Source organism: Hemicordylus capensis, chromosome 12 (assembly GCF_027244095.1).
Source record: "Hemicordylus capensis ecotype Gifberg chromosome 12, rHemCap1.1.pri, whole genome shotgun sequence".
NCBI classification, from domain to species: domain Eukaryota; kingdom Metazoa; phylum Chordata; class Lepidosauria; order Squamata; family Cordylidae; genus Hemicordylus; species Hemicordylus capensis.
In genome coordinates, this window is record NC_069668.1 from 10,927,613 (window position 1) to 10,991,957 (window position 64,345).

The 64,345-nt window shown below is 50.8% G+C and overlaps 2 protein-coding genes across 3 annotated transcripts; one reads left to right on the plus strand and one right to left on the minus strand.

Annotated features, from left to right (window-relative positions):
* Nucleotides 1-257: 257 nt before the first annotated feature.
* On the plus strand, nt 258-14,842 carry UNC119 (unc-119 lipid binding chaperone). Of its 2 annotated transcripts, none has more exons than XM_053275585.1 (5): nt 258-650; nt 8,999-9,112; nt 9,732-9,834; nt 10,653-10,783; nt 11,400-14,842. In XM_053275585.1, exons 1-5 carry the CDS (start codon nt 365-367, stop codon nt 11,510-11,512), a joined length of 747 nt encoding a protein of 248 aa, XP_053131560.1. In that variant the 5' UTR covers nt 258-364; the 3' UTR covers nt 11,513-14,842. The 2 variants fall into 2 exon arrangements, with proteins under 2 accessions (XP_053131560.1, XP_053131559.1); XM_053275584.1 differs by having other exon boundaries at nt 274-650; nt 10,653-10,825.
* A 4,340-nt stretch (nt 14,843-19,182) lies between these two features.
* Nucleotides 19,183-50,368, minus strand: FOXN1 (forkhead box N1). The gene is made up of 11 exons (XM_053275321.1): nt 50,310-50,368; nt 50,104-50,191; nt 32,882-32,941; nt 31,096-31,599; nt 29,756-29,860; nt 26,804-26,931; nt 25,222-25,318; nt 21,291-21,498; nt 20,087-20,215; nt 19,745-19,918; nt 19,183-19,454 (listed from the first exon to the last, which is right to left on the minus strand). The coding sequence occupies exons 1-11, from the start codon at nt 50,366-50,368 to the stop codon at nt 19,183-19,185; spliced, it is 1,824 nt and encodes a 607-aa protein (XP_053131296.1).
* Nucleotides 50,369-64,345: the final 13,977 nt, after the last annotated feature.

Consider the following 64,345-nt stretch of genomic DNA (forward strand, 5'->3'; position numbering starts at 1 on the left):
AGAGATCCCAGCTTCAGTCCCTGGCAAGGGAAGACCCCTGCCTGAAACTTTGCAGGGTGGGCGGGCTGCCACTGCCGCCGCCAGTCCGTGCTGGCAATCTTGGGCTAGGTTCTTCAAAGGCCGGCTCGGCAGACGGCAGCGCCCCATGTCCCTCTGAGGCAGCCTGAGCTGGAAAGGAGCGACCTCTCCCTCCCACCCGCCTGGCGCAGCTGTCGCACTCTGCACATGCTCCGGGGCGCCATTCCTCCTGCTCCTCTGTCACCTCTTTCCCCAGCCACCGCCCCTTGGGCGGAACCGGGCCAGCTCGGGGGATTTGCGGCTGCAAAGGCGCTTAGGGCGCGCGGCCGGGCCTGGCCAGGCGGGGATGAGCGAGGCCGCCGCCGCTGCCGGTGTGCGCGCCGCAGACACTCGCTCCCCCGGCGGCGGCGGGCGGCGGCGGAGCAGCAGCAGCAGCACCAGCAGCAGCAGCAAGAGCAGCGGCGGCGGCGGCATGAAGGTGAAGAAGGGCAGCGGCGGCGGCGGCGGCGGCGGCGCGACCCCCGCCGGGGCTGGAGCGGCCGGGGCGGGAGCCGCCTGCACCGAGGAGGAGCTTTTGCGCAAAGCGCTGATCAGCCCGGAGGACGTGCTGGGGCTGCAGAAGATCACCGCCGGTGAGCCAGCCCGGGCAGGCGGCAGGCCAGGCGGCCGGGCGCGTAGGGGCGAGGGAGAGGCGCCCGCCCGGGGAGGGGCAGCGCCGGCGGCCGGAGGGAGCCGACCCGCGCCGCCGAGGGCCGCCTGCCCACCGCCCGGGCGCATTGCCCAACCTCTCCATGGCGCTTCCGAAGGGTCGGGCTGGAGGCGGCGGCGGCTAGTGGCGGCTCCCCGGTAGGCGCGTGGTGGTGGAGCGGGTTGGCCCCCAGACAAGGCTGCTCTGTACCGAGTCAAACGGTCTGTGGCCCAGCTCGCTGAAGATTGTCTGCTCTGACTGGCAGCGGCTCTCCTGGCTTTCAGGCAGGGTTTCCCCCCCAACTAGACAAGCTGCTTTATGCTGGGTCAGGATAGTCTACCCTGACTGGCAGCAGAGTCAGGGTTTCAGGCCGGCTTGGAGATGTGGTCGAGGATTGAACCAGGGCCTCCTACATGCAAAGCAGGTGCTATCCCACCTTGGAGCAATGACTGCATCCCCTAAGGGACATTTTATATCACTTCCAAAACGTCTAGGAACATAGGAAGCTGCTGCCTATTGAGTCAGAGCCTTGGTCCACCTAGCTCAGGGTTAGTCAGCCCAGACTGGCAGCGGCTTCTCCAAGGTGGCAGGCAGGGATTTCTCGCTCTCTGCCCTCTCTTGGAGATGCTGCCAGGGAGGGAACTTGGAACCTTCTGCAATTCCCAGAGTGGCAGCTCCATTATCCCCTGAGGGGAATCTCTTCCAGGGCTCACACATCTAGTCTCTCATTCAAATGCAACCAGGGTGGACCCTGCTTAGCCAAGGGGACAAGTCATGCTTGGGACCACAAGACCAGCTCTCCTCTCCCACAAGACCAGCTCTCCTCTCACAGGAACTTCCTTCCTGATCCTAGTGACTCCCCTATTATGCAAGTTCATTCAGGCCTGAGGATCAAAGCAGTGGAGTCCATGAGGGATCAATACTGAGAAGCTGGCCATGTGTGGAAAGCGGGAAGTGGGTTGGATGAATGCTGCCTGCTTGTGAATGCTTTAGGAGAGCGTTCCAGGCAACGCTCCTGTGCTCTGGACCCTTCCCGTGTGATCTGAGCACCCGTCTCATAGGGAGGAGAGCTGGTCTGGCGGTAGCCAGCAAGAATGGTCCCCTTTGCTAAGCAGGGTCTGCCTTGGTTTGCATTTGGGTGGGAGGCTCCCTGTGAGAGACGCCCCTTAGGGGACGGGGCCGCTCTGGGGAGAGCACCTGCCTGCTTGCATGCCGAAGGTCCCAGATTCCCTGGCATCTCCAGATAGGGCTGGGAGAGACTCCTGCCTGCAGCCTTGGAGAGCTGCTGCCAGTCTGGGTTGACAATCCTGAGCTTGACGGACCAAGGGTCAGACTCAGTATATGGCAGCTCCCTGTCTGTGTTCCTACATTGAGCATGGGCGTCAGCGTGTCCTTGTTCTTTCCCCTCCCACCAGTTGGCTTGGTTTTTGTGCCCTCCAGAGGGATTAAGAGGGAGGTGAAGGCTTTCCCAGTCCCTAGATGTTTCCCTTGATCTTCCAGCCATACACAAGAGGCCATCCTCAGCACCTGATTAGGCAGGATTAGTGCCAGTGGGGGTGGGGCGCCTTCTGGTTATCTTGCTAGTTAAGCTATGCACGGTATGCATGATGAGGCTCTGTAGAGTAACCTTCCCCAGTCTCAAATGTTGGGCATCCACCACCATGGCGGACTTGACAAATCCCAGGTGCCAGGGAGCCACGTTGCCAAGAAATTTCGAGGGGTGGACTAGGACAGATGCCCAGGATGGAAGCTGCCATCTACTGAGTCTGACCTTTGGCCCTTCTAGCTCAGTACTGTCAACACCGACTGGCAGAGGCTCTCCCAGCCCTACCTGGAGATGCTGCTGAGAATCCAACCTGGGAGCTTCTGCTCTTCCACCGAGCAGCGCCCCCATCCCCTCAGGGGAATACCTCACAGCGCTCACATGTTGTCGCCCATCCAAATGCAAGCCAAGGCAGACCCTGCTTAGCAAAGGGGACCATTCATGCTTGCTCCTGCACAGGACCATCTCTTCACCCCACTGAAAATGTGCCGCTGGGCCCAGTATACAGAGGTCAATGCCTCTGTATATTCTGAAAGCGTGATACACAAATAATATATCCATTTCATTAATATAATATTATATAGTATAGTATAGTATAGAGTATATAATATAATGTTATTTATTTATCATATGTTTATACTGCCTGATATGTACATCTCTAGGCAGTGTACAAAATATAGGATGTAATCTATAATATAATATAGTATCTCTGTGAAATTGAATGTCTGTTTGTCTGTCTGTTCTCTAAACATTCCCACACCCTTTGAGCTATTGGCCCCAAACAAAGTGACTTCCTAGGACCCTACAAGTAACAGGGGGTACCTGGGAACCACAATAACCTCTTCGCATAGACAGACAGATGGATATACAACGGATATATCCACAAAATGGATATGGATGCAATGACAAAGAGAAAATCGCACCATAAGTCTGAGCAACTCCAGGTACTCAAGTATAGTATAGTATAGTTAATATATAAAAGCGCATTTGCAGAACTGGTCCTGGAAACAGATTCTGGAGATTCTCTCAGGACAGCATAGCCATATTCCTGGTATGTTTACACAGGGAAAAGAAGCAGCTTCAATTTGGACCACGGGTGGAGCTGGGGTTAGATTCCTGGCTTTTGGGAGGTGTTGAATGGGCCTCTCCCCCCACCCCGCCCTGGTCCTATGTAGAACAGCTCCCTATTTATAGCCCCCCCTGTCCCTGTCCTATCTGAGCTGCAGCTAATGCTAATGAACTTATCTTAGCCAAATCCCTCCAGGGTAGGGAATTATCTCCTGCGTATGCAGAGGGGATTCACCAGGCACCCCTGCGTCATTCAGGTGGAACTCTTGGGGGCTTGCTGATTATGAAACTGGCTGTGCCAGGCACAGAGGGGTTATGGCTCAACATAGGGACATAGGCAGCTGCCATATACTGAGTCAGACCATTGGTCTGTCTAGCTCAGTATTGTCTTCACAGACTGGCAGCCGCTTTTCCGAGGTTGCAGGCAGGAGTCTCTCTCTCAGCCCTATTTTGGAGATGCTGCCAGGGAGGGAAACCAGGAACCTAGATGCTCTTCCCAGAGCGGCCCCATTATCCCCTAAGAGGAATATCTTACGGCGCTCACACTTCTAGTCTCCCTTTCATATGCAACCAGGATGGACCCTGCTTAGCTAAGGGGACAAGCCATGCTGGCTCCCACAAGACCAGCTCTCCTCTCTGTTTTCTCGATTGCATTGTGATCCACAATGCAACCCCCCCCCCGGCCCCACCCCTCCCCGGCCATGCGATTTCACCATATCTGGTTTCGCCCCACCTGTAACCCTATCCAGACATCAAGCCCGAAGTTCTCAAACTTCTAGATGGTTTGGGACTTCCCAGCCACAATGGGAGTTGAAGTCCAACATCTGGGGGACCTGGTTAGAGAACCCCTGTGGTCCGTTGTCCGAGGGTACAGATCTCTAGACACCTTTCGTACAGGCTTGTGTGTGAATGACTGTCCCTCCGTCCATTTGAAAGGTGGAAGCTGGGTACAGACCCCTCAAAAGACTAATGGGTGAATAACTCTGCCTGTGTGCACTGTATGCATTTTATGTGAGTGCTGAACAGAACGTGTGCATAGGGTTTGTGCGTCAATATCGCTCCCATATTTAGAGACAAGGGAACTGAGGTTTAGAGGGAATGAGCTTCACAAGTCCAACATGCTTAGAACAGAAATAGGGCTGGGATGATGAAGATTTCGTTACATAGGAAGCTGCCATGTACCGAGTCTGACCATTGGTCCATCTGGCTCAGTGTTGTCTACACAGACCGGCGGCAGCTTCTCCAGTAATATTCGGGGAGGTCATTCCTGCCAGTTTTCATTTCCATCCCACTGTTGACATTTTATAGTCATTGTGTGTGTGTGTTTACAACGTTCCCAGGCTTGTAAAACTCCACCCCAAATGTGACCTCGGCAGGCCTAATGGTCAGGACGAGAAAAGCACGAGAACACCCTGAAATCTGCCATGCTGTCGCCTCTTTCACATCTCTAGGGGTGTTGTGTTTACGTCTGATCTATGATTGTAATAGGTAAAGTGTGCAGGTCGAGTCGGTGCCGACTCCTGGTGGCCGCCGAGCCCTGTGGTTGTCTTGGGTAGAATACAGGAGGGGTTGACCATTGCCTCCTCCCGCACAGGATGAGACGATGCCTTTCAGTCTCTTCCTAGATCGCTGCTGCCTGATAGAGGGGGTTCCTGTAGTCTGGGGAGCATATCAGTGGGGATTCGAACCAGCAGCCTCTGGCTTGCTAATCAAGTTGGCATCTGGCTGCTCAGAGCCGCGAGCGAGGCCTCCTTCAGACGGAGGGCAGGCCGAAGGGTGGCTTGCCAGTGCCCTCGTTTTCCTCAGGTTGCCTCCCAAGTCTGGTAATCCCCTAATTGTCGTCATCGTGCGCCCTCTCATCTTCTACCTGGCTCACCTCGTCGAGGCCGCAGGTTTAAAATTAGCCCCTGACCTTATTGGTTACCCAATCAAAGCTTGTTAGGAAACCGAGTTGCGTGACTGGCGGGTGGGACAGGTGTCCTGACCCGACACTCCAATGCTGCAGGCTCGCTTGTGCTCTATTTTCCTCCCAGGTTTACCACCTTCAGTGGCGCAGCGGGGAAATGCTTGACTAACAAGCAGAAGGTCGCGGGTTCGAATCCCCGATGGCACTATATCGGGCAGCAGCGATATCGGAAGATGCTGAAAGGCATCATCTCATACTGCGTGGGAGGAGGCAATGGTCAACCCCTCCTGGATTCTGCCAAAGAAAACCACAGGGGCTGCCTGGAGTCGAAATTGACTTAATGGCACACTTTCGCTTACTTTTCCAGGTTTGCCTAACTGTGGTTGGCTGGTGCATCTGAATTAGGCCACCTATGCTTTGCTCTAACCAGGAATTGCCCCTGGGGCAATTCCACGGGTAACGGAATCAGGCATGCTACCACTTCTTCCGACACTTGTAGCCATAAGCAGATTTTAAAGTGGGTATTCTATATTCCCACTGGCAAGAGGACATCTAGGAACACAAGAAGCTGCCTTCTACTGAGTCAGACCCTTGGTCCATCTAGCTCAGTATTGTCTACACAGACTGGCAGCAGCATTATAATATGACCTTATACTCAGAGATGTAACACTTTGGCATGCAGAAGGTCCCAGGTTCAATCCCCGGCAGCATCTCCAGGTAGGGCTGGGAGAGACTCCTGCCTGGAACCTTAGAATTGCCGCTGCCAGTCTATAGTGAACAGGGTGCTTTCCAGATTACCTGCTACAACCGTGGTAAATGCTTCGGCTTGGCAGAATCGAATTGGAAACGCTCCCCAGAATCGACAAAGGGAAAATACAGCTACTTTTTTGGCAACTGACATACGACGTTATAGCACGAAATAAAATAAAATCCGAAACAGGGCATCCGAAACGTGAACGGCACCCTTCTGTCCACGTCGGGACTGCGGTGTCACAACACAGGAAGTCTGGAAGCACAGTTTGCAGAGACGTCGTGACACTGTTGTAGGGGTTGATCTGGAAAGCGCCCTGGATGGACGAAAGGTCTGGCTCGGTCGAAGGCCCCTTCCCGTGTAACCACCTAAGGGTGTATTTGGGATGGGGCTAAGAGCAGTGGTCCCTCTAATTTTTTCCCCCCATCTCTGTGCGGAAAGAGTTTTGTTCTGGGCGGCAGTCTCAAGGCAGGGTGCGCACACCTGCACTCAGAGTGGGGCCTTCCTGATGCAACCTGAGCAGGGTCTAAAATGAACTGAGTGGACATCCAGAAACTTGTGAGCACGCATGCTTGCACATGCGCACGCCTTAGAGGGAACAGTGGCTCCAAGGACCTTTGCATGCAAAAGGTCCAGGTTCAGCCCCTGGCAGCATCTCCAGGTAAGGCTGGGAAAGGCTCCTGCCTGGAACCTCGGAGAGCCACTGCCTAGTACTGAGCGAGATGGGACAAGGGTCTGACTCAGCCGAAAGCAGCTTCCTAAGGGATGGGGCCACAGCTGAGTGGTGCACACAGAAAGATGGAGATGCTCCCTGGCAGCATCTCCAGGTAGGATTGGGGAAGAGCCCTGCCTTGGAAAAGCTGCTGCCCGCCCGGGCAGGCAATCCCGAGCGAGATGCACCAATGGTCTGACGTGGTGGAAAGCAGCTTCCTGTGACCACAGCCTTGGTCGGAAGCCTCACAATTCCCACTGGACGCGAGCCGTCCTTTCTGCAGCACGTACTTCTGCGTGGAGTAGAAGCAGGCGGCCGTTTTGGCAGATGGAGTGACCTTGAGTTTAAGAGGCGGGTCAGCAAGGCCCTGCTCTGCCAGTCGAGGTTCTGTGGCAGAGAAAGTGGGTCTACTCTAAACGGTGGAGAGAGAGAGAGAGGCCCCGGCCTTTCGGATGAGTTGCTGACACCGTTGCCACAGCAACCCTGGCTGCCAAGGAAGAGGAGAAGACGGTTGCCATGGCACCAGATGGGAAGGAACTGAGCGGACCCAGAACAGCAGTCTGCAAACGACTAGTGGGCAAAGATGGCTGACCAAGAAAGGCAATCCCACGGGCTCCCTCCTGAATGAGCGAGCCTCTGCTGCAGGACAAAATGGCGCTGGGAAGGCCTGGGGACGGTGGTGGGCTTTGCAGGAGCAGCCGCTTGTTGCTGCTATAGGGACACAAGGAACTGCTGCCGACTGAGTCAGGCCCATGCTCTGTCTAGCTCAGTATTGTCAACACTGACCGGCAGCGGCTGTCCTGAGGTTTCAGACAGGAGGTGCTTGTGGGGATTGAACCCTGGGAGGAGAGGAGAGCTGAGCTGGTCTTGTGGGAGCAAGCATGACTTGTCCCCTTGGCTAAGCAGGGTCTGCTCTGGTTGCATTTGAATGGGAGACTTGATGTGTGAGCACTGGAAGAGAGTCCCCTCAGGGGATAATGGGGCTCCAAGTTCCCTCCCTCCCTGGCAGCATCTCCAAGATAGGGCTGAGAGAGACTCCTGCCTGCAACATTGGAGAAGCCGCTGCCAGTCTGTGTAGACAGTACTGAGCGAGATGGACCTATAGTCTGACTCAGTAGATGGCTGGGGCTGATTAGTGACCACTTCAGAGCAAACACCCTGGGGAATCAGCCTCGGGTCCACGGAGGGGGCGTGGATTCTTCCGCCCCACTTAGGTGTAGTCCGCTTAGGTGCTGCAAAGCCTCTTAGTCTTCTCTTCTGTCTGAGGACAAAGCCTCTTAGAGCCCCGGAGGCAGGTGGGAGAGAGCTGGACCCAGTGGCCCTCCAAAGCCATGCTTGGAGAAGCAGAGAGGTGGCCACCCAGCTCTCCAGTACATGGAAATAGGTTCGAGGCGGGGCGGCGTGTGTCTGAAAGGGGGAAAGTAACACTCACCTGTACTTGCATAGGGAGCTGCCGTCTACTGAGTCAGACCACTGGTCCGTCTAGCTCAGGGTTGTCAACACTGACTGGCAGCGGCTCTCCAGGGTTTCAGAGTCAGGGGTCTTTCCCAGCCCTACCTAGAGACTCTGCCAGGGGCTGAACCTGGGTGCAAAATGAGCTATGGCCCCATTGTCAAAATGTTGGTCTGTTCTACATAGGTTATATAGGAAACTGCCTTATATTTGTTGGTTTCTTTCATTTATATACCGCCCATCCCAGAATGGCTCATCGAAAATCCAACCATTTAACATAAAGGGTAAAATAAAAGCAGTTTAAAATATTAACAGCAGACTCATTTTTATATGGAGTCAGGCCCTTGTTTTGTCTAGCTCAGTATTGTCGACTCTGACTGGCAGCAGCTGTTGAAGGAGTTGCGAACAGGAGTTCCTCCCAGCCCCATGTGGAGATGCTGTCAAGGACTGATCCAGTGACCTACTGCATGCCAGCAAATGCTCTACCACTGAGCTACGGCCCATCCCCTTACAGGAAAATCTTGCCACGCTCACATTAGTTGCCTATCCAAATACAAACCAAGGCAAACCCTGCTTAGCTAAGCAAACACCTCATGCCTGCTAGCACAAGACCAGCTCCTCACCCCTAAAAATTGCCTGGTAACTTAGTTGTTGGTAGTATCAATCCAGATTTCTTTCTTGATGTTTGCTTGCATCCCAGTTTTTGATGGTAGTTCCAGTCTGTGGTTCACCTTTGGTCTTTTTTTTTGGAAACTTTCTGCCTTCACTTGTCTGTGGAGCTTCTGGCAGGAGGACACTGAGTAGCATTTGAAACCTCCAGATTCTCTTCCTCCTAACTCTTGAGTACTTGTCTCCTGTAGATTACTTGTGCACCCCGGAGGAGAATGTATTCAAAATAGATTTCACCCGGTTCAAGATCCGAGACATGGAGTCGGGCACTGTGCTCTTCGAAATCACCAAGCCACCCGCTTCAGGTGAGCGTCTACTGCTCCAAATATTTATATACCGCCTTTCAACAAAAGTTCTCAAAGTGATATACATAGAAACATAAACAAACAAGGTGATTCTCTGTCACCAGAGGACTCGCAATCTTAAAAAGACCAGAAGGTAGACCCCAGCTACAGCCGCTGGGGGATGCCATGGGATGGATGGGGCCAGTTGGTCTCCCCCTGCTGAGTAAAGAATCACTACTTGAAGGTGCCTCTTTTGCTCAGTTAGCAGGGTCTGGAGTGGCGATCTTTGCTGTTTTTCGAGCAAAAAGCCCTTAACCTGTGAGCCATTTCCGGATTGGGATTGTTTTAATGAAAGGCGGTATATAAATTTAACAATAATAAATAAGTAAATTTCCCATCATGTTGAGCTCTGTGCCGTGTTACACTTTCCCCCACGCTGGAGGGGAGGGCCCTTTAAGAGACACAGAGCCCTGTCTAGCCCCAGCGTCTCCTTGGACTTTTTCTGTCATGGAAGTCAGGGTTTTATGAGATACCTGCCATGAACAAGCCAGCCCTCTGGGGTGAGAATGGTCGTGGAGAGAAAGTTTTAGGGCCCCAGACAAATGTGTATTCATGGGACACCCACCTCTTCTCGTTCCAGAGCGTGAACACAGTGACAAGAAGGACATCGACCCAAATGCCGGGCGGTTCGTACGCTACCAGTTCACGCCAGCATTCCTCCGGTTGCGTCAGGTTGGAGCCACGTAAGTAACGGGGTCATCTGTCGGACTGCATCCACCCATATGAATTCATTGGGACCCTTTGCTTATTGGCCCAGTATTGACTGAGATTCAGTTGGTTGTGTCTGAAGAGGCAGGGCCTTTTCGGTGGTGGCCCCAAGGCTCTAGAACGCCCTCCCAGAAGAGCTTCGCCATGTTCCCTCCCTTAGGGTCCTTTTAAGAAGGTTCCCTGCCTTAAGATGCTTTTAAGAAGGATCTTAAAACTGACTTGATCTTAATTGGGTGTGTTCTAATGGTTTTTATTCCACATTGTGTTCTATTTGTTTTATTGTGTTAAATTTTATAATGTTTTTACCGCCCTGAGCCACCCCAAGCAGTATTGTACTGATGGGGCAGAGTATAAATATATTTCAAAGAAAGCAACTAAATTTAAAGAATCCAACAAGAATCCAGTTATTTGCTGCGGACGATTGGGCAGTTCAGCTTCTGCATGGACAGCACATCTTTCATACAGTAATCTCAAAAGATGTGACTTTCATTCCACATTTCCCACACCTGGCCAGCAGGTGGCACTGCAGAATAGCACATGGAGGACAGAACCTGTGAGAGCAGCCCATCTACAAAGATTGCTGTGTGCAGTCAGGTTAAATGCAAAAAGGTTAAAAGCAGGTTAAATGCAAAAGGGTTACATTAAACAGAAATGGAATATCCTCTCGTCTGGAAGCGTCCTGTGTGTCTCTCCTGAGAGCAAGCAACAAGGAAGAGAAATAAAGTTGAGCCAGAACGTTGCGAAATTTCCCTTTTTTCATGTCCCTTTTTCATGCTTTCTCTTTCTGCTGCAGGGTAGAGTTCACGGTGGGTGACAAGCCCATCAACAACTTCCGGATGATTGAGAGACACTATTTTAGGGACCAGCTGCTGAAGAGTTTTGATTTTGAGTTTGGGTTCTGCATCCCCAGCAGTAAAAATACATGTGAGCACATCTACGAGTTTCCACAGCTCTCGGAAGACCTCAGTAAGTCCTGGACAGTTGAGAGGGAGGGAGGCGGGCAAGATCCACTGAGCTTGGTTTGCATTTGGATGGGTGACTACATGTGAGCGCTGTATCAGGGGATGGGATTGTAGCTCAGTGGAAAAGCACCTGCTTTGCAAGTGAAAGGCCCCAGGTTCACTCCCAGGGCATTTTTCACACAGCAGGATTTACTGTGAGTTCGAAGTTGCCCCCCCCCCCAAACCCACCGCAAAAATGGATTTTTAAAAAAAACTTTGGATATAAATTGGGCTGCACTGTAACATGCAATGAAAATCCCAAATCGTGTGTGAAGTGCTCCCCAACAACTCACAAGGATTTCAGGGTAAATCAGGCCAATATGTGCACGCACGCATGCATCCCCTCCATTCCGGAGGAGATGTGACCTAAAAGCCCTGTGTGGAAAACGCCCTGTTAGCCTCCCCAGGAAGGGATGAGAGAGACGCCTGTCTGAAACGTTGAAGGGCCACTGCCAGTCAGAGTAGACAGTGCTGAGCTAGACGGACCCTGGGTCTGACTCAGCAGACAGCAGCTTCCTCTGTCCCTATTTCTTTTGCAGTCCAGGAGATGATCCTTCACCCCTATGAGACCCAGTCGGACAGTTTCTACTTCGTAGACAACAAGCTGGTGATGCACAACAAGGCAGACTATTCCTACAGCGGGGGTCCCTGAGCAGAGCTGGCGGGACAGCCTTCTGTTCCCCGTAGAAATGGTCTGGGGCTGGCACCGAGAACCGGGACTCAAGGACTCTGCCGGCACTGGAGCGACCTGCCTGACCTAGCTGAAGCCTCCCCCTGGGCCTTGCCGAGGCAGCCCCCAACCTCCTGGGAAGTCTCTTTCCACTCTCGAGTCACTCATAGGTGTCAGTCACTGGAGGCTCTTCCAGTAGCTCTGTGTAGTCCCTTCGGCGTGCATCTCATACTGGTCACGAAGTCCTCAGATCCGTGATTTTTTATTGCCCAGAACTCTTAGAATATGACGTGGACCGCGGCTGCCGGGGATAGGCAGGAGGCGGTGTGGACCTAGGGACTCTTTATGAGAATTGCATAACTAAGCCACCTCCCGTATCATTTTCTCCTTCAGTCATAGCGGCCGGCTTCCGTTTTGAGCAGCAAAGCACAGGGGAGACGGGGAAACCTTGATTCTGGAGCCCGAGAGACATGGGAAGAGGAGGGGATTGGCATGAGGCAGAATCCCGCCGCCCCCCCCCCCGACCCCGGCAGCACAATACTGGCCTCTGTGCCCCCCACTCCCTGTGTCATGCCTAGGGGTTCCATGAATATTGAGGGGGAGCTTTCCCACGGGGGCCTTGGGATTTTTCTGTGGCCCAGGCCAGGCCAGGGCTGGGTGGCGGCTTGCACTTTTTCTCCGCTTCCATTTGATCTGCTTCCCCCTCTAAGGAGATCTGGAAAACCTGCCTAGTGAGCGGATGCATGCTTCCTATGTGGCACTGACTCTTTAGGTCGCTGTGTATCCCCCCCCACCACCACCACCCCTGGACTTAGTGGGAGGCTCAGAGTGGCGTTTTATTTACGAACGAGATCAGGATCTCCACCGCTCAACCAAGGCGTCGATTTCTTCCTAAGCACCTTGCCTTGGAGCGCAGTCATACAGGGAGGGGATCTGCTTTCAGACCCTGCCACCCCTTGTGGTGGTGGTGGTGGGGGGGGGGGATACTGTGAAGGTCCCAGAGGAGTCTCTGCAGACTTAGCCAGGTCCCAACGCTCCCCCTGGAAAGCCCTCCCCTGCCCTCTGGCGTGGCTTCTTCCTTGGAGAGTTGCTGTTCTACAGCCAGACTTATTACACAACCAGAATCCTGGACTTCCAGCTGAGGCGATCAGAGGTCTGTGTGGCGGGGATTATAGAGAGGCGACCACCCCACCCTGTTTCTTTGTCCCGTGTCTGATCTCGAGACATTCTCTGGCGTGTCTCTCTGTGATTTTTGTCTGTCTGTCTGTTGGGCTTGCTGCCTGTGTATCACTTGGGGAAGTCTGCTTATTCTCCCAGGGACAAACGAATGCAAGAAGATGACTGTCAGGGAGTTGTGTGAATTAAAGCAGCATTGCCCGGGGGGGGTGGGGTGCGTTTGTGTTCACATTTAGGATGTTTCTAAAGCTGTTCTGAGCCACAGTGGGCGTAAGCCATTTACCAGTTACCAGTTGCAGGGGAGTCACAGCAGCAGGAGAGAGGGCATGCCCCTTTCAACTCCTGCCTGTGGGTTCCCTAGAGGCATCTGGTGGGCCACTGTGCGAAACAGGATGCTGGACTGGATGGGCCGCCTTGGGCCTGATCCAGCAGCAGGGCTGTTCTTAAGTTCTTATGTTCTTATGCCATGTGGCTAGCAGGCCCTCCCCCCCGTGGAACAGAGGCAGAGGTTCCCTTAGGTAATTTTGGAGGCTGGACCTTTGGAGCCCCCTCCTGCTGCAAGTTAAACATCCTCCTCCTACACACACACACCCCGTGGCAAACACAATATTTTTAACATGTGGGGTATAAATATATATATATATGCAAATAGGCAGTAGCAGAAACATTTCAACACCCAACTTAACATATCCCCACCCCGCATTTTCCTTTCTCCACTCCACCCCTCTGTCCCTAAAGCTCCCAGCTCAGGTCCTAATCAGACTTGGCCACCTGGCACAGTGCAGGCCAGCAGGGACCATACCACCCGGGACGCTCTAAAGAGGATTTGGGGGGCCCCACGGGGTGTGGAGGCCCTGGATTTTGGCTCCGAAGTCCAGGGGGAAGAGCACCACTGGGGATAGCATTGCTGCACTTAGAGCGTTCTCTGTGCAATCGCCCCTTCCTTATCCCTCGCTCCAAACCTTTCGAGTAAAATAGCATTTTTGCTCAGGGTTAGGGTGACAGTGACCAAGTGGCCGCTCTCCACGGAGTCCTCTCTGGAGGACATGCCTGCTTGTTGTCATTTCCGTTCCTCTGACAACACCAAGGACATTTTATAGTAGGTTTTGTGTTTTTAAAACTTTAGAAGGCTTAACAAAAACCATGGCAAATGTGACCGCTGTAGGCCTGACAGTCAGGCCAAGAAAAGCACAAGGGACACGCTCAAAGCTGGAAGTCCTCTTTTCCATCGCTTGGGGTGCAGGTAAAGGTAAAGTTGTGCCGTCGAGTCGGTGGCGACGACAGAGCCCTGTGGTTGTCTTGGGTAGAATCCAGGAGGGGCTGACCATTGCCATCTCCCTCGCAGGATGAGAGGATGCCTTTCAGCATCTTCCGATATCGCGGCTGCCCCATAGAGGAGTTTCCCACAGTCTGGGAAGAATACCAGCGGGGATTCGAACCCGCAACCTCTTGCTCCTTAGGCAAGTTACTTGCTGGACCCAAGATGGTAGCAACCTAGCGCATGGACTAAAAGAATAGCCGAAATGCACCGAGGAAGCCCGTTTTGAAGTTGTGGTCTGGGAAGCCAAAAGCTTCGGCGTGGGCAAAAGACAAGGGAGAGATTTTGCTCTTTCCTCCCAGGAGCCCTTACTCCAAGGACGCAGGACGCCGGTCTCCAAAGAGCGCAGCTGCTGTTTGTAGATAGCTCTATAAATACTTGATGTCTCCTTCTCCAGTTCTGTGAGTTCAATACAACACTTGTACGTTAGTCTCAGGTCGGTGGAACAGTAGCGAGTTTGTGTACCATTCTCATACCATTTTTAGTTGTGATGGCTAACACTCTCTGGTCACAGCCTCGTTCGAACCCATGTCCCCAATAAAAAACAGTAGAACCTTGCAACGTCTTGTGGCGTGGTGTTCCCTAGGCACAAGAGCTGGCAGTGGCCCTCCTGACGGTGCTTCAGTGACGATACAAGAGCAGTAGATGCATTATATTTTGATATACTATTCCTTATACCTCTGTGCAGAGGCTTTATTTTGTGTATTTATTTTTTGTTTATAGACATTCCTTGAAAAATATATTATCAAAACACATTGGAATAAATGTTTTTTCATCAGCTGTTCTTGTATGGTTGAAGCCCTCTCAGCTGACATTGACTCTGTTTCATTTCTCCTGTGTTCCAAATGTATTAGTTACCATTCTTGCCTAAATAGAAGATGACTCTTTGAGGTGACCCCCTTTAAAAATAGAGGTGAAATGCAGGTTTTACCTGTATTTACTTGAAAGGAACAGGACACTGAATTTTAAGATGACCCTTCCTCACTTTATAACATCAAAGAAATTGAGGGAAACCTAGCCTTGGGTTCGGATAATTACGGTATTCATTTATATACTTCATTTATATCCCATTCTTCTTCCAAGGATCCCAGAGCAGTGTACATGGTTATGCTTACTCTCACAACAACCCTGCAAGGTAGGTTAAGCTAAGGGAGAAGTGACTGACCTGGAGTCACCGAACTCTGGTTTCCACAGTCCTACGCCAGCACTGACTCCAAGTCTTTGACCGCATGGGGTTTCCAGTCTGGAATGAGAAGAGTCCTCCTCCTGAGTGGTTTTCTTTAATTCTACTATCACTACTATGAATATTTACACAAAAGTGTTCAATGCAGTTTACAGAGGAGAAATAAATAAGATGGTCCCCTGTCCCACAGGGCTTCACAATCTAAAGGTTGGCAGAAATTCTGGAGGAAGGAACTATAAGCAGAAATTCATAGGGCTGGTTCTGACTACTGAGAACTGAGCTGACTTGCTGCATATCCAGGATAACCCACTTGACACACTCCCCATTTTCACTCACCTGCGGCTGGAAATGCCAGTTCTCACCTGGAAACTTGTGTGCTGCGGTGGTTGATAGCCCTGGTCTGATCCTAGATCAAGAAGACCAGGAGAGCTGCTCTTGTGGTAGCAAGCATGATTTGTCCTCTTAGCTAAGCAGGGTCTGCCCTGGTTGCATATGAAAGGGAGACTAGAAGTGTGAGCACTGCAAGATCTTCCCCTCCAGATGGAGCTACTCTGGGAAGAGCAGAAGCTTTCAAGTTCCCTCCCTGGCTTCTCCAAGATAGGGCTGAGAGAAAGATTCCTGCCTGCAACCTTGGAAGAAGCCACTGCCAGTCTGGGTAGACAAGACTGAGCTAGATGGAGCAATGGCCTGACTCAGTAGATGGCAGCTTCCTATGTTCCTATCTGTCTCTATGGCTGTGTCTCTGGTCTGGTGGTAGCAAGCATGACTTCTCCCCTGAGCTAAGCAGGGTCTGCCCTGGTTGCATATGAATGGGAGTCTTGATGTGTGAGCACTGGAAGAGATTCCTCTCAGGGGATGGAGCCGCTCTGGGAAGAGCACCAGAAGGTTCCAAGTTCCCTCCCTGGCAGCATCTCCAAGAGAGGGCTGAGAGAGGCTCCTGCCTGCCACCTTGGAGAAGCCGCTGCCAGTCTGTGTAGCCAGCACTGAGCTAGATGGACCAAGGGTCTGACTCAGTATATGGCAGCTTCCTATGTCCTCTAGGGATGTGCCTAACACATTTTAAGAAAAAGGAGAGTAGGTCCCAACCTGCTCTCTGCTGCCCCATTCAGCTTTCTACTAGAGCGGCACGCATCCCAATAACTCCCCCAGCACGCACATGGTTTCCGCGCATGCATAAGCGCCATTTGTGTGCTCAGCATGGTGTTGCTGAGCTCGCAAATGGTGCTCATGGATGCCATATGCATGCTGGTGCCACATGGGGGGGATATATAAGGCCCTGCTCTCTCTTTTTCTTAAAAGTTCCTGGTGTAATGTACCAAAAAGTGCTCAAACCGTGCTTTGAACCGTGGTTCTGGCACATCCCTATTGTTTTCACCAACCAGATCTCTGTTAGTGGAGGCCATGAGCAGGGTTTGAAATCTTGAACAGGCATCACTTACCTATGCTCTGGCAGCAGGTTCATATGGGTGGATACAGTCCGACAGAGACCCCGGCCGGCCCCAAGCCATGTGGGGCTTTAAAGGACAAGACCAGCACCTTGATTCTAGCCCAGAAGCAAACACGAGTATCCTTGCGGCCGCCTTCTAGACCAGCTGAAGCTTCTGACCTGTCTTCAAGGGTAGCCCCGCAGAGAGCGCATTGCAGTAGTCCAACGCGGTTGTGTTCGCAGAGGATAGCTCTGTGATGCACCTTGGTCCAGTTTTGTTCGCACTCCTCCGTTCTCGCGTTGACGGTCTTATTCTGATCTCCAGATGGCGCTGCTCTCCAGGAAAGTGTCTGCTTTTCTGTCACTCCCCACACCTTAAAAGCCTGGACGTTTTTTAAAGGTAAAGTTGTGCGGTCGACTCCTGGTGCCCACCGAGCCCTGTGGTTGTCTTTGGTAGAATACAGGAAGGGTTGACCATTGCCGCCTCCCACGCAGGATGAGATGATGCCTTTCAGCATCTTCCTATATCGCTGCTGCCCGATATAGGTGTCTCCCACAGTCTGGGAAACATACCAGCAGGGATTCAAACCGGCAACCTCTTGCTCCCTATGAAAGTTACTTCCCCTCTGCACCATTAGGTGGCTATGGAAGTTTTTTGCACAGAGCTTTTAAGGCCTTTTCATTCTCATCTCCTCTAGAATGGAGGGGGTGCATTCACATATCGGCCAGATTTACCCAGAAGTCATTGTGAGTTTTCAGGGAGCAGTTCACACACAATTTGGGTTTTTCACTGTGTGTTAGAATGTAGCCTGCTTTATCTCCGGGGTAATAAAAATTCCACTCTTTGCATTAGTTTTTGGGGACAACTTTGAGTTTGCAGTAAAGCCTCCCAGTAAACCTGCTGTGTGTCAAAGTCCCTGGTGGATCATAGCAACAGCCACTGAAGGGATGCTGTGCTGGGGGTGGACAGGGCCAGTTGCTCTCCCCCTGCTAAATGTAAAGAGAACCACCACTTTAAAAAGGCGCCTCTTTGCTCTGCCAGCAGGGGTTAGCCTCAGGCAGAAGGATGTGGGCAAAAATGGTGAAGATGTCTCTAGACCACCTGCTTTTAAAGCCAGGAACAGGCTCCTGGCCTCTTTAGTTGATATAAGAAAACAATGTTAGCATTAACAGCAAGGACAGACAGCTTTATTCAAATGATGGGGTTTACAGTAGGCATTTCTGGCACCCTCGTGGCTCGTATGCAAAAGGAAACCGTGCCAGCTTCCAACCTGGAAAAAGCAAAATTGTTTTTTCTCCTCCTTGGAACAGCATTTGGTTACCCCACTTGAAATGTCCCCCCCCCAATCTATTTGGCGAGTCCGTGGCTATTCGTTGGTTCTCTTCTGAAAAGGAAAGTGTGTGTTTCTTAAATACATGGACAACATAGGAAATATCCACAATTTTGCAGTTATAATATGCTCCCACGTATTCAGCACACTCGGTGGTAAGAGTCTCTCTCAGCCCTACCTGGAGATGCTGCCAGGAATTGAACCTATCCCTAAGCTAAAGTTCTGTCCTCGAAGGAACTTTATGCATCATTTCCTAAGCATCTAGGAAGTTGCTTTCTACTGAGTCAGACCCTTGGGCCTCTCCACATGTTATGTTAGGAACAGAGGGGGCTGCCATATACTGAGTCAGACCCTTGGTCCATCTAGCTCAGTGTTGTCAACACTGACTGGCAGTGGCTTCCCCCAGGTTTCCGGCAGGGGTCTCTCCCAGCCTTACCTGGAGATGCTGCCGGGAAGTGAATCTGGAACCTTCTGCGTGCAAAGCAAATGCTCTTCCACTGAGCATTTCCTTTGCATCCAATGCTCTCTCATCTGTCAAGGGGAATAACTCACAGCGCTCTCGTTTAGTTACCTATCTAAATGCAAACCAGGGTGGGCTCTGCTTAGCACAGAGGATAATTCGTGGCCGCTACCACAGTGTCGTCATTTAGGGCTGATCTGAGCCCACTGATTCAGCAAGGGAGCCATTATGGATTGAGGTCTTCCTTAAAGTGGGGAGCGTATTATAATTGGAAAACTGTGGTTTCTCACTGCCACTTTCTTTTTAGCCACATTTCCTGACCTCTTCATCGATCTGGCCCAGTCCCTTCATGATTCCTGTGTGTTTGTATTCCTGCCCATCTACTTTTGGAAGTGCAGAAACTATGCTTAGGGGCTATTAGGTGATATGCCCACTGGCATTACAGCTTTCCTTGGGTTGCTTTTGGGAGGAGGGTCTTCTGGTTCTCCAGTGAAAGGTGGACTTGGTAATCTGGAACTTGCCTTCTGAGTGCCTACAGCCCTTCAGAGTTTAAAAAACAATAAAACCAAAAGAAAAATGCTTGCAGTGAGATGTAGGAAAGGGGAAAAATTCTGGCCGTCTAGCTCCAGACAATTGGTTTGAAAAGATCAAGCTCTTAATGTTAAAAACTTTGAAACTCAGGCTTCCGTGTAAACTAGGGTAGATTTCTGTGTAAATGAGTGAGGGGCTGAAACGAAAATTGGCACCGAAGTCTCCGTTCAGACCAGAGCTACAGGTTTTGACCCCGAATTGTTCAGGTAGGAAGTTGATCCGGTATCCAATTCCATGAAGGCAGAGTAAAGAGTAGTGAGCTGGACTTCCGGCAAAGTCTGCGGCTGAGGGCTGTTGTAGGTGCTGAGGTCGTTATTGTTGGTGGCGTCGTCCATCTGGCACTGAGAAGAGAAACCGTGGCTAGATGGTAGAGACGATGAAATGAGCACCAGCGGGTCGACGGCCAAGCTGTCGTCTTTCAGTTCTTCCCAAATATTTCCTGTGGCAAAAGAGACGGAAATCCCAACAGTTATTACTGCACTTTGTTGCTAGCCGGACTCTTTTTGTCTTAAAGGAACACCGGAAGCTGCTGCCTGCTGAGTCAGACCGTTGGTCCCTCTAGCTTAGGATTGTCTACCCTGACTGGCAGCAGCTCTCCAAGCGTTATTGGGTGTTACTGGGGCCAGGGCCTGCTCTCTCATGCTTTGCAAAGGAGCAACATGAAACACAATGCAATGCAAGGCCACAGAGCCATGGACACAACGGGTTCCTTTTCCACGACCAGCCTACCTTGGAGATCAAAATCAGTGAGGGACGGGTTCAGGGCGTCGACGTCGCTGAGATCCCCTTCCAGTAGGAGGACGCCGTCTACCGTCTGGGATGCACTGAGCAGTTTCATTCCCCGTCCAGGAGGCGTCTGTGCTGGCAGCGGAGACCCTTGGGCTGCTGGTTTGAGCTGGGTGTCTGCGGATGGGAGGAGAGCGTGAGGCCCCTCCGGCAGCGGCTGTGAGAGCGGAGGGAAACCCTGTAGAGCTCCGTAGCAGGACAGGCCTGGCGGTGGCTGCTTAGATGCCGGCGAAGGTCCTTGTGGGTGCACAGCATGGGGGGTCCCAGCGGAGAGGGGAGGGTCGCGCAGCGAATGGTGCTGGAGGGTCATCTGCCGGGCTGGTCCCGAGGGGCCGGTGACCCCACTGGGATTGCAAGCCAGCATGGTGGATCTTAGCTTGTCCATCTTGTCCCCTATCAGGGTGTCGAGCTCTTCTAAAAGCGAGGAGAGAGAGAGACAGAAAAGAAGATTTCACTTGAGGCAGGCTTCCAGCCTGCCACAACAGCATCATTCAGGGTGGGGAGCTGGTCTTGCGGCGGCGAGCACGAGTCGCCACCTTTGCTAAGCAGGGTCTGCCTTGGTTTTCATTTGGATGGGCAGTGATGTTCGAGCGCGGTGAGATCATTCCCTATAGGGGATGGGGCCAGCATCTGCTTGGCATGCAGAAGGCCCGGCCGCAGGTTCGGTCACTCCTGGGTAGGCTGGGAAAGACTCCTGCCTGAAACCTTGGAGAGCTGCTGCGGTCCATGCTGACAATCCTAAGTTTGACAGACCAAGGGTCAGACTCATTATAAGGCAGTTTCCTATGTTCATAAGAGCAGCCCAGCTGGATCAGGCCCAAGGCCCATCTAGTCCAGCATCCTGTTTCGCACAGTGGCCCCCCAGATGCCGCTGGAAGCCCACAGTCAGGAGCTGAGGGCATGCCCTCCCTCCTGCTGTTACTCCCCTGCAACTGGTACTCAGAGGCATCCTGCCTTCGAGGCTGGAGGTGGCCTCTAGTCCTCCGACTAGTAGCCGTTGATAGACCTCTCCTCCATGAAGTGATCTAAGCCCTTCTTAAAGCCACCCAGGTTGTTGGCTTTCACCGCATCTTGTGGCAAAGAATTCCTGGTGGAGATAGAGCTCACCAGGCCCGCAGCCATTCATAGCCCTATTCTCCACGGATTTATCTAATCTCCTTTTAAAACCGTCTAGCTCAGTGGCCATCACCAGATCCAGTGGCAGCGAGTTCCACAGCTCAGCTACCCGTTGGGTCAAGAAGTACTTCCTTTTGCCTGTCCTGAATCCTACAGCATGATGTAGCCCTTAGCAGATGACCCCAGGATCTAATAGCAGAGATTTAAGCTCACCTGGCTTGGCCATGCTTTTTTCTGACTGCGACTGGACCTTTCCTTTTCCATTTCTGCAGCTCCTCCTGCATAGATCGAATAGCCTATCTGCCCGTTTGATACTCCCCGGTCCCCCCTTGTGTGGGGGGCACGTGTGAGAATGCAACCTCTTTTCGCTCACCTGGCTTGGCCATGCTTTTCCTGACCGCGATCGGATCTTTCCTTTTCCACTTCTGCAGCTCCTCCTGCATCTTGTCAATCTTGGCCGGATTCAGAGCCCACAAGCAGCCTTTCCGAGAGGAACTGCCTGTCTTGTTTTCGACTTTCTCGAAGCATTTGTTGAGGGACAAATTGTGGCGGACGGAATTCTTCCACCCGTCTGGTGCTGTCTGGGGAAAAGAAGCCAAACCGAATGAGGGTGAGAAATATTTTTCTGTGCCCGAGAGAAAGAGCAAGCTTTATCCATGGGGAGGAGAGCTGGTCTTGAAGTTGGGAGCATGAGTGGTCTGGTTGGCTAAGTAGGGTCCACCTTGGCTTGCATTAGGATGGGTGACTATATGGGTGCACTGTAAGATATTCCCCTTAGGGGATGGGGCTGTAGATCAGTGCTTGCATTCAGAAGGTCCCAGGTTCAAGCCCGGGAGGAGTCCTCCCAGCACTACTTGGAGATGCCAGAGAGCCAGGAACACTGACTGGCAGCAGCGTCTCCAAGGTTTCAGACAAGAGTCTCTCCCAGCCCTACTTGGAGATGCTGCCAGAGATGGAACCATGTAGCTGCCCATCAAGACACAAGCCAAGGTGGACCCTGATTAGCAAAGGGACCATTCATGCTGGCTGCTGCAAGACCAGCTGAGCAACTCTAACTGCTAGCCCATCATCACCAAATGGGATGACACGCAGATCTCCTTCTTACAGGGTGGCCATGTCCCCCAGAATCTAGGGTAGCCCCCGGATTTTGGCTCCTCCCCCTGGCTGCTAAATTCCACCCGGATTTACACGGATTTCAAATGCGCTGCCTGGATTTTACTCTGGATTCCATCACACAGGAGGGCAGAGAAGGAGGAGAAAGTATACAAATCTGTCTAAATTTTTTTAAAAATGCAAATTAGTTGCCACGTAATTTGCATAATATGAAGGTTAGGCCACCTGGATATGGCAACCCTACCTTCTTTGTTTTATTTTATTTATTTATTCATTCATCAAATTTGTACACCGCCCCAAACTTTCATCTCTGGGCGGTTAACAATAGCATAGAACCAGTTAAAAACATATACAAGAACTTAAAAACAATTTAACAATTTAAAAATAAACCAGGAATTAAAACACAAAGTTTTTAGGAAGCTGAGAAAGCTTGGGCGAAAAGATGGGTTTTCAGGTGTTTTTTTGAAAATTGCCAGAGATGGGGAGGATCGTTCCTTCTTAGCTCAATAACCGTCTTATTATGCGAAGACCCAGCTCCCTTGAGAAGTGGAACATCGGAACATAGTAATAATGGAACATAATGGAATCGAGGCTGATCTATCTAGCTCAGTATTGTCTTCACAGACTGGCAGCGGCTTCTCCAAGGTTCAGGCAGGAATCTATCTTGGAGATGCTGCCAGGGAGGGGACTTGGAAACTAGATGCTCTTTCCAGGGCAGCTCCATTTATCCCCTCAGGGGAATCTCTTCCAGTGCTCACACTTCTAGTCTCCCATTCATATGCAACCAGGGCAGACCCTGCTTAGCTAAGGGGACAAGTCATGCTTGCGACCACAAGACCAGCTCGCCTCTCCTGGGAAAAGTGGAAGGAAAGAGAAGAAAAAGAGGACGACCAGCAGCAAGGTGGATGGACTTGATGATGACAGCCATGAAGGCACCACTGAGAGAGGCCTGAAAGGCCAAGTGGAAGACAGATAATCTTGGAGAGAAACTATCTCTGGGGTCGCTAAGCGTCGGCACTGACTTGACGGCACTTAATCAATCAGAAACTGGAAGACATGAGGCACCCCAAAATGGGGCAACTCTTTAAAGGCTCAGCAGACTAATTTATTCCTAGCATTACTGCTGCCTTCCTCATACTTACGAAGGATAATTGAGTCTACTCAGTGGCAGGAAAGGCGGGAGGGGCAGGTGCACTTCGGAGACTCCCAGAATTTTTTAGAAAAGGGTGGGGCACGGCCAAGTAGGTTGAGGAATGTGGGGAGAACGCCGCTCCAGATCTCAGGGTCAGAACAAACTAGCAGCATGTCCCCTGCTAACTGAGCAAAGAGGCACCTTTTAGAAGTGGTGCTTCTCTGTATTGAGCAGGGGGAGAGCAACTGGCCCTATCCGCCCCCAGCACAGCATCCCTCCAGTGGCTGTTGCTGGTGTCTATCTTAGGTTTCTCTTTTCGATTGGGAGCCCAGGACCGAGGCCAGCCCCTTTGCTTCCTTCCTGGCCAGAAACTGGGCTGGGTGTTACCATGTTACCCTGGAGAGCCGCTGCCAGTCAGAGTCGGCAATCTTGAGTTACATGGACCAAGTCTCTGACTCAGCAGACAGCGTTCCTAAGGGATGGGGCCGTAGGTGGCCAGTGGAAGCGCATTTGCTTGGCATGCAGAAGGGCCCAAGTTCAGTCCCTGGTGGCATCTCCAGGAAGAACTGGGAAAGACTCCTGCCTGAAACCCTGGAGAGCTGCTGCCAATCAGTGTAGACCATCTTGTACTGGATGGACCAAGAGTCTGACTCGGTATGCAGCAGCTCCCTATGTAACCAATAGAAAGGATTGTAGTTCCGTGGCTTGCGTGCAGATGGTCCCAGGTTCAATCCCTGGCAGCATCTTCAACTAGGGCTGGGAAAGACCCTAGATGAAACCTGAGAGAGCTGCTACCGGTCAAAGTAGACAACCCTGTGCTAGATGGACCAAGGGCCTGACTGTTCAGTATGCAGCAAGCCTGAGAGGTCTCAAGCACCAGAGGGAGTAGCCAACTTGCAGGATTGGGGCAGTAGATAAATATGCTTAATAAATTAATAAACTAATAAACCCTTTGTTCGCAGCTCTCCCTCGTCCTTCTCCCATCCCCATAATCTTTTAGTGCTCTGGACTGAAACATTCTGTTCGGTATCCCACAAATTAACATTATTAACAGACTAGCCTAGAACGAACATTTATCCTCTCTAGCATGGACTCATTGAGCCAGGCAGTTTCTGGATCTGCTGAAAGTCACCAGCTCTTGTGAAATCCTTTCCTTTCATATCTGGTTCCAAAAAGAAGGGAGGGGTTCTTCAAAGCACCCTTCTGCTGAAGCTGCAGAGAGGCTTCTTTTCACTTTGTTTTCTTTTCCTACGGACACGTAGGAGTCGGATTGTTCTGTTTTGACTAGAAATGGGCCGCTTGCATCATCAGACTTGCAAATGCGGCAGCAGCAAGAAATTAATTGCTCTGTGGTTGTGCCATACACTCTCTGCCTGTGTGGTGGATGGCCTGTATGTTCTCCCCCTAGAACCCTGGGTTCTGGGCTCCGGTAATTGATTCCCCCCAATTTCACTCATTGGCACAGAAGAAGAGATTGTGCCGAGTGGGTGTCGACTTGTGGTGACCACAGAGATCTGTGGTTGTTCTTTGGTAGAATGTAGGAGGGGTTGACCATTGCCTCCTCCCGCGCAGGATGAGATGATGCCTTTCAGCACCTTCCTCTATCGCTGCTGCCCAATATAGGTGTTTCCCAGTCTGGGAAACATACCAGCGGGGATTCGAACCGGCAACCTCTTGCTACCAAGCAAGTTACTTCCTTGCTGCGCCATTTGGTGGCCTCATTGGCACAGATCTGCTGCATAAAGTGGACTCTTAGGCGCAATGAAAACCTGAACTGTGTGAGAAGTGCTCCCCGATATCTTGCAGGGACTTCGGGGTATACTTCTTGGAGGCATCTGGTGGGCCACTGTGTGAAACAAGCTGCTGGACTAGCCGGGCCTTGGGCCTGATCCAGCAGGGCTGTTCTTGTGTTCTTATGTTTAACAAACACGTGCAAAACAGACCAATATAGACAGAGCTGCCCACTGTGTGGATGACTAGTCTCAGGACTGATCTTTTTCTGACATGGAACTGGATATAAACACATTTAAAAGAGCAATAGTTCAGCAAAGACACTCACCTTGAAGTAAGGGAAATGCTCAGTCATGAAATTGTAAATTTCGCTGACAGGAAGGCTTCCAGTTTTGCTGTTCTTGAGCGCCATGAAAATAAGAATGCTTGGGAAACAGAGAATGTGAAAACAGCCGTTACTGCGGGCTTCCTTGATCCCATCTCCCGATCGCTCTTGTGAGTGTCCTGGTTCACACAGCTGTTCAAATCTAGGTTTAAAGTGGGTTGCCAGCATCAACGCAATTGTGAGAACCCACGGCAAGCTGGCTTATGGCCCGAGATGAATCTTAGACCCCACTTTCTTGGTGTGGGTTCACACAATCACGCTGATGTGGGTAACCCACATGATGGAAACTGTCCACGCCCCACCCACCCCACCCCAACATGATGGGTTTGAGGTTTCGAAGCTTCTACTGCACTTCCCATTTTACTAAGCAATCGACTGATTAGATCAAAAATTAAATTATAGCCCCCTTAATGGGGATTCTGTTCTCTAGGGCTTTCTGGTGTTAAAAAAAACCAGGAGCCGGTTCTCACTGCCCGAATTACGGTGGGAAGAGTGTCCAGCCAGGCAGGCTCAATCATTCCCCCCTTTTTACTGACACATAATCGCTGATCGGGAGAGCACATTATCCTGGAAACCTGGCTGGATGCTGCTCCAACCCTGGTTCAGGTCATAAGAATGGGCTTCAGGTCTATTTTGCTCCCTCTGTTGATTTTCGGCCCAGTTATTTGCCGCTTACACTTCAGGGACATGCAGCAGCATAAAATAGGGAAACAACTACCACACTCACGGCATGAGGCAAATTTACATTCATGTTCTTGGCCTGAGGCAAATTACATTGATGAATAGCAGGAATGGCCAATATGAAGCTTAGCCTATTCCTTTTGTTCTAGACAGTGTTTTGGAAGCAACTAGGACCTATTCTTGGGCACGAGGGTCCTCAAATAGAGGTCTGTTCAGAAGCGTCTCCTTCCTTCTCCATTGCACTTAATCTATCCATAACATTGATTCCAACTGTTTATTTAACATTTTTAACAGTTAATTCTCCCCTTATGATCTTGTTCCATAGGGCACACTGATGAATTTTACTATTTGTTATCGGATAAACATCCAGGAGTAACACTAAGAGGTAATTCACACAATCAAAAACTGTGTTCAATCCGGCCTTTCCTCCTACCTTTCTTCCACTAGACTGAAAATTAGGAGCACACACAGCTCCCAAACCTGGGCTGAACACAGTTTTTGATTGTGTGAACGCCCTCTAAATGTTGCTAAGTTTTTGCTGTGTCCTGTGTAGAGCTACATGTAAGATACGCCAAGAATTTACCCAAGCTATCTCTAAGTGAGATTTCATTTTTCAACATATGATTGGAAGCTGATGTGTTTTCTTATTGGTCAGTGGCCACAATAAACGTTGATTGACTGATGGTTAAACCCTGCCTTGGGCTGGCAGGGCTTGAATCTAGGTTGAGAACATTTTGCGCGTTGCCAGATGGAGGCATGATTTTTTAAATTGCAAATTGGCAGTGACTTTTTGACTTTAAAAATATAATAATAATAAAAGTAATTAGGCAAAGGGGTTACTTACCTGTACGAGTAGATAGGCTTAGGGAAGAGAGGTTGGTGCTGTTCCTGAGTGTTCTGTGGAGCGATTCTTTGGTAGGGATAGGGGGCTGCAGAGATGTACGTGACCGGGTAGCTGCTTTCTGAAGAATACTAGGATCACAACAGAAGAGATGCAAATTGGGTGAGGCTGGAGGCAGATGTAGGCAGCCACTCCAAAATCCCTGATATTCCAGCAGCAAACATTTTTTGACTCGTTCTTTTCTCCCAGTATGATCACAGGTGAATAATAATGAGGAACTAGATCCATGCAACATATCAAGGCGCACTCGTGATAACCTAGGAAGCTGACTACTGTTTACTGAGTTGGACCACTGATCCATCACTTCTTGCCTGTGGGCTTCCTAGGCCACTGTGGGAAACAGGATGCTGGCCTCAATGGGCTCTTGTGGTGAATGGGATCAGAAGGATGCTCTGACTGCAGGGTTGACCCTGGGGTGGTGCTGCTCAACTTCGGCCCTCCTGCAGATCTTGGCCTATGACTCCCATAATCCCTGGCTGTTAGCCTCTGTGGCTGGGGATTGTGGCCACGGTGGTTGGGGATTATGGAAGCTGTGGTCCAAAAACAGCTGGCAGGGCCTAAATTGAGTAAGCCTGCCCTAGGGGTTTGACTTTGATGCCCCCCACCCCCGCCGGCCCCCGGCCAATAAATGCTGAGCTCTGGCTTCAACCAGAGCTGCACAGGCTGTTCTTTCACGAGGTCAAATGGCCAGCCCGTGCCGCTTTGAGAATCCAGTGGGAGAGAGTTCCCAGTCTGTTATGGGGGCAAAACTCCAACTCTGCAAAGAGGAAAAGATGGTGCTGTCAGCTTGGAAATCCAGCCCGAGACCATTTCTTTTTGGCAACAAATGCTGAGGTTAGACAAAGATCAAGACGACAAATATTTATATACCGCTTTGCAACAAACAGTTCCCAAAGTGGTTGACATAGATATTAAACAAACAAACAGTTGAATAAAATGAATGAATAAAATGAATCAATAAAAGAGCCAGCGTGGTGTAGTGGCTAGAGTGCTGGACTAGGACTGGGGAGACCTGAGTTCAGATCCCCATTCAGCCATGAGACTTGCTATATTCTGCTACGATATCTATAACAACAGCAACAACATTGACAATAAAATTCAGCCATCCTAGGTCCTTGGGAAGGACTCAATGTCTGGATAAACAAACCAGTCAATAACACCTGTCTGACTGTGTAAAGAACAACAACAACAATAATAATGAATGAATGAATGAATGAATGAATGAATGAAATGGCTCCCTGTCCCCCAAGGGCTCATAATCTAGGCTGGCAATTCCGCTTCCGGAGTGCATCTGATGAGACTGGCCGTTTCTTGGGGAGGTGGAGGTACAAATAGAAAAGAAGGCTGCATATTTGGGGGGTGAAGACTGTGCAGATCCTTTGGGGGGCAGGTTGGCACCTTCCCTCCTCCCACCATTGTGCAATACAAGAAGGAGAGAGAGAGAGAAACTGGCCATGCTATATCCTGGCGCTGTTGATGCGCCCACCATGAACTGACGTCCTAGGCGGCCTCCTAGGCCTTTATGCCTGGCTTTGATGGCTTAACTTCAGGCTGCCTTCTGGAAGCCCTGCCTCCCTGTGGTTACCGGGCCAGGCAGCTGGTGTAGGGCAGTAATTTTGGTTTTTATTGGTTTCAGTGTCGCTTTGGAAGTTGGGGCTGAATGTGGTGTCATCATAAGGGGGAAGCACTGGGCGTTTGAAAGGCTATTTTGGTTTTATTGGTTTCAGGGTGCTTATTTATTTTAGGCACACGGGGACGGGGAATGGTCTGAGCAGTGTGGCATGCTTTTGCGAGTTCCAGGCTGGCAAGGCGGGTGGGGAGAGATGACTGCGGCTGCTAGAGGTTTAATCACATTCTGCATGGTGCGGAGAGAGAGGCGTTCTCGTCCCTCTCTCACAACACTTGAATCAGGGGCCATCCCAGGAAATGGATTGCCAGGGAATTGAGGACCGACAAAAGGGAGCACTTTCCCCACATGGCCCATCATTAATCTGCGGAATCCTCCACCACAGGATGCGGTGACGATGGCCACCAGCTTGGACGGCTTGAAGTGGGGCTCAGACAGATTCATGGAGGCAATAAATGGCTACTAGTCCTGATGGTTTGGTTATAGGCTACGGGTTCAGGTTCAAAGGCAGGATGCTTCTAAATTCCAGTTGCAGGGGAGCAATAGCAGGAGAGAGGGCACGCTTTCATCTCCTGGTTGTGGGCTCCCTTGAGGCATCTGGTGAGTCACCATGGGAAACAGGAAGATGGTCTAGAAAAGCCTGGGGCCTGATCCAGCAGGGCTATTCTTCTGTTCTCATCCAACATCCTGTTCTCATCATCTCCAGACAGGTGCTTCTGTGAAACTTACAAGCAGGGCCTGAACATAACGGCCCTGACTTTTTATTTGTTCTTGGCACCCAGTATCAGATGTATGTAGAGTCTATGTTGGGAGCAATAGTCCAACTGGGGACCCAAGGTTGGGAATTGTAGTCCTCCTGGAGGGTGACTGTGGGAAACAGAGTGCTGGACTAGGGAGACCTTGGGCCTAATCCAGCAAGGCTCTTCTTATGTGCTTAGGACCAAATCCAGGAAAACAATACCGTCTCCCATGCTTGGGGGAGCTTCTGGAATGCTGGATGAGAGCTGGACTCGATAGGCATTTGGGATGATTTGATTTCAGACTGGCAACATCTTCCACTTAACGATTTCGCACAGGGTAGGCAATGATTTAGCAAGGGGTGGGTTCCCCAGGTGTCAATGAACTACAACTCCCAGAATCCCTGGGTATAATAAATTGTGGCTGGGGGTGTTGGGAAGCTGTAGTTCGGTGCTGAGGCTGCCTACCCCTGATTTCGCAACTGGTTTGCTAGGGGGGAAAGGTCAGCTTGGAGGGCCCCTTGTGCGTACCTGATGGAAGGGGTGCGAGGAACAATACATTTGTGGCACTTGAGACTGGTAGCAGTAGAAACTGGGATGCCCATCCAGCGTCGTCTTTAGCTTGACATCTGTGTCCTGCGGGGTGAGAAGAGAGGAATATTATCCCGTGGAGGCCAGATTTTTACAGAAAACAAGCCCTCTTCCAACTGCTTGCTTTCCTGCACGCTGAGGCTCGAAACGGAACGTACATGCTGCGGTGCGGGAATACTTGTGTGCAGACACGGGGCTTTGCACAAAGACCGTTTCAATGCATTTCCGGTGGCTGCTACGAATATGAATATGGCAAATATTGAAATACCGCCTTTCAGTGCACGTTCCCAAAGCGGTTTGCATAGATATAAATAAATAAAATGGCTCCCAGTCCCCAAAGGGCTCACAATCTGAAAAAGAAACAGAAGAGAGACCCCAGCAACAGGCACTGGAGGGATACTGTGCTGGGGATGGATAGGGCCAGTTGCTCTCCCCCTGCTCAATAAAGAGAATCACCACTTTTAAAAAGTGCATCTTTGCTCAGCGGGGGATAACCCATGTGAGTTTTCAGGCAGGAGTCTCTCCCAGCCCTATCTTGGAGATGCCAGAGAGGGAACTTGGGACCTTTTGCATGCAAGCAGGCAGGTGCACTTTCCTGAGCGGCCCCATCTCCTAAGGGGAAATATCTTACAATGCTTAATAGTCTCTCATTACATAGGAACATAGGAACGTAGGAAGCTGCCATATACTGAGTCATACCATAGGTCCGCCTAGCTCAGTATTGTCTACACAGACTGGCAGCGGTTTCTCCAAGGTTGCAGGCAGGAATCCCTCTCAGCCCTCTCTTGAAGATTCTTCCAACTTGGAACCTAGATGCTCTTCCCAAAGCGGCGCCATCCCCTAAGGGGAATCTCTTACAGTGCTCACAGTTCTAGCCTCCTTTTCATATGCAACCAGGGCGGACCCTGCTTAGCTAAGGGGACAATTCATGCTTGCTGCCACAAGACCAGTGGTAGTAGTAGACACATAATGATGCAGTGGAGAAATGACTCGACTAGCAAGCCTGAGGTTGCCGGTTCAAATCCCCGCCGGTCTGTTTCCCAGACTATGGGAAACACCTATATTGGGCAGCAGCAATCTAGGAAGATGCTGAAAGGCATCATTTCATCCTGTGCAGGAGGAGGCAACAGTCAACCCCTCCTGTATTCTACCAAAGACAACCACAGGGCTCTGTGGTCCCCAGGAGTTGGCCCCGACTCGACACCAACTCAACGGCACCACTTTACCTTTATCACAAGAACAGATCTCCACTCATACTGAAACAGACTCAACCCACTCACCATCATTTGAGAGTGCTGTTCCTGCCCGGGATGGTTGTACTGGAGACCATTGCACCAAGCCAGCTCCGAGGTGAGATTCGGACAGTGTGCGGCATACATCTCTTCATCCGGCGTCACGGTGGGCCCGGCCATCTCCTCGTAACCATCCATGCTTGCTGGTTTGAACGGGTGCCCCTCCACGCCGAGGGCCTGTCGGGCCTCCTGGCAGGCCTCCTCTGTGAACTGCCTCTTGTACGGGTGGAAGGGATTCCGGCTGCTGTTCTTAAGGAACCGGCCGCAGGTCCCGGCTGCGCTTTCCTCGTAGCTGTAGCGTCTGAATTTCTCGGCAGCGGAAGAAGCCTTGAATGCGTCCTCTTCAGTATGGATGGCCTGGCTGGCGCAAAACCTCCCATAGATTTGATCAGGGGATGGGGAAGAGGGGCTGGGACTCTGGGAGGATTCGGAATTGGTCCTTTCTGTCCTGTCAGAGCCATCATAGGGTTGGCAACAGAAACCCGGAGTCTTCTGCAATACGGAATGAAATAATGAGGGACGCGGTTGTCTGGAAAACATGGGACTTCCCTAAGGGTCAGCTCTGTTCACTTGGCTGAACCATCTAAGCAAAGTGGCTCATGAGGATATAGGATGCTGCCGCTGACTGATTCAGACCCTTGGTCCAGCTAGCTCAGTGTGGTCAACCCAGACTGGCAGCGGCTTCTCCAAGGTTGCAGGCAGGAGTCTCTCTCTCAGCCCGACCTTGGAGATGCTACCAGGAAGGAGACCTGGGACCTTCTGCATGCTAAGCAGATGCTCTATCACTAAGTTACAGTTTCATGCCGAAAACAATATAAATATTGGAGCAGTGGGGAAATGACTTGTCTAGCAAGCCAGAAGTTGCCAGTTCGAATCCCTGCTGGTATGTTTCCCAGACTGTGGGAAACACCTCTATTGGGCAGCAGCGATCTAGGAAGATGCTGAAAGGCATCATCTCAGACTGTGCGGGAGATGGCAATGGTCAACCCCTCCTGCATTCTACCAAAGACAACCACGGGGCTCTGTGCTCACCAGGTGTCGACACCAACTCAACAGCACAACAACCAGCAAACGGAGGTACTTTTCCACACAACGCACCACCAACCTGTGGAATTCGCTGCCACAAGGTGTGGTGACAGCCAACGACCTGGATGGCTTGAAGAGGGGTTTGGATAACTTCATGGAGGAGAGGTATATCAACGGCTACTAGTTGGGGGGCTAGAGGCCACCTCCAGCCTCAAAGGCAGGATGCCTCTGAGTACCAGTTGCAGGGGAGTAACAGCAGGAGAGAGGGCCTGCTCCTTTCAACTCTTGCCTGTGGCTTCCAGCGGCATTTGGTGAAACAGGATGCTGGACTAGATGGGCCTGATCCAGCAGGGCTGTTCTTAAGTTCTTAACCAACTACTGAGTCACACTCTTGTTCCATCTAGCTCATTATTCTATCTGTTTCTCTATCTACCTATCTATCTAATTTGTATTGTCAGCACTGACTGGCAGCAGCTCTCCAAGGTTTCAGGCAGGAGTCCTTCTCAGCCCTGCCAGGAGATGCTGCCCGGGATTGAACCTGGGACCTCCTGCAGATGCTCTGCTCCATCCCCTAAGGGGAATATTGTGCTGCACTCACATGTAGGCACCCCTCCAACTGCAAACCAAGGTGAATCTTGTTTAGCAACCGCACAATTCATGCTCACGACCGTGACTGCCTCTCCACCCCCAGCTCCCTTGCACTCAGTGGGAAATATGAGAAATATAAGGAGTTAAATGACTCTCTTACTTGCTGGACGGGAGAGCTGGAGTTCTCATGTGTCTGCATTCGGTTGCCGTGCTGGTCGCACTCCAGAGGGTCCAAAGAAGAAAACAGTATTAGATTGATCGCGGAGCAATGAAACCATCACCAAAGCCAACCGGGAATCCTGTTTCAAGGGACAACAACATCATCCCCAAAAGACATTAGTCTCATTTGAAAAGATGCCTCTTGCAGAGCATAGCTTCTGAGTTTCATGATCCCCTGCTCTGGCATACACCTGGGCCCCAATCCACAGCTCTGGGAGACTCATATCATAACCCCTGCTAACTGGGCAAAGAGGCACCTTTTTAATGTGGCGATTATTGGGCAGGGGGAGAGCAACTGGCCCTATCTGTCCCCAGCACAGCATCCCTCCAGTGTCTGTTGCTGGGGTCTATCTTCTGTTTCTTTTTTAGATTGTGAGCCCTTTGGGGATGGGGAGCCATTTTGTGGTTTTTTTGAAATTTATTTATTTATATCTCTGGGAACTGCTTTGGGAACTTGTGTTGAAAAGCAGTATATAAATATTTGTCGTATCCGTATATCAGGGAGGGATAGATTCAGTGCCTCTTTCCCCACACCGTGGAACCGATTTAAATCCGAACCAACAGTAATGTAAGGGTAGCCCATTACAATGGACGAAACACCCCAAGCAAGGGCAATATTATATCCTAAGTATACAATCATATCTCTTAAAAGAATCATGTACAACCTCAGAACATGGTTAAAGTCAAATCTCACCAAATTAACCAAGGCAAAAGAGTTGCTGGGTTAAAAAACACACACATTAAAATGTCAAGTATCCAACATGCAGGAAACAAAGTAAATAGTCCATGAGCGAAGCCCACAAATTTTGGCCACCAATACCATGCCAGGGACAGATGCTCATAGAGAAAATTGGCAATACCTAAGCCACCTAATGGCGAAGCGGGAAATGATTTGCCAGAGGTTGCCAGTTCGAATCCCCGCTGGTATATTTCCCAGACTATGGGAAACAGCAATATCGGGCAGCAGCAATAGGAAGATGCTGAAAGGCATCCTCTCATCCTGTGAGGGAGGAGGCAATGGTGGGAAACCAAACCCCTCCTGTATTCTACCAAAGAAAAACCACAGGGCTCTGTGGTCTCCAGGAGTCGACACTGACTCCACGGCACACTTTACCTTACCCCTCTAAAGGTGGAAAAGAGGTGATAGTGTTGTTGTGCTTACAACTTGCTCTCCCCTTCTTTATCCCTACCCCCAAAGATTCGGGTCAAATTGCAGTCATTTTTGCACAGAACACAGGCTTAGGGTCAGGGTTACGATGAGCAAACAGTTGTAATCTCCCCATGGAGTAATCTTTAGAGGACATCAAAAATATAAGCGGACCGTTTGTCCATGATGGTGCCATGATGGTTTGTCCGTGGCTGGCTCAAAACTGATCACGAACAAACTGTCTGCTGGCGTTTTGATTAGGACTTTCCCCCTTTCCCTTTCCGCTTATTAACGATCTTCAGGCCTCGTTCTCTTGACTTTCCTGGGACGATTGCTCATCCAGAAATTCTCCCCGACAGATGTGGCAACCCCTGCTGTTGAGCAGATTTTGATTCAACAAAGATGCATTGTAAAAACGCGGAAAGTTTCTTTTGTAGTTCAAAGCGAGGGGAATATATGCTTTATGACAAATGGGGCTGCTGAAATGTTCACAGCCCAAGGGAAGACAAATGTACTGAAAAATGGAACCTGAGTGTGAAACCCCCCAGGTACTTAGGTGTGTGCATTCCAAGTAAAAGGTGTTTGCAGGTGGTTCGTGCTAACATTTGGAGGATCTGGCTTGGTTCCATTGCTTGCCGTAAGAAGAACCCCAAGTGAAATCTAGGGTGCAAATGGGGTCCTCTTGATCATGATTTCATCAATATTTTCAGAGCAGGAACCAAAATCTCACCACTAAAGCCTTTAAAAAAATAAATGGGCCATTGTGTGCAGCTCTGGTCATCACTTTGGGCATCTCAGCAGATGCCAGTTTAAAGCCCTGGCAGCATCTCCAGGTAGGCCTGGGAAAGTGTCTTGCCTGAAACTTTGGAGAGGTGCTGCCGGTCAGTTTAGAGTCTAAACAGGGATTCTCAATGTTGGGTCCCCAGATGTTATTGGACTTCAACTCCCATAATCCCCAACCAAAGGCCACTGGGGCTGGGGCTTATGGGAGCTGAAGTCCAATAACCTCTGGGGACCCAACGTTGAGAATCCCTGGTTTAGACAATACTGAACGAGATGGACCAAGGGCCTGACTCAGTATAAGGCAACTTCCTATGTAACAGATGTAAAGTAAACCACCATATTGAAGGTGGAAGTGTAACTCACTGGTAGACCATCTTCTTGCATGCAGAAGATCCCAGGATCAATTCCTGGCCGCATCTCCAGGTAGGGAGAGATTCCTGCTTGAAACACTGGAGAGTCCCTGCCAGTCAGTGAAGATAATTCTGAACTAAATGGACAAAGGGTCTCACTCAGTAAAAGGCAGCTCCCTGTGTTCTCTGGCTCCTGTAGGAAATGCTTGTCTACATTTTAATTGGGAGCCCTGGAATATAGGAATATAGGAAGCTGACACATACTGAGTCAGACCCTTGGTCTATCTAGCTCAGTATTGTCTTCACAGACTGGCAGCGGCTTCTTCAAGGTTGCAGGCAGGAGTCTCTCTCAGCCCTATCTTCGAGAAGTCAGGGAGGGAACTTGAAACTTTCTGCTCTTCCCTTGCACATAGGACTGTTATTTTTTCATTCCAGTTTGTCCCTTACCATCTGGGTTCTACTTTTTTGTGGCCTGGTTCATACCAAATCTAGGTTTAATGTGGGTTATCAACATCTGCATGATTGTGTGAATCTGAAACCATCTTGGCGTAGGCTCACACAATCACACTAATGCCGGTAACCCACATTAAACCGAGATCTGAACAACCAGTCCTGTGTTGACATCCAGTTGTGCATGGCATCTACACACACATACACACACATCACAATGTGACCATTGTGAGCATTTCCAGACAGGGCTTTTAGCTCGCTTCTCCTCTGGAATGGATGGTGCATGTTCACATCTCAGCCAGATTTACTCCGAAGTCCCCACGAGCTATCAGGGAGCACTTCACACACTATTCAGGTTTTACACTGCTCGTTAGAGTGCAACCCGATTTATATCCAGAGGTTTTTTTAAAATCCACTTTTTGTATCGGTTTTGGGAGGGCAAATTCGAACTTGCAGTAAACCCGTGGTAAAGCCGGCTGTCTGGAAATGCTCTGACCGTGTTGTGTCCAACCTCAGTCGCAGATTACAAAGACAGCCAGCCCTGACTGCTTTGAAGATGTGGGCGTGCAAATCGTTTTGGCATGTGGTGTATTTTCGGTCATGGAAGTGGATCATGGTTTGAAGCTGTTGCTTCATCTGAGAGGAAAAGGCTCGGTGCCTCGAACTGGCAGCAGGAAAGAGAGAACAGGAGAGGGATGGATGACAGTAAAAGGCTGAGCTCACTTCTCTCGGCAGACAATTATCTATTAAGCGGCAAGCCGATATCTCCGAGGTGTGGCTGGACCAATTTCTCCAAAAACACAATGTTATTTGCTTTTTGCAGGCGATGCATGGCAACCCAAAGTTCCGTAAGATAATGACCCTTTTTTAAAAAGAGAGAGAGAGAGAAGACAAGCTATTGTAACCCCAGCTGCGGGTTCGAAACCAGCGGACTATCTATTAGTTTTGCATGAACGCCACCGCCGGGCGCCTCGCCAGGGCCGAGACAAGCCTGGGGTTTGTTCTCCTGACCAGCGTTGAGAGGGTGATCTGCTGGTGACACACTCCACCGGATGTCAGGTGCTGCCAAGGCCTTCTGCATCCCTGCAGGCGGAGATCAACTTTCACTGGAGGGAGGCGTGTTTGGATCATCCCCAATCCGTAATTCATGCTCCACGCGGCTTGCCTCGAGGAACGACGTGATACCAGTTTGACACCGGCTTCTGTGATCTGCTTCTCCCTTCTCCACCCCCTTCCCCAAAGCACTAAATCCTCTCTACGACCCCACCTGGCCTTCTTTGATTCTCTCAGACGCTTCTCGGTCAATGACAGAGCCGGAGTTTGAGACTACGACAGCTGAAGGCTCATAGGGACTTTGCCTTGCTAGCTGAGCTAAGAAGAGGCACCTTTTCAAAGTGGTGATTCTCTTTATTTTGCAGGGGGAGAGCAACTGGCCGTATCTGTCCCCAGCACAGCATCCCTCCAGTGTCTGTTGCTGGGGTCTATCTAGCTTATTTTATTTACATTTATATCCCGCTCTTCCTCCAAGGAGCCCAGAGCGGTGTACTACATACTTAAGTTTCTCCTCACAACAACCCTGTGAAGTAGGCTAGGCTGAGAGAGAAGTGACTGGCCCAGAGTCACCCAGCAAGTCTCATGGCTGAATGGGGATTTGAACTCGAGTCTCCGCGGTCCTAGACCAGCACTCTAACCACTACACCACGCTGGCTATGTTTCTTTGTTAGATTGTGAGCCCTTGGGGGCTGCCAGTCTGTGAAGACAATACTGAGCTAGATAGACCAATGGTCTGACTCAGTATATGGCAGCTTCCTATGTTCTATGACAGGGTGTAGGGTTGCCACCATAGTATGGCTTTCCAAATCCGGGTGCCCAATTTGCATATTATGTAAATTGGCTTGAAAATAATTTTTGAGCAGAAGAGGGACTGCACATTTTGCTCCATAATTCCTGGAGTTTAGCTTTAAAAAAAAATTAAAGCTGAAATCCCGGCAAATCTGGGTGGGCTAAGCAATCTGGGTGAGATGCTTAAAATCCGGGGGGAACCCGGAATTCCGTGGGGCATGGCAACTTTAACAGGGAGCCATTTCTATCTATCTATCTATCTGAACCGCTTTGGGAACTTTTGTTGGAAATTTATTTGTAGTAGTAGTAGTAATGAATGAGCTTAGATGTAGGCTTGACCGCATTGGATTACTGCCCCATGCACAGGCAGCAATCTACAACTATGGCCTGGTTCACACAATTGTTTGAATCAAGGTTTAATGTGGATTGCCGCCATTAGCGCGACTGTGTGGCCCCGGACCAAAGACCGTGCAATGCCTGCGATGAATCTGAGATCCCCACCTTGACGTGAGCTGAATCAAGCACCAAACTATGACTCCTAAGAAAGGAAGCTGCCACCTTCCGAGTCAGACCCTTGCTCCTTCTAGCTTGGCATTGTCTACACTGACTGGCAGCGGCTCTCCAAGTTTCCAGGCAGGAGTTTCGCCCAGCCCTACCTGGAACTGCTGCCAGAGAGTGAACCTGGGGCCTTGTGCAAGCAAAGCAGATTCTCTACCACTGAGCTACGAGTCTTCCTTAGCGGTTAAATAGAAAGCTGCCGTATACTGAGTCAGGCTCTTGGTCCATCTAGTTCAGCATCGTGTACTCTGACTGGCAGCGTCTCTCCGAGGTCTTAGGCACGGGTTTCTCCCCGCCTTTCCTGGAGATGCTGCCAGGGATTAACCCTCTGACCTTCCTCCTCACGCAGGCAAAAGCTGTACCACTGAGCGACGGGCTCCATCTCCTACGGGGAATATCTTACAGGGACCATCTCCGCTCACTACTGCAAAACCAGCTCTCCACCCCACCCCACCCCAGGAAAAGGGGGGAGGCATTCTGCACATGTTCTATGGCACCTTTCCCTTGGAGGCAGCTTCTGCACATCAAGCGTGGAGGCTCGGCCTGTCCTGTAGTCGATTCAGCAGTCACTTCTTCCCTCCTCCACCCCCTGAATCAGCCTGCCCGGCGTTCTGCAGCCTCACCTCCTTGCCCTCCACGTAAAATTCCCAAATCCATCCCGCAGATCAAATAAAGGTAATTACAAAGCTTATTGTGGGCGATTCCCAGTGGGAGGGTGGGAGTGGCCATAGGTGGGGCCGCAAGGAGAAGGCACTGAAGGTGTAACTGAGCGCACCACACCCAACATAAAACAAGCTGCCACAGCCAGGAACAGAAACCATTAGGGTGGGTCACCCCACACACCTTCCTCATAAAAGGAGGAACATGGCATGCACCCAAGCTGAGCTCACCAGGCCACAGGCCTGGCACAGCAGACACAGGAGGACGGGGGAAAGGGCAGCCCCTCTCTCTTGGGCAGGGACCCCCGCCAATCCAGATCAACCCAGCATCCCTGCTCTCTGTACACATCTTGCAAGCATGTGCCTGCAATGGCCCCAAGAGACCAAGACACCACATTACAGGCATTTCAGCACTGCTGTTTCCAGGAGGAAAGTGCCTGTTTGCAGGCACTTCCCCCTCCCGAAATTTCAACTGCATCAAGCATTTTTTTAAAAATGTGGAACCCCGAGATTATTCTTACAATACATTCTGCGGAGGAGGCGGTAGTTCAGCAGTAAAGCATCTGTTTTGCATGCAGAAGGTTCGTGGAACATAGGAAGCTGCCACATACTGAGTCAGACCCTTGGTCCATCTCGCTCAGGATTCTCTACCCAGACTGGCAGCGGCTTCTCCCAGGTTGCAGGCAGGAGTCTCTCTCAGCCTTATCTTGGAGATGCCTCCAGAGAGGGCACTTGGAACCTCAGATGCTCTTCCCAGAGTGGCTCCATCCCCTGAGTGGGGGAATCTCTTCCAGTGCTCACGCTCCTAGTCTCCCATTCATATGCAACCTGGGCGGACCCTGCTTAGCTAAGGGGGCAAGTTATTCTTGCGACCACAAGTCCAGCTCTCTTCTCCTGAGGGAAATGACAAAGCCTCAAAAAGCCAAGATGAGAGAGGGGGACAACTCCTAAAGGTGCCGAATCAGAACCATACAACTTGCCTCCACTCCCGCAGATGCTGGACCTCAGCTCCCACCGCCCCTCATTATTTGCCATGGGGGCTGGGGATGATGGGAGTTGTAGTCCAAACACAACTTCAAGACTGACGTTCTGCAGCCCTCTGCTGAAGAAATATCAGCCGGGAGACAGATATTTCTGCTGATTTGGGATGTGAACCTCAGAAAAAAGTGATCACCGTATGCAGGGAGCTCTGAGGAAGAGCTCTTTTAAGCTAGAAACATGCCAGGCACCGCTTGAATAAAGAAATGGAACAGCTTTGGGTGCTGTTCTTTTACCCCTTTTCATCTTGATCTGCATGCCCACCCGCCCATGGCAACAGCTCTCCAAGATTAGGAGAGGAGAGCTGGTCTTGTGGGAGCAAGCATGACTTGTCCCCATAGCTAAGCAGGGTCTGCCCTGGTTGCATATGAATGGGAGACTAGAAGTGTGAGCACTGGAAGAGATTCCCCGTAGGAGATGGAGCCGCTCTGGAAAGAGCATCTAGGTTCCCAGTTTCCTCCCATTCATGACCTTTCTCTTGTCCCTGGCACCACAGAGAGAATTTGTAAGGTTATGGGACTTCTAATTAACACGGATCATGATGTGGGCTGTAGATAATTGATGCAAAGAGGATAAGCTGTCCATGATAAATACTCTGGACTTCCAAGACAACTCTGCCTACCAAAGAGTGGTTGGGAACATATATTATCAGCCTGCTTGTTATGAGCATCCCAGACTAGAATAGCAACATGTCCAGGACTGGTCTGGACAGTCCAGGAACTGGATGTTCTCTCCAGGATGTAGGAAAAGTGTTGCTAACTGGATAAAGAGGCACCTTTTAAATGTGGCAATTAACTTTAAATAGTATGTATGTATGTATGATTTCTCTATGTAAACTGCTTTGGACACTTTTGTAGAAAAGCAGTATATACATATTGCTTGTTGTTGTCTTGGATATGAAATCTCCGGGAATTTGAGCAGGAAGGTCGCTTTAGTCTTGTGTTTTACTGTGGTTGTGTAGTTTGTTCTTGAATGCATGTCCTTGGAAGCCACCATGAATCCATTTATGGAGCGGCAGATCGATGTTTTAAAGGAATACAGGTTTTCTCCATTTCCGGGGCTCTTCTCTCCAGGCATTGTAAGTACCTGGTGTCCTGGTTTAAAAGCCCCACATTCTTTCTCTGGCACCGGTGCTGCTCATTGGCTGGCTTGGCTCTCTGCATATGGGTCAGTAAACCCCTTCCCCTCTTTTCTGGACCATCTCCAGAGTCAGCGAGGGGTGGGAGTGGGGAGTATCTGGAAAGAGACAGCCCCCCTTTTCTCTCATGGAGTGGCTGGGGGGGTCCCCCTTCTCTCTGCCTGGTTCAGAGCTACCATCTTGAGAGGGCCCCTCTTAGCCAAGGGGAAGGGTCTTTGGTGTGCAGCACCAGGAAGCAACAGGCCCTCCACACACTGCTGTCCTTGGTGCTTACAAGATGGAAGACGAAACTCTGCAGAAGCTCAACCCTAGTTACTGCTCCCAAAACTATAGGAGTGCCTCACTCTCTGCTGTTTAGAGAAGAGTTAGTGGTAGCAAGCATGGATGGTCCCCTTTGTTAAGCAGGGACCACCCTGGTTTGCATTTGGATGGAAGACTCCATGGGTGAGCACTGTAAGATATTCCCCTCAGGGGATGGAGCCACTCTGGGAAGAGCATCTGAGGCCCCAAGTTCCCTCCCTGGCAGCATCTCCAACTAGATAGGGCTGGGAGAGAGACTCCTGCCTGCCACCTTGGAGAAGCCGCTGCCAGTCTGGGTAGACAATCCTGAGCTTGATGGACCAAGGGTCAGACTCAGTATACGGCAGCTTCCTGGGTTCCTATGGGCTGCTGACAGGAGCTCCAGAGGCCGCGATGACTCACAGCTTTTCTACTCTCTTATCTCCAAATTTATCCTCTCCTGGGAAAGGTATAAAGATGGAGCCCGGAAGAGGCCTCGAAGGGTGAGTCAGCAAAAGCGGCTGGGCGAGCCATGCGAGAGACTTGCTTGAGGCTGGGGTAGGGACCGTGGTGTGCGTTCAGAGTTAAGGCCTTTTTGCTCTTGTTTTTGATGACTTAAACTTAAACAACGTCCCTCCCCTCCGCCCCCCACTCCTGACACAGAGCAATTTTCAGGACTGTACAACCTGCTCTTTGAAAGGGATGATCAGAAATGTTCTCTTTGCAGCACGCCCATCAGCTCTTTCTGAGGGCCTGCAGCCGTGGGCTTGCTGGGTGCAAATCAGGGGCGGGAGCCTCTGCTTGGCATGCAGAGAAAGACCCTGGTTCAACCCCTGGCAGTGTCTCCAGAGCTGGGAAAGACCCCTCCCCACCCCACCCCCAGCCTGAAACCTTGGAGAGATGCTGCCAGCCAATGCAGACAGTACTTAACGTCACGGACCAAAGGTCTGACTCAGTAGACAGCAGTTTCCATTGGGACGAGACTGTAGCTCAATTGCAGAGCGTCTGCTAAGGTCTCCAATTCAACCCTTGGCAGCATTTCCAAGTAGGGCTGGAAAAGACCCCTGCCTAGAATCTTGCAGAGCTGCTGCCAGCCAGTGTAGACAATACCGAATGTCACATTCCAATGGTCTGCTTCAGTAGAAGGCAGCTTCCTGTGTTCTCATGAGCCTGATTCTCACTGGCTGATTCCTGGCAGCATTTCCAGGTAGGGCCGGGAAAGGCTTCTGCCTAGGACCTTGGAGAGCTGCTGCCAGTCAGTGCAGACAATTCTGAGCAAGATGGACCAACGGTCTGACTTATAAGGTGGCTTCCTATGTTCCTAAGATTTGGGGATTTTTGGAAGAAAACCTGCTTTGCTTGCAGATGGTCCCACGTTTGAGCCCTGGCGGCATCTTCTAGTAGGACTTGGGAAGACTCCTGCATGAAACCTTAGGGAGACGCTGCCGGTCAGTGTCGACAGTGCTGAGCTAGATGGACCAAGGCTCTGGCTTCTTAAAAGGCAGCTCGCTCTGTTCTAATATTTAATTGGGGATGGGGCTCTATCGGCTTTGCATGCATACGGTGCCAGGTTCAGTCCCTGGCAACCTCTCCAGGTAGGGCTGGGAAAGACCCCCGCCTGAAAAACCCTGGAAAGCTGCTGCCAGTCATTGTAGGCAATCCTGAGCTAGATGGTTACACCAACCTAAAATAGCTTTCTGAATGTTGCTGGCCCAGGGAGGAAGCACAGTACGAAGAGATTCCCCTCAGTGACGGCTGTGCGTTCCTGGGAGAACTGGTTCCTGCCTCGTGTTTATTTCTTCCTACACTTGCCCATGGCAGAGAATGTTGTTGAGGCCTGCCCCAGCAGGCCTAATGATTTGGCCGCCACTAGGGTTGGAAGGGCAGGAGTTCCCAGCCCGTTACCGGAGGAAAGCGAAAGAAGCCATGTGAGAGTGAGAAGCTCTCCCAGCTGGGATTCCTGGAGAAGCCAGGAAGGGAGATGTTCTGGGGAAAGCCAAGGAGTAAGGACAGAGCTATAGCTGCCTCACTGCCATTGCTTATCATCTGATCCAATCTGATCTGCTAATCATCCGATCCAACCTGCTTCTCATCTGATCCGATCCGATCCAATCCAACCTCATCCAATCTGATCTCTTCTCTTCAGGGTTGGCCTAGGGTTCTTGGTGCCCTAGGCCAAGTTTGATTTTGGAGCACTCCCATCCAAGACATGCAGCACCCTGGCGTTATCCTGAGCCACACAGGCTGCCCATTCGCGAGGCTGAATAACCAGCCTGCGCGGATGACCGGTCAACGAGAACCCGTTTCTTTTTGGAAATGAATGCTGAGGCAGGCGATTCAGCTTCATGAGAGAGAGAGAGAGGGTGAAGCTTATGGGACTAGCTGTTTATTGGGGGCTGAGGTGCAACGAGCAAAGAGGTCTGTGTCTTTTGGGGTGCAGAATATACAGGCCCTTTGGGGATCAGGGGGCAGTATTGCAAACCACATTCCTACACCACTGTGCAGTATTTCAGGGAGAGAGAGGATGATTGGCAGTGCTTTAATCTGGCACTGTTTATGTGCCCCCCCCCCAAGAACTGGCACCCTTGGCAACCTCCTAGGTCTGACTAGTGGACAGACCAGTCCTGCTTAACTTCGCTTCGCATAGCAGAATGATTGGAGAAGATTATCCAAGGATCTGCTTCCAGCTGCATCCCAAATAGGGCGGCCAGCCATATTCCATGAAACAGGTATCCTTCTCAAATGTCGCTGACTGCAATGTTAACTATCCCCAGCCAAAGGCCATTGCTGCCGGGGATGATGGCAGTTCATCCTCCATTCATCAACAACATCTGGGAATCCCTGTTATAGGGAACGCTAGTGGCTAGGTACGCATCGCCAAAAGAGAGGAGAGAAAGGGGGCAGAGACCTGCATAAAATTTGCATGCGTTAATAACCCTAACCTTATCCCTACCTGTCCATGGGGTGGGGTGGGGTGGGGTGGGGGGTCAGCAGGAGCAAGAGGAAATGAACCTGGAACCTTCTGCAGCCCAGCGGGAGCTCTGCTACTGAGTTATGGCCCCATCCCCCAAGGGGAATGCCTTAGAGAGTCACCCATCCAAATGCAAACCAGGACAGACCCTGCTTAGCAAAGGGGGCCATGCATGCTCGCCACCACCAGACCAGCTCTCCCCTTGTCATCCTGATCGATGCGTCTTTAACTATATTTCAGGGGTTACTCCGGCTGAGAGTTCCTCTCAGGGTGTGTTGAACATAACATCAGTGTTACCTGGAGTGCCCCCAAACACCCGCCCCCTGCCCCCAGTTCACACCCTGTTTCAGAGGAACAGGATGAAAAGGTCCAGCTCCTCCCCACCCATCAGCTCTGCTAATAACCCTGTGAATTTGGGAAGCTCTTTTTTCACACATTACTAACTCAATATTACTTTTGAGAGGCCTGGGAAAGATGTGGCCCTTGGTGTACCCAGGGGAAGGTGTATCAAAGCCAAGCCTCCTCTTTCATTCCTGCCACTAATTTCACTGTCACAATCTCCAAAATCAACTTCTCTGTGCTTTGAGTTAATTTTTATTTTTTGCTTTTGCAAGGTGGAAGACGAGAACCATCACCGTGGAACTCACACCATTTACTAGCCTTTTAATATGCAGTTTATGGTTTTCTCTGTTTTTAGTTGTAAAATTGTAAACCGTATGGCTTATTGTTTTTTCTGTGTTTTTACAAGTCAGATTGTGAACCTTTTCGTCTACATTTCACCATTATTTCTATTATTATTCGCTAAATTGCAATAAAACTCCATAAAAATAAAATTTAAAACCTTTAAACTGGTTAAACGGTAAAACCCATAAAACACCCCAAAACCCAACAACCTGGGCCCTTCTGTATGCAGAAGCAGATGCTCTTCCCAGAGCGGCCCCCTCCCCTAAAGGGAATATCTTACGGAGCTCACATGTAGTCTCCCATCCAAATGCAAACCAAAGCGGACCCTGCTCAGCAAAGAGGAAAATTCATTTTCGTGACCACAAGACCAGCTGGAGAGATATAATATCACACACACTTTGGAGCCAAAGTCCAGGTATGATGTATTGAATTTTCTATACCTCTTTGTTGAAACAACTGCATCTTATCTTTCTTTATATTAAACATGTCAGTTGTGATGAACAGTGGTCAGACCCCGTATAAGGCAACTTCCAATGTTGATCTTCTGATCAGGAGGCAAGCTCAGAATAGTGACTCAGGCAGAGACCAGAGACACCCATTTGCTCTGGGCTGTCTGTCTGGAGCCTCCAGTTACTTAGCTAATTTGGCGGGGGGGGGGGGAGAACTAGAACCCTTTGCTAGAACCCTGCAGTCCAATATTCCTCCTATTTCGGTAAAGTGCTGGGTACAAGAACAAGAACAAGAGCAACCAACTCAGTTCCTCTCTCCCAGATGACCACTTCTTCCTCTCTCCAGCCTTGCTGTTTCTCTTTGCAAGAGAAACTTGCACACCTCCCAGACTAGAGTAGCTTACTTGCCCTACCCAATTTATCATCATGTAAACAGGCCTATTATCTTGCCTAATGAGTGGCAAGTTAGAAATAATTGATCAAGGTTTGGTGGATCTGCAGTTGGGTTTCACTCCATACTGGAGTATGTAGAATTGGCCAGGTTGTCGCATCTGCTATCTTTATATTTACTTTGTGTGTTGCTTTATTAAGAGCTCTGTGTCTGCCTGGAGGTGTCCTGCGTGAATACCAGAATCTCCAAATATCCAAAGAAAGATCCAAGATCTTTGCAAGTTAATTGCAGTCACGGAGCTGCTGCTAGCCATGAATGAGGACATCAGTGAGGACTAGCAGCTTTATTTAAAAAGCACAAAAGCAAATGCATGGAGTAGAGAGAGAGAGAGAGAGAGAGAGAGAGAGATCTTTCTCCCTCTCTCACAACACTAGAACCAGGAGCCATCCCATGAAACCGATTGCCAGGAAATTTAGGACCAACAAAAGGAAGCACTTCCCCCACACAGCGCATAATTGATCTATGGAATTCTCTGCCACGGGATGTGATGATGGCCACTAGCTTGGATGGCTTTAAGGAAGGTTTAACTAAATTCATGGAGGAGAGGTCTATCAATGGCTACTAGTCAGCGGGCTATCAGCCACCTCCAGCCTCAGAGGCAAGATGCTTCTGAATACCAGTTGCAGGGGAACAACAGCAGGAGAGAGGGTGTACCTTCAGAAGCACTCTTACCCCTGGACTTTGGGGCCAAAGTCCAGGGTCTCCACAGCCCCTGCCCTCCAATCCCAAATCCGCTTTAGTCTGTCCCGGGCAGTGTAGTCACCTGGTGGAGTATGATGATGCTTAATTTACTGGAGAAGGGGGGCCACCAAATGCCTTTAGGTCCAGGCTCCAAAATTACCTCGGTGCACCTCTGTGTGTCCTCAACTCCTGCCTGTGGGCTTCCCAGAGGCATCTGGTGGGCCACTGTGTGAAACAGGATGCTGGACTAGATGGGCCTGATCCAGCAAGGCCATTTTTTACGTTCTTGTGTTCTTAAAAACCTGTGATGCTGAAGCGCCCAAATTCTGCACCAGCACCCCCTCTGTAGAGACTAATCCACAGAGAAATCTCATGTGCCCAGTCGGGATTCTGGGGTTCTCAGGTGCAGCCTGTCTGTTCCTTCCCACCAGTTCTCCACAAACAGCCTGTTCTGACCTTGCCTGAGCCTGTCTCCTCCCTCCCACTGGATGACGAGCAAATGGAAACGAGGTGTGGCCCCTGATCTCCATGCACCTGTCAGCATGGCAAGGCTGCTGGCTGAGAGCAAGGTGCATCCGATCACGTGCAGGAAGCCTGCCCTTTTCTAGTCCACACATGGGCCAATGCTCTGTGCTCGGGGTGAAGGTCAATCCCAGCTGCATCCGCAAGCAAGCAGGGCTGGGGAGCGTCCTCCAGCTTGTGCTGAGACCAAACGGGGATCTCTCGGGAGAGGAGCATTCACAGGGGTGAACCCGATCCTTTAGTCCTGGCGAGGCTAGGCTGGTGTGGGCCTGATCCCTGCCCAGGCCCCGGAGAGCAGCCTCCTTCCACGTAAGCTCCTCTGAGTTTTCCCAGTTCAGAGCAGAAGGGAAGGATAACATGAACAGAGAGTGACAAAGGCTGTGACCGCCTGCACATTCTGGAAGTGAGATCTCAGGCCAGCAAGCCACCCATCAAAAGTACGGAAGCTGGTAATATTACACAGGACTATTGTGAGTGTCAGACACAGACACAGACACAGACACACCCCAGTTCTGACCCCAGCTGGATCTTTCTTTATTCCCTGTGCAAACTTATTGGAGGCCCTGTTCGTGCCCCATCACACAATCAGAGTCCACTGGTCATTCCTGTAGCGACCAGTTTCTGAGGCTGCACCTACGGCATACGATATTTGACAGCATGAAGCCGAAAGGATCGTCCGGAGTGCAACCCATCTGATGCTCTCATGCCTTGCTTGGTTGGTTTCTGTTTCCAGCCGTGTCCCATTTCAGCACGGAGCCCAGATCGGCGTATAGAAACCGAAATCAACCGAAAGGACAAGGCAAAACTTAATGAGCAAACAAGAGCAGCCCTGCTGGATCCAGCCCAAAGCTTCTTTAGCCCACCTTCCTGTTTCCCACAGTGGCCTCCCAGATGCCTCTGGGAAGCCCACAGGCAAGAGATAAAGGCCTGCCCTCTCTCCTGCTGTTGCTCCCCTGCAACTGGGATTCAGAGGCATCTTGCCTCGGAGGCTGGAGGTGGCCTATAGACATCAGGATTAGTCGCCAATGACAGACCAGTCCTCCATGAATTTGTCTCAGTCCCGTTTGAAGCCATCGAAGTTGGTGGCTGTCACCCACATCCTGTGGCAGAGAATCCCACAAATTAATTCTGTGCGGTGTGAAAATGTCCTTCTGTTTGTTGGTCCGAAACTTCCTGGCAATCGGGTTTCTGGGATGACCCCTGGTTCTAGTGTTGTGAGAGAGGGAGAAAGATCTCTCTCTCTCTCTCTCCCCATGATTATATACGAATATGAATATGATGAATATTTATATACTGCTTTTCAACAAAAGTCCCCAAAGTGGCTATAAACCTCTATCTCCCCAAGATAGAAGACTTCATCCAGGTCCAAAGGAACCAAACTTGGGAATGAAAGGATTGCATCTTCCTGAGAATTGTCCCTTGCACAAGGGTTGCCACGTTTGTTGGAGAGAATTATTGGAGACAACTTTTTGGGGTGCGGGAGGTGCAGATTTTAAAAACCTGTCTGAAACCTTGGAAAGCTGCTGCCAGTCAGTGTAGACAGTACTTCGGGAGATGGACCAAATATCTGACTCAGTATAAGGCCGCTTCCTAAGTTACCATGTTCCTATGTAACACAAGTGCAGCTGAGCCGTGAAAGGAAACTGTATTGTTTACTTGTTTTTTAAGTTTATAAAACGACCATGGAATGTTTTAGACTTGTTCTTTCTATGCCTTCACAGAAGAAAACCTTTTCTTCTGTGCCTTTTCTTCCTTTGCTGCCTTCAACAGACCTTTGGGTTCATAGCCAAACAGAAAGGCAACCAGTTCTGGACAGGTTTCACTGAAATTCAGCCTCACAGCTAAACCAGAGGCCCCGTACCATCCTTGCTAGCTCTAGAGATGATCCAGAAAGGAGGTGAAGGAGTTTGCTGAGCCATATCAGAGCCATCAGAGTTGGCAGCACTGATACCAGAGAAAGGGGGGGAATATAGGGGATATATGTAATTACTATATAATTGAGAATATATGTAATTCTCAATTAATTTGAGAATTAAACATGGACACCGGGTAGCTACAATGCCTGGATAAACGCACCAGAAACATGGGCCAAATGCACTAAACGAATCTTCCCATTCAAATTCCTGGACATTTTGTATCCAGGATGACATTCCCCCTACTTCTTGGGCAGGATGGCTGATTCCAGGATTGTCCAGGCCAGTCCTGGACATTGGCAGGCAACCCTATTCCCAGCAGAAAATCCCGCCGCTCCCCCGGTGGTAGTGCCAGTTTAACAGCACCACGGCTGAAAGCGGTAGCAAAATATTCCTCAAAGTTTCCTCAGCAAACTCCCGGCAGCAAACTCTCAGGTTCCTTTCTCAATTAATGAAAACTGTGGAAAATCTGGTTCTGGGTCCGCACGGAGGAAAGTGTCAGGGTCAGAGTTAGGGTAAAGTGGTGCCGGTGAGTCGGTGTCGACTCGTGGTGCCCACAGAGCCCTGTGGTTGTCTTTGGTAGAATCCAGGAGGGGTGGACCATTGCCATCTCCCGCGCAGGATGAGATGATGCCTTTCAGCATCTTTCCTATATCGCTGCTGCCCGATATTCTGGGAAACGTACCAGTGGGGATTCGAATCAGCAACCTCTGGCTTGCTAGGCAAGTCATTTCCCTGCTGCACCACTTGTGGTAGCAGAGCTGGGGTAACAATGAACAAATGGGCGTCGTCTCTCCGCAGAGTAATTTCAGGAGGACATTCTGCCTATTCCCATTTTCGGTCCTCTGACAACACTGATACAATTATATCGTCGGTTTTTGTGTTCCGGACACTTTTGAAAACTTTGTAAGCACAACCGTAGATGTGGCGGCCCCAGGCCCCGATGGTCCTGACAGTAAAACCACGAGAACACAGAGAAAGCTGAAAGGCTTGCACTGCTATTGCCGGGTTTCCCATCTCTTGGCAAAAATCCCCGTGAGCATTCGTCCCCCCCAGATGGGACCGGCCAGCCCCAGAGGCTCATGGAGTTATCTGACTGTGACCCACCTTGAGACTTCTGCTACAGGCGGTAGAGACATGCATTAAATAAAAATAAGTCATAAAAATCAAGAGTACAAATGACGCCCCTGCTGTGATGTAGACCTTCGCAACTAACCTGCCCCAAGCTCCAGCCACTGCAAGGCTTACCTTGAGTCCTGCCTTGCCCTCGGAGACGGTTCGAGCTCCTTCCCCGCTGGCAGAAGCAAGAGCTGGGCCTCCACCGCCCAGAGTCAGCCTCCAGAGGAAGGCAGGAGATTAAATAGACCAGCCAAGCCAAGTTATGCTTCCCTTTGGCTGCCACAGCCGACTTGGGAGAACCAGCAGAGTCAAGCGGATGGGAAGGTTCTCCTTACCTCTCTGCCGAAACACAGCGGGACGGGTGCTGGTGGTGTCCAAGAGTAGGTGAGGTCATGCGGAGAGGAGTGCTGGGATGAGTGGATGGAGGCTTCACACGGCAGAGGCTCCCAGAGGCTGGAAAGAAGGCACCTCTCCAAACATCATGTGAGGTTGGGAAGGCATCTGGCTAGGCAAGGCAGTAATTATGATATCAGCTCCTCTTAGCCTTGGGCAATCCTGCATTTAATAAGAGAGAGAGAGAGAGAGAGAGAGAGAGAGAGAGAGAGAGAGAGAGAGAGAGAGAGAGAGAGAGAGGTGACTAAGCTGTAGAGTTCTTCTTCCTTTTTTTAAAAAAAAAACTCTTTGACTTTTTTGGAGGCAAGAAGTTGGACAGGTGATGAACTCTCTGGCGGTATAAGCCAGCAGCTGTTCCGTCACCGACCCCCAACCCCACCCCACCCTCTCAAACTGGCTGTGTTGAGTGCAGAGCTGAACACTCCATCAAGGGGTGAGAGAAAAACCAGAGGGTCCTGCGGGAGCAAGCAGGAATCGCCCCTTTGCCTTGGTTTGCATGTGGATGGATGGTGGCTACAGGTGAACTCTGTAAGATTTTCCCCAGAGGACATGCAGTCGTAGCTCAGGGGTAGAGCTCCTGCTTGCATGCAGAAGGTTCCAAGTTCAATCCTCAGCATCTCCAGGTAGGGCTGGAAACGGCCCCAGCCTGAAACTTTGGAGAGCCACTGCCAGTCAGTGTAGACAATCCTGAGCTAGATGGACCAATGGTCTGACTCAGTAGGAGGCAGCTTCCTGTGTAAAGCAGACCGCCATTTTGAGGATGGGGCTGTAGCTCAGAGGTAGAGCATCTACCCAAGTTCAGTCCCTGGCAGCATCTCCTGGTAGGGCTGGGAGAGATTCCTGCACAAAACCTTGGAGAAGCTGCTGCCGGTCAGTGTAGACAATACTGAGCCAGATGGGCCAAGGGTCAGACTCTGTATATAACCCTACATTCCCACGCCCCTATTCATGGAGAAGGAATCAGAACCAGCTTCTGGACAAACGGGGCACTGAATCATTTCGGGGCACACAAACGGGGCACACAATCATTTGAATCTCAGTTTAATGAGGGTTAACAACAGTTCTCCAGGGTATAAAATGGGAGTTGTTTTTCTCAGCAGAGATACACCCAGGGGACTGAACCTTCTACATGCAACGCATGATCTGTACCACTGAGCATAATACAATGGAAGGAAACAGAGGTTTTGAGCCAGGAACTCTGAAAATTGAACTGTGTCGCATGGTGGTTGTGTGGAATGCTGGCCAACTAGTACCGGGGAAACCCGAGTTCAAATCCCACCCCCCCGGCCATGAAACTCACTGGGGGACTCTGGGCCAGTCACTTTTCTCTCAGCCTGACCTACCTCACAAGTTTGTTGTGCGGATCGACAGAACCATGTACACCGCTCTGGGCTCCTTGGAGAAAGAGGAGGCTAGAAATGCAGTAAACAAATAATTAATAAGCAGATAGATAGATAGAGGAACAGAACTTTTGTAAGCCACTTGGAGAGTCTTTGGGGGTGGGGGTGGTTATAAAACAGCATGGTGTAGTGGTTAGAGTGCTGGACCAGGACCAGTGACACCCGAGTTCAAATCCCCATTCAGCCAGGAAACTAGCTGGGTGACTCTGGGCCAGTCACTTCTCTCTCAGCCTAACCTACTTCACAGGGTTGTTGTGAAAGAGAAACTCAAGTATGTAGTACACCGCTCTGGGCTCCTGGGAGGAAGAGCGGGATATAAGTGTTAAAGAAAAAATAAAATAAAAATAAAATAAAAATAAAATAGGAGGGGATATAAGTATTTGGTGTTTTGTTTTGTTTTTTAAAATCCTATTTGGAGTTGGAAAGAAACACCGTCTCCAGGTAAGAGAGTTGTCTGTCTTTCCTTCCTAGCACAAGCATTGTTTGCCTTGGGCCCCAGACATTGAGTGCCCCGGATCTCTGTCTGGGCCCGGATCTCTGTCTGGGCACGTTGAGTGCCCCGGATCTCTTCGCTCAAGATTGTTTGGAGAATGGAGGAAGCAAAGGCCGGGTTGCACCGGGCTGAATGATGCCACCACCAACAAAGGTCAGCCTTTGGGATCCCCCGCTCCACCAACTAAAACTTGACAGGGGAGTGTGAAGGGGGGGGGAAGGCACAATCAAGAAACCATGCAGCAACTTTGTCCCCCACATAATCATTACTTGTGGGGTGGGGTGGGGCTTGGAGCCTGAGTCAGGACCTGTCCCCCCCCCCTGCCCAGCCCCGATCTCTCCAGCACCCACCAACGCGCCCCCAACTTCTCAGGGCCTCGCTTAGCTGGCCGGCTTGAGCCCTGAGGTAATTTTGGAGCCAGGACCTCAAGGCCTTTGGAGCCCCCCCCACTCCTCTGGGGGCACGTTAAGCATCATTTTCCTAACATTTTTCTAACCCTAACATGAAAATCAGAACGATTAACAGTTAAAATCGGAACTATCTCAACAAAATAAAATGAACGGAACCATTCAGCAGCTCAGAAGCCTTGGAAATCCAGGGCGACCATTCAAAACCATTTAAAAACCATTTCCCATCACCCCCCCCCCAAATCATTTTAAACCCTCAAAGGCCAGGCCAAACAGATAGGTCTTTATTTATTTATTACATTTCCTACCCCGCTCTTCCTCCCAGGAGCCCAGAGCGGTGTACGACATACTTCAGTTTCTCCTCTCAACAAGCCTGTGAGGTAGGTTGGGCTGAGAGAGCGAAGTGACAGGCCCGGAGTCACCCAGCTGGCATCATGGCGGAATGGAGATTGGAACTCGGGTCCCCCCGGTCCTCGTCCGGCACTCTCGCCACTACCCCAGGCTGGCTCTCCTGAAGGACAGTAATGATCTCGAATGATGGAGTTCAGCCAGGAGCGCCTCCCACAGCCCAGGAGCGGCTACAGAGAAGGCCCGGCCGGTGGTAACTGGAGACAGACCTCCTCAGATGACGAACGTGCGGAGAAGAAGGCGCCCTCGAAGATAACTCGGACCCAAGCCGTTCAGGGCTTTAAAGGTCATCACCAACACTTTGTCTTTTGCCCGGAAACATAATGGCAGCCAATGCAACTGTTTCAAAACAGGCCTGATATGGTCTCTCCGGGTTGCCCCAGAGACCAATCTGGCTGCCGCAGATAGTCTGACACTAGCCAGGCTAAAGATGGCTTGGGGGGCCCCCAGGGGGTGCGGAGGCCCCAGACTTCGGCCCCAAAGTCTAGGGGGAAGAGGGCCTCTGCTGGAGCCACCAGCAGTGCTTTGAGGGCAGGGAGTGGGGAAGCTGGTCTGGTGGCAGCAAGCAGGACTGGTCCCCTGAGCTAAGCAGGGTCCACCCTGGTTGCATTTGAAGGGGAGGCTTGATGTGTGAGCACTGGAAGAGAGTCCCCTCAGGGGATAATGGGGCCGCTCTGGGAAGAGCTGAAGGTTCCCAGTTCCCTCCCTGGCAGCATCTCCAAGATTGGGCTGAGAGAGAGTCCTGCCTGCCACCTTGAAGATGCCGCTGCCAGTCTGGGAAGACAATACTGAGCTAGATGGACTTATGGTCTGACTCAGTATATGGCAGCTTCCTTGCCTTGGAGGAGGAGAGCTGGTCTTGGGGTAGCAAGCCCGACATGTCCCCTGAGCTAAGTAGGGTCTACCCTGGTTGCATTTGAATGGGAGACTAGAAGTGTGAGCAGGAGAAGCCGCTGCCAGTCTGGGTAGACAATCCTGAGCGAGACAGACCAAGGGTCTGACTCAGTATATGGCAGCTGCTGATGTTCCTAAAATGACTGCCTTTAATTATCTTTGAATCAGCGGAATCCTCAGCAGGTCGTGATGATTGGCTCCGAAAACCCGGCTCAAAATGGGGCCCGTCCTGTTTGCTCTGCACCATGCCGGAATGGCTGCCTCCAGCAGGAGTACCACAAAGGCCTGGCCGCACCTAGTTCAGTCATGTTCCCCTGCCTCGCCGTCCTTTTTATGTGCCGGTTAATTAACATGTGGGTGAACAGCCTGTATAACTGCCGCCCGCGACTTCTCATGGCTGCCGGTTCAGAGAGATAAAGTGCGTCGCTCTGCAATCTCTCTGATAGCCTGGCCTTATCTCCCTCTGCAGTGCGACAAGAGATTAAATGAGAGCACCTCCATCAGAGCGGAGGAGTCCTTTTTATAAACAAGGTGATGCCCCATTTGCTCAGGGTGTGTGTGTGTGTGTGTGTGCCCCACTTCCACCTTGGGGTGAGGCAAGAGCCTGCCAGCTCTTGAAAGTGACCTTTACATAGTAACATAGGAAGCTGCCATATACTGAGCCAGACCCTTGGTCTATCAAGCTCAGGATTGTCTTCACAGACTGGCAGCGGCTTCTCCCAGGCTGCAGGCAGGAGTCTCTTTCTCAGCCCGATCTTGGAGATGCTGCCAGGGAGGGAACTTGGGACCTTCTGCATGCTCTTTCCAGAGTGGCCCCATTATCCCCAGAGGGGAATCTCTTCCAGGGCTCACACATCTAGTCTCCCATTCAAATGCAACCAGGGCAGACCCTGCTTAGCTAAGGGGACAAGTCATGCTTGCGACCACCAGACCTGCTCTCCTCTCCACTGCGCAGCCAGAGATGCTCGCCTCTTACCTCTGGACTTGCAGGCCGATGTCCAAGGCCTCCACAGCCCCTGGGGGCACCAAATCCTCTTTAGTCTGTCCCGGGTGGTGTGGTCGCCTGATGGAACATGATGATGCTTAATTTGCAGGGGAGGGAGGGCCCTCCAAAGGTCTGAAGATCCAGGCTCCACAATCACTTAGGTGCACCTCTGTGCCCAGCACCAAAAACTGGACAGGGATGAACCTCAGGGAAGCGTTTCCACCTGCTTGATTTGATGTTTTGCCATCCACTCTACTGCGTGGCCGGAATTCAAGCTGCAGAACATTTGTGTCCATGCGGGTCTGGGCAATGCTGGATTTCGGACTGTGTCCACCTGAATCCAAGATTAGCCCCCCCCCCAAGTTCTTTGATATTTGAAATGGGAGGAGAGCTGGTCTTGTGATAGCAAGCATGATCCAGAATTGTCCTCTTTGCTAAGCAGGGTCCACCCTGGTTGGCATTTGAATGGGAGACTACATGTGAGCGCTGTAAGAAATTCCCCTTAGGGGATAATGGGGCCGCTCTGGGAAGAGCCTCTGAAGGTCCCAAGTTCCCTCCCTGGCAGCATCTCCAAGATCGGGCTAAGAGAGACTCCTGCCTGCAACCCTGGAGAAGCCACTGCCAGTCTGTGTAGACAAGACAGTTAGATTGATCAAAGGTCTGACTCAGTATATGGCAGCTTCCTATGTTCCTATATTCCTAAACTGTGGTGTGTGTGTGTGGTCATCTTACATTTAGAGTCCACTTCCTTCTGGATAAATACAGAGACAACCTGTATTTAACCTGTATTTTCCAGGGGCAGAAAAATACACACACACACACCCCTCAATGTGGCTCCGCTTGGTTTTTAAACTTTGTATTAATTTTAATTTTTTGATATTGTATATCAGCAATTCCAGAGGCTTCCCTATCTGTGATAATTGAACATTCAGAGCCGCGTCATCGGGGCTGCCAGACAGCGATTCTGCCACCCACATCTCAGCCCTGCTATGTTTTGTTGGGTGCCGATCCGAACACTTCATAAACACATGAGAGAGAAACCTGAGTGGGTGGAAAGCCGGCCTTGCGATAGCAGGTATGAATTGCCTTCTTTGTGAAGCAGGGTTTGCCTTGGTTTGAATTTGGATGGGAGACTACATGTGTCAGGATGTTCCCCTGAGGTGATAGGTCTGTAGCTCAGTGGCAGAGCATTTGCTTTGCATGCAGAAGGTCCCAGGTTCAATCCCCGGCAGTATCTGCAGGTAGGGCTGGGAAGCACCCCAGTCTGGAACCTTGGAGAAGCCGCTGCCAGTCAGTGTAGACTGTACTGAGCTAAATGGACCAAGGGTTTGATTCAGTATAAAGCCGATTCCTATGAGATTTGAATTCAGATCTCCCCTTCCTGAGCTAGTGCTCCATGCCTGTTGGAAATTGTTTCGCTATTTGTGAAGGGGATACCTGTGTCAATTACACACACACACACACACCTTCCAAAGATTCAGACACATGCAGTTACAAAATTGTCAAGGATTCAGCCACCTCCACAGAGGAAAAGTGGCCTGAGATCGCTCGCCTAAGATCCCCTCCGGGAAGACACACCTGGGCGTAACTTAACCGTCTGCCTTGAAATAGCAGTCGGGGCTTGCCCTTTATCTCCCGTGCGATACCCTTTGGGGAGACACGCCTTGCATTGCTACATGTGCTGCCCCAGCCCTTCTGGTCCCTCCAAAATGCACAGACAGGAGATCCCTTCCTGGCCGGGCGAGGCTTCCCTCCGTGGGGCTTTGCGACCAGAGCTCAGTGGCAGAGCATCTTCTTTCATGCAGAAGGTCCCAGGTTCAATCCCTGGCAGCATCTCCAGGTTCGGCAGGGGAAGATCCCTTCTGGAAACCTTGGAGAGCCGCTGCCAGTCAGTGTTGACAATACTGAGCTAGAGGGACCAAGGGTCTGACTCAGTAGAAGGCAGTTTCATATAGACCTAGTTTGTCAGTTACGAATACGATCTGTCAGTTTTTTGCTGTGAAAGGGCTTTGACTTGAAGTGGTGGCTCCACTGCCTTTGCTGTTTGGTTAATGACGAGGAAGTGTTTGATGCTGTATTTTGATATTTATTCTTTGGTTTTAAAAAGAGCACAGAGATAAAATAAAGTGCACTTGTTTAAGCGGTTTGTGGTTTAGTGGTAGCTTTTGTTTGTCTTTTATGCCTGGAGCTGGCTTTATCAGTTCACACTTTCAAAGCAGGGGGCTGTAGCTCAGGCTGACTTGGCACGCAGCAGGTCCCAGGTTCGCTCCCTGGCAGCATCTCCAGGTAGGGCTGGGAAAGACGCCTGCCTGGAACTTTGGAGAGCCGCTGCCCGTCAGAGTAGGAAATGCTGAGCTAGGCGGACCAAGGGTCTGACTCAGCATAAGGCAGTTTCCTGTGTTCCTCATGCTTTGGGATGGGTCTGTCACTCAGTAGCAGAGCATCTTCTCATCAGCTGAGTGGCAATCCTTATCTAGAGGTTAGTTACGAGGCGGTCCATCTTGCTCAATATCATCTACACTGGCTGGCAGCACTTCTCCAGGGTTTGAGGCAGAGGTCTTTCCCAGCCCTACCTGGAGATGCTGCAGGGGGTGAACCTGAGGCCTCAGATGCAGTTCCACTGTCCCCTAAGGGGGATCTCTTACAGTGCCCACATGTAGCCACCCATCCAAATGCAAACCAGGGCCGCCCCTGCTTAGCAAAGGGGACAATTCATGCTCGCTACCACAAAGCCAACTCTTTTCTCCTGGCATTCTGGAGCATATGTGAATATATGTATAAAAACCAGCATCTTGGTGCTCTCCAGCAGGGTAGTCCTTTCCACCGCAAGAAAGCACCTTTCTCTCTAGCAGGTGCCTGAAGCACAAATGAACGACATCACTTGATGCAGTGGAGGGGGGGGCGGGAGAGATGACCTCCCCAGCCTCGCCACTTTCCCTGAGATATTCTGCCAGCCTTAATGAATCAAAATTAATTCCTCAGATGTTTTGCCTGAGGAAGAGGGGAGGAAGAGATGGAAGGCACTCAGACCGGAAATGGAGAGAACTGGAAACTTCAAAGAAGCATGGGAGTAAGTTAGAATTTTTTTGTATGTGTGTGTGAGCTTTTTATTTTAAGCTTTTTCTGTGCTACAGTTCTTCAGCTGCAAAACACACGTCTCTGCAGAAACTGTCAATACACTAAACAATTCAAGAAATTAAATGGGGATTTGAATCCGGGGAGACCCGAGTCCCCATTCAGCCATGCAACTTTCTGGGTGACTCTGGCCCAGTCACTTATATATTCCCTAAACATTCCCACACCCATTGAGCTATTGGGACCAAACTTGGCAAAGTGACTTCCTAGGACCCTATGAATAACCTAGAGTACCTGGGAACTCCGACAACCACCTCACACAGACAGACAGGTGGATATACAGCGGGTATAGCCACAAAACCTATGGAAGCATTAACCAAGAGAAATTCACACCATACTCCGTGTACTTAAAGCTAGTTGTATATAAAAGTAATTTAATGGGAACCTGGTGTGGAATCTTAGAGCTCAATATTAGAAAATCTCAACAGAAGGAAATTGAGAGGTTGCTGATGGTGAGTAGGGTCTGTTTTTCTTTTTTAAAGAGGGTACCCCCCCACCCCCAATCCGGAAAGGAATTTTTGCACTTAGGATTGAGTATAATTTCCACTGGCTTCACAACACAGGATGTGATTGGAGTGTTGGACACAAACTGAGGAAACCCCAGTTCATAGAAACATAGGAAGCTGCCTTGTCCCATTTCAATTCCCAGAGACATCTGGTGGGCCATTGGGTGAAACAAGCTGCTGGACTAGATGGGCCTTGGGCCTGATCCAGCAGGGCTGCTCTTATGTTCTTATGATAGGAAACTGCAAGTGAGTACTGTAAGATACAGGCTCATATTTCCGTGGAAGAGCATCTGCTTTGCACTCAGAAGGTCCCAGGTTCAAATCCTGGAGGCATCTCCAAGTATGGCTGGGAAAGACCCCTATCTGAAACCTTGGAGAGCTGCTGCCAGCCAGTGTAGGCAATACTGAGCTGGATGGACCAAGGGTCTGACTCAGTAGGCGGCAGCTTCCTGTTTCCCTAATATCCACCACCACCACCACCTCTTCCGACGGCTGCATCCACGAATTCTCTCCAGCCTAGAGCTTCCAGGACAAGAACGTTGTCTTCTGACTATCGTGTGCAACCTTTGGGGAGCAGCCCTTGTGGTGAGGCAGGGGTGGTGTCCTCCGCCTCAGGACAGTGTGACTTTCAAAGGATCAGACAATTTGTTACCTTCTCAGTAAACAGTTTATGACCGGGGTAATTATTGTGATTAAGGCCTGGCGGGTAGTGCCATGCCCAGCTCTTTCACAGCAGCTTTTTCTGGTGCGACAAGTGAAATTTTGCCACAACAAAGAGCCGTTCTCCTCCCCTTCCCCATCCTGGTGCTGGTAACTTGCAGCTGGGTGGATCTGGCCCACTACCACGCCTGTCAGAAGAACTGCCTGCCCGAGATTTGGCTTCCACTGCTCTCGTCAAAGTATTGTCCGGATGATCCAGAAGGGGCTTGAACCCTGGGTTGGGTCTCGTGATCTCCTCAATGGCAAGCAGGGCTGACTTTAGAACGGGTATGCTCAACTTTGGGGGTCCCCAGCTGTTTTTGGACTACAACTCCCAGAATCCCCACTCGCAGTGGCCAATAGCCAGGGATTATGGGAGTTGTAGGCCGAAGTTGAGCAGCCCTGCCGGGGGGAAATTTATTCAGGGAGTGAGGAATTGGCTATAAATCAAATCCTTACAGAGGTCAGGTTATTGGTGTGAGTTTATCCACCTTGTAAAGCCTGCTTGACATTTCCAAACGGCTTCGGGAAGTGGGCCAGATTCCTCGTAGAAATGATGGGCTTGTTCACACAGGTTCAACGTGGGTGACCAATATGGAAGCAATTGTGTGAAGCCACGCCAAGGTGGTTTATGACGTGACATCCCTACCTTGGCCTGAGTTTGCACCGTCACTCTGGTGTCGGTAAAGGTAAAGTTGGGCTGGTCACCCACACGAAACCAAGATCCAAACTGACGGTGTGAACAAACCTCCAATCTTTTTGGACGAGGTCACACCTTCCAGTCTGCTTTCTAGGCTAGTTTTCTCCTCCTGTCCACGATCATGTGGCAGGCAAGACTGGGGTGATAGGGAGAGAGGTCGGTATCAGGCCAGCTGAAATCTGCAGGGGAGATAAGCCTGCACCCCACTGAGCACACGGTCTCACCTAGCCCACTTCCTGGCCAGGAGGGAAGTGAAGGGTCTGGCCTGGCTCCTGGGAGGCTGGAGGAATCTCCTCTCTATCTGGCAGCACTGGCTTCTGCTGCTTGTTCTCAGGTAGAGTGAACAAGGCTCCTCCAAACAACAGAGGTATTTTAAAATAATTAACTGCCAGGTTTATTTTATTTCTATACAGGCGGACCTCACTATATGCAGATTCGTTATCCGCGGTTTCATGTATCCTCGGTCGAGTAATTGACACCTGACCTAGGCATACATGAAAAACCCCAGCCAAAAAGGGGGTTACTTTTGCATATCTGCAGTTGGGAGACGGCCGGAAATGACCTTGGAGTGACACTTCTGGCCACTGTTTTGTAAAAGTGAGACACTTTGTGGCTCATTTAGTTTGAGCCCCACCACCTTTTAATGGAAGAATGTGGATTTCTGGGGGCATTGCTGGATTGCAGGCCCACAGAGCACAATATGGCACGTTATTTCCGCCCTTTTAAAACATTTTGGAGTCATTTTCCCCACGATTTCCGACCCTCCGGGTGCCTAGCCCCCCAATTCCCATAGGGGCAATGACTCGTTATCTGCAGTTTCGTTCCTTGCAGTTGAAGGTGAGGAATGGAACCCCCGCGAAGAACTCGGTATGCCTGTCGTACGTTTCTATCCCACTGTTCCCCCAAGGAGCCCAGTGTGGTGTGAATGGTTCTGTTTTTCCTTACAACAATACTGTGAAGTGGGTTAGGTTGAGAGAGAAGTGACTGGCCCCCAGTCGCCCTGTGAGTTTCCTGGCTGAACGAGGATTTGAACTCAGATCTCCCCGTTCCTAATCCAGCACTACACCCCACGCAGTTCCTCGGGCAAGCGTGCCCCTCGGCCTGCAAATACCACCCCACCCCAGATAAGGCTTGGGAGCCTTCCTTGATGATGCCCGGTAAATCTCCCCCTTAGGCTTGACTACGGCAGAAGCAAAGGGCCAGGTGTGAGAAAAGAAGCACCAGGAGGGAAGGCTGAGCAGCTCCCGAACCCGACAAATGATTTATGGGTGCATATTTCATGTGGCAGGAATGATACCGCCGAAGGGGTGGCAAGGAGGAAAGGCAGATTTGCTCAGGGGGACAGTCGGGAACCTCGCAGATATAGAAAACCCTTTTAAATTCTCGGCAAGTCTCATCAGGACAACCCTGCAGCAGAGGGGGCCGGTGGGAGGGGGATCCTGGCGCTCTCTCTTTCCATCTGTCCAGGCAGGAGCACCTTGCAGGGAGGCTTCTGGGAGGCTCTCCTTTCTGAACCTGGGATCTTCTCCGAGCAAGCAGATGCTCTGCCACTAAACCGTGGCCCCATTATCCCCTAAGAGGAATCTCTCACAGCGCTCACATGCGGTGGTCCCCCATCTAAATGCAAACCGAGGCTGATCCTGCTTAGCAAAGGGGACAACGAGGAGAGCTGGTCTGGTGGCCGCAAGCAGGACTTGTCCCCTTAGCTAAGCAGGGTCCGCCCTGGTTGCATCTGAATGGGAGCCTCAATGTGTGAGCACTGGGAGAGATTCCCCTGAGGGGATAAGGGGCTGCTCGAGGAAGAGCATCCAAGTTCCCTCCCTGGCAGCATCTCCAAGAGAGGGCTGAGAGAGACTCCTGCCTGCAACCTTGGAGAAGCCGCTGCCAGACTGTGAAAACAAGACTGAGCTAGATAGACCAAGGGTCTGACTCAGTATAAGGCAGCTTCCTAGGTTCCTAATTCATGCCCACTACTTCAAGGCCAAGCCACCTCATGGCGCAGCGGGGAAGCAACCTGTCTAGAGAGCAGGAGGCTGTTGGTTCAAATCCCCACTGGAGTGTTTCCCAGAATATGGGAGACTCCTATATCGGGCAGCAGCGATCTAGGAAGGTGCTGAAAGGCATCATCTCCTACTGCGCGGCAGGAGGCAATGGTCAACCCCTCCTGTATTCTAACAAGAAAACCACGCGGCTCTGTGGTCGCCAGGAGTCAGCACCAACTCGACGGCACAACCAACTGCAAAGCCAGCTTTTCTCCCCTAAAACAGGTGCATAGGAAGCTGCCTTATTCTGAGTCAGACCCTCGGTCCGTCTAGCTCAGTGTTGGATACTCTGACTGGCAGTGGCTCTCCAAGGTTTCAGGGAGGGGCCTTCCTAACCCGACATGGAGATGCTGCCAGGTAACTTCCGCATGCAAAGAGATGCTCTTCCGCTGAACTATGGCCCCGATCCCCTAAGGGTTATACCTTAAAGCAGGGATTCTCAGCGTTGGGTCCCCAGATGTTATTGGACTTCAGCTCCCATAATCCCCAGGCCCAATGGCTTTTGTTTGGGGATTATGGGAGTTGAAGTCCAATAACATCTGGAGACCCAACATTGAGAATCCCTACCTTAAAGCACTCACATTTAGTCGCCCAACCAAATGCAAACCAAGGCCAACCCTGCTTAGCAAGGGGAGCCATCCGTGCTCGCTACCGCCAGACCGGCTCTCCGCCCACATGAATCTCTCTTGGTGTCCTGGTCAGCAAAAGCCCTTTACAGGTGCAAAACAACCCCCCCCCCCCACCGCTGCAGTGTGATGAAAGGCTCAGTAATCACAGTATAAAACTATGTTTCATAGAGACCAGCCCTGAGAGTAGTGATTAGTGCCCATTAAACTGAGCTTATTTTGGCCACCTGGCACCGGATCAGTGCATGCCAGGCACCTTCCTGCCTGTTGGGGCACCTTGGTCCTGGCTCCCTCCCATTGTAAAGTGGCATGAATCACCCTGTAAACCCTTTTTACTGGGGCTGGAACAGAGAACCAGTTTGTGGGGCGCTGAAGTATGCTAAGTTGTTTCATGACACCGCCGATGTGCCCCATACATGGCCTTCTTGCAGGGATGAGTCTGGAACTCAGTGGTTCAATCCCTGGGGGCTTCATCCAGCTCAGTATTGTCTACCCAAACTGGCAGCAGCTTCTCCAACCAAGGCTGCAGGCAGGAGTCTCTCCCAGACCTATCGGAGAGTTATTCACACGTGGCTTCATGCTGTGGGGTAAATGTTGAGCGAAGCCACTTGGAATTACTCTCGCGGGGTTGAGGGAAGCAGCCCATCCCCTCCGCTCTCGGGTTTTGTTTTGGTGTAGGTTCACATCGCATGCCTCCGTGTTTTCCTTCTAGCCAATGGGCGGAGGGTGCTCCCAGTGCTCACGCATGTAGTCTCTCATCCAATTACAAACCAAGGCGGACCCTGCTTAGCAAAGGAAACCATTCATGCTGGCTACCACAAGACCAGCCCTCCTCCCTCCTGGATAGGGCCAGTTGCTCTCCCCCTGCACAACATCAGAGAAAGGCCACTTTAAGAGATGCCTCTCTCCTCAGTTAGCTGGGGAGGTAGTCGGGCTGTTGCAGAGCTACAGTAGGGTTCTAACGGGCCCAAGGGTTTACAGACATGCCTGGGGTTTCCGAGGCACCTGCCTTCCCACTTGGCACGTTCTCGTGCTGCCAAATTGGTACTTGTTCTCCCAGTGAGTTGAGCGATTAGGATCAGGCCTGCGGGGCTGGGAGAAAGGGAGCGCGCCCGCATGTTTCTGATGTTTCTCGGAAGAGGCATTCCATCCTGAACCAGGCCGGTCTTATGCAAATCTGCTGTAGAGGGAGCTGTGCAGACCTGCCACCGCCAGAGCCCAGAATCTGCACTGGCATGCAAAAGTGTATCAATGGCTTTGGGTAATCACGGTCTCCCTTTCTGCCCAGGGGAGTTCTCCATTCTCTTCCATTGCCATGCCGTTGATCGGTATCGTGAACTATGTAGGCGGGGCTGTTTTGCTTTGCTGACTGTTTCGCTTTGCTGAACAAAACAGCGGGCAAGGCTGAAAATGAAAGATCAGCTAGCCTGCCATGGCTCAGTGGAAGAACATCTGCCTTGCATGCAGAAGGTCCCAGGTTCAATCTCTGGCAGCATCTCCGGGTAGGGCTGGGAGAGGCTCCTGCCTGCAACCTTGGAGAAGCTGCTGCCGGTCAGTGCAGACAATATTCGGCGAGATGGACCAATGATCTGACTCAGTAGACAGCAGCTTTCTAGGGGATGGGGCTGTTGTGCAGCGGGAGAGCATCTGCTTTGCACGCAGAAGGTCCCACTTTAAAGATGT

Coding starts and splice junctions, on each gene's coding strand:
- UNC119 (XM_053275584.1), top strand. CDS start 365: ATGAGCGAGGCCGCCGCCGCTGCCGGTGTGCGCGCCGCAGACACTCGC. Junction 651..8,998: donor GCTGCAGAAGATCACCGCCG/GTGAGCCAGCCC, acceptor TGTCTCCTGTAG/ATTACTTGTGCACCCCGGAG. Junction 9,835..10,652: donor TTGCGTCAGGTTGGAGCCAC/GTAAGTAACGGG, acceptor TTTCTGCTGCAG/GGTAGAGTTCACGGTGGGTG.
- FOXN1 (XM_053275321.1), bottom strand. CDS start 50,368: ATGACCTCACCTACTCTTGGACACCACCAGCACCCGTCCCGCTGTGTT. Junction 20,216..21,290: donor GAAAAGCATGGCCAAGCCAG/GTGAGCGAAAAG, acceptor CCTCGCTTTTAG/AAGAGCTCGACACCCTGATA. Junction 19,455..19,744: donor CACTGATTTTGATCTCCAAG/GTAGGCTGGTCG, acceptor CTTTTGCCACAG/GAAATATTTGGGAAGAACTG.